The sequence below is a fragment of the Protopterus annectens genome, chromosome 7.part0 (assembly GCF_019279795.1).
Source record: "Protopterus annectens isolate FY-2018-M chromosome 7.part0, PAN1.0, whole genome shotgun sequence".
NCBI classification, from domain to species: domain Eukaryota; kingdom Metazoa; phylum Chordata; order Ceratodontiformes; family Protopteridae; genus Protopterus; species Protopterus annectens.
Window position 1 is genome coordinate 1481051823 of NC_056739.1, and position 72089 is coordinate 1481123911.

The window sequence follows — 72089 nt, forward strand, 5'->3', positions numbered from 1 at the left end:
TCACTCCACTACACTGCCACCATTTCCCACTCCATCACCAGCAACATACAAGCCCCAGGCCTTTCTTCTGGCCATCCTTTCAACACCACAGACCTCACAACTGCCGCTACCTACAGGACAAAAGACCACACCATCACCAGCAACAACCAAGCCACAGTCCTTCCTTCCGACACCACTGACCTCACAACTGCCACTACATGCAGGCCTGAATGTCCACAACTAGTTTGATGAACTTCCCCAATCTTCATCATCCAGATCATACCATCAGCAGTTCCATTCTCCGACATCAACCGCCGCATCCACAAATCCAGACCAGTTACCACAGATCCAACGAAAACAAAAAAAAAAAAATCTGGTCTCTAAATCCTATAGCCTTGGCTTACACACTCCACATACAGCTCAGCACACCACTGCAAGCCCAAACTTGTATTATCCAGTGTTCCAAGTTCCTCAAAAACAGGCCAAAATACCAAAGAGGACACTAATGGATATCATGGACACCACCGCCGCCATCTTTCTCACACTCAACAGACCAAAACTGGACCACCATCTCAGATCACGAGGAACACTACAAAAACAAAAAAGTGCACAATGGGAACTGGAGAGGCCACTGCCATACAAGGTACCACCATCTTGCTCATTTTCATCCATGGTCAACACAAAAGGACAGTGATAAGCTGTTAAACATTTAATTTAGACTTTTTTCCTAAAGTCAAGCTGAAGTGTTTAACAGTCTGAATCAAGTGTTTAAAAACTTCCCACCACTCTTCCATGGTGGCTGCTCTCTGTGTGGCAACAATAAGTGTGTTACAGCACTACTGCACTTTCCTCTCTAACACATTCTATGCGGGTGCAACTTTAGCTTCATTTGCACATTTCAATGAAATTTCTGTGCAGTCATTCCATATGTAACTCATATTTACATTAAATATACATCTTGTGTCATGGATGTATTTCTGTAATAGTAGTAGACAGTTAAAAACTGCCCTTTTAGGTTACTAAGTGCCCATTTTGCCTTCCCTCCTTCAGCAGCTTCTGGCACCCCTGCTGAGACCCCTCTGTAAATCCAACCACTGCTTGTACTTGTGTCATTGGATCCTTGTACCACTGCTTATACTTGTGTCATTGGATCCTTGTACATAGCCTGCACTCATTTTATCAATGTTTCTGGGACTTCAAGCCATTGCCATAATGCCCAAACAGTTTTCTTTGAGACCTTGTTATAATCTTTCTTCTCATAACGCTCAACATTTTTGCTCAGAATTTTGAAAGAAGCCAAAAATAATGGTGGGACAATTTGTAAGTATTAATCTAATTGACTTGGAAGGTTGCTAGAATAACAGAATTTGCATCAGCATGTATTTTTCAAAGAATAAGAAGTATGAAACTCTAAAGTATGTCATTATTCATGGATTGTAATCCTCAATGATTGACCAGAAAATAAAAAAAATTCACGAGGGAGAGTAAAAATATGACATAAACTCAGGGAAGTTCTGCCAAATCAGGGATAGTTGAGAGGTATGTCTCTTCATGTCTAAAAATGATCATTTGGATTCTCTTCTCATCTCCAACTTATCCTCAACTGTCTCATTGCAAACATTGGAATAATTGTACTGCATTCTGATCTGAATCTGAACTGTTTGTCTTCCATCTTTCTACTATTCTGTGTGCTCATTTATCATTCACCCTAACACTTGCTTACAGTGTGTCAGGAGTTCAGTACTTCTGTACTGCCTGCGGTTGTGACTATCCCCTTTATTCTTATATACTGGCATTAAAATGCTTATGCTCCAGTCTTCAGGGATATGCCCACCCCTCTATATTGTGATGAGCACTCAGGAGCCACTTCTTTCCTAATGCAGCCAACAGCTTGGTCATATCTGCTGTGACTTGACCTGAACCTGCCATGTCCCTTGACTTTGTATTCCTGAATGAATGTCATGCTTCATCTAGATTGAGTTCTTCTTCCTCCCCTTTCCTCATAGGATGTGCATGAAGCAGTAATGTTTTTGGAGGTTCTTCAGCTGGAAGCTTCTTAAAGTACTCCTTCCATTCAGACTCATAGCTGGCTCATTTGGCACCCAGTGTCATTCCCCAATATGGTGCCCCTCAAAACACTAGGTTGAGGAGCAAAAAAAGGTGGGGGGTGCATTCTTTAATCTGGTACTACTGCTTTCTGTCCTAAGGAGAAGTTCCACACACTCATGTTTCATGAGCAGCAAACAAATAAAAAAGTTATCTGCCTAACACTTCGTGCCTGGGGCTTCTGCTCCCTTCACCCTAGTTATGCGTTTTACTTCCGTTTACCCAAGATGCCCTCTGGCTGATGAGCAGATTGTTGCCTTCTGAATGATGTATGCTGATTATCTTCCTGCTCTTCCTGTCTGTTTTGCAACCTGATAGATGTTATTTATGTTATCAATTGAGTTACTTTTAGAAGTAAGCAGAGGATCTGTAGTCACATAAGTAGTTAATGTAATACATTGCTGAGAATATTATTAGTATATTCAAAATTATATCTGCAGCTTTATTCCTATTAAGAAAAGGATGGGGAACATAGCAGAACAAAGGAGTGACAGAAGGAAGGAAGGAAAATGTGAATGATTAAATGAGATTTGATATTTAATAAATCGCTTACATGATCATTTTCTTACATTCCATCAGAGCCTTGTTTTCTTTAATGGCATACTGTAAACATTTTTTTCTAGAAGCATTCTAGAGGCAGCTTCATGGTCCTTTGGACAGACATTTACAAGGCATTACAACCTGGATTCCTTCTTTAGGTCCAGAACTAGCTTTGCTAGGACCATTCTCCAGGGCGTTCTAGACCCTTATCCTTCCTCTTCCCAGGTTAGATAAGCTTTAATAATTAACTCAAATAGCCAAAGGTTACTCAGCAGTGAGAATGATGAACATAGTACAGTTGTGCAAGTTGCACTTGCCATAACAGTATGAGCTCATTATAATAAGGTAGGACTCAAGTTGCACAAAGACAGCATTTTTTGGTCACCTTAATAAGAAATACAAGGTAAGAGACAGAGCAGTAGTCATCAAGGACATTATAGGTTTAAAGTTTTTAGGCAAGTGCTATGCTAGATGCCCATGCAGGCCATTTTAAGCCTAGCTAACTTCCCTTTTTATGCTTGAAATTACCTACCCCATTTGGTTATAGATTGGCCTTACCCAGTCCATGATCAATAAACAAAAGTTAGGTACTTCCATAACAACAGATCCACATTGTATGATTTTCTTCTGGTTGAACAATGGGTCATCAGGGTCAAGGGATGAATTTTTGAGGAGGGGTATTGCTAAAGCCTTTTTTAAGGCCAAAGGAAGCCTCCAGTCCTCAATGACAAAGCCATGAGCTGATATATCACTAAACCAAGGGCATCAAAACTGGCCAAAACCTCTTTGACGGACAAGGATCCAGGCTGCAAGTGGTGAAGTGCAAACCTGAGATCACTGAGAAAGATTTATAGGCAAGTACTATACAGCAGGCCATGCTTGAAGCAACTGTAAATCTGACTGAGGCAGGATGATGAATGGCTGGCCTGAATGTGGCAGTCTTGCCAGTGAAAAAACAAGCAGTTGATTCACACTGCAAAGGAGTTAAAGCTGGAGGAATGATAAGGCATGCTGGGCTGTACAACCTGCAAACCACATGAAAAAGGTATGCCTGTTTGCCAGTTCAAGACTTCCTGGGACTGGACACCATCCAGTCACTCCATGTTTATTCTCCATTTATCATCCCATGAAGAGTAAGTTTAGCGGTTGAATAGAAGCCACTCTACATTCTGATCAAAATGACAGGAACAGTAGCCAATTAAGTCATTCTATTTTTAAGGACTGACCTTTTTCAATCTTTCTTTTAAGGTTTGATTCAACATCTCTGCCATCTCCAAGACACCAAGGTGGCAGGGCATGGTCTGTAACACAGCATAATAAACTAATATCATTTACAAAATGAATTCCCTGATTTTAAAGGTCATTTATGGGTTTAATTTTTTTTATTTTAATTTTTTGTGACGCTCAGTGCTGACTTAATATTTTCCATAATACTGCAGTTTTCTTAACAGTTTTTGATTTCATGCATGGGCACTGGTTATACCCATTTTGAAAAGTAATTATTAATAGCCATAAATTGTTTTCAGTCCCACTATCAGAAGACAAGTGTCTGATGCAGTCAGTCTCTGTTGTGAGCTATGGTCCATTTCCATGGGACCTAGTCACATTATTTTACATTTCTATCGCTCCAGATTATATGGTATGGAGACTTTTTTTTTTCAAATATTGCTCAATACATTTATGCATATTTGGCAAGTAATCATTATTTTCTATGGCATGTATAACATTTTGTAATTCAGTGCTTCAGTTTAGTCCAAGTAAAATGCAGAGAGATTTTTTTTCTTAATTCTTTAAGTACTCTCCATTTTATACTTCAGCCTTCACTGCATACTAAAGTCTGTGCCTGTGTTGCTACATAATCCCATGTCATCTGTGATACGCAGCCATAGCTCTAAAATCCTCAGATTTTTCCCTCTTATTTTTGGTCTGTTCCTCATAAAATTTGCGATCTTCTGACAAATCTCTGAGGATTGAAGCCACTAAATAATGTGTGGCATTTGAGTTTCATCCTTCATATTCCTCAGAAAATACATACTAATGCAAAACCTACTATTCTATTAACTTTCTAAGTTTATAAGAGTATACTTTAAAATCCATCCTTGATTTTGCGTTTTGTCCCCCTAGCTTTGGTTTTGTCCAGAATTTTTGCACAAAGAGGTTGACAAGTAAGTAGACAGCTTTATCCATCTGTGCCATGGAGATGACTTACTGCTGCTGGTGGTATTAGTAATAGTGATAGGGTCTATATTATATATTCAAAGCTTCAAAATTTCGAACCTCAAATGTTCGACAACATATGAGCGAAACGTGAAACCTCGAATATATAATAAAAAAGTAAAAAAAAAAACTTACCTTAACACTCTGAGCAGGTGGCAAGCCCCCCTGCACCCCCCACTCCCCCATACTTCAGTGCAGAATAGGGAAATTTTCCCATTCTGCGTGTATGGAGCTGTTGCCTTTCACCTTCGAACTTTTCAAAGTTCGATCATATGGTGTCGACCATATGACATTCAAACTTTGAAACGTTCGGCAATTTAATAGGGACCTGTAGTGATAGTAGTAATATCAGTAGTAGTGGTGGTATCAGTAATAGTAGTAGCATTCATGATGGTAGCAGTAGTAGCAGATGTATCAGTAAGGGTAGTATTAGTAGTAGTGGTGGTGGTGGTGGTAGCAGTAGTAGTAGTAGAAGCATCAGTAATAGTAGTAATATTTATGATGGCAGTAGCAGTAGTAAAATCATCAGTAAGGGTAGTATTAGTACTAGTAGTAGTAGTGGTGGTAGCAGTAGTAGTAGCAGAAGCATCAGTAATGGTAGTAGTAGTAGTGGTAGTAGAAGCATCAGCAAGGGTAGTAGTAGTAGTAGTGGAGGTAGCAGTGGTAGTAGAAGCATCAGTAATGGTAGTAGAAGCATCAGTATGGGTAGTATTAGTAGAAGTAGTAGTAGTGGTGGTAGCGGTAGTGGTAGAAGCATTAGTAATGGTTCTAGTAGTAGTAAAAGCATCAGTACAGGTGGTAGTAGTAGCGCTAAAAACAGCAGTATGGGTATTAGTAGTAGTAATGTTGGGGGTGATGGTGGTAGCAGTAGTAGAAGCATCTGTAATGGTAATAGTAGTAGTAGTAGTGGTGGTAGCAGTAGTAGTAGAAGCATCAGAACTGACAGTAGTAGTGATGGTGGTGGTAGGAGTAAAAGCATCAGTAATGGCAGTATACAGGTGGTGATGATAGCAGTAGTAGGTTGTAGAAGTATCCGTAATGGTAGTAGTAGTAGTAGTAGTAGTAGTATTAGTAGTAGAAGCATCAGTAAGGGTGGTAGTAGTAGTAGTAGAAGCATCAGTAAGGGTGGTAGCAGTAGTAGTAGAAGCATCAGAACTGACAGTAGTAGTGATGGTGGTGGTAGGAGTAAAAGCATCAGTAATGGCAGTATACAGGTGGTGATGATAGCAGTAGTAGGTTGTAGAAGTATCCGTAATGGTAGTAGTAGTAGTAGTAGTAGTAGTAGTAGTAGTAGTAGTAGTAGTAGTAGTAGAAGCATCAGTAAGGGTGGTAGTAGTAGTAGTAGAAGCATCAGTAAGGGTGGTAGCAGTAGTAGTAGAAGCATCAGAACTGACAGTAGTAGTGATGGTGGTGGTAGGAGTAAAAGCATCAGTAATGGCAGTATACAGGTGGTGATGATAGCAGTAGTAGGTTGTAGAAGTATCCGTAATGGTAGTAGTAGTAGTAGTAGTAGTAGTAGTAGTAGTAGTAGTAGTAGAAGCATCAGTAAGGGTGGTAGTAGTAGTAGTAGAAGCATCAGTAAGGGTGGTAGCAGTAGTAGTAGAAGCATCAGAACTGACAGTAGTAGTGATGGTGGTGGTAGGAGTAAAAGTATCAGTAATGGCAGTATACAGGTGGTGATGATAGCAGTAGTAGGTTGTAGAAGTATCCGTAATGGTAGTAGTAGTAGTAGTAGTAGTAGTAGTAGTAGTAGAAGCATCAGTAAGGGTGGTAGTAGTAGTAGTAGTGGTGGTGGTGGTGGTATCAATAGTGGAAGCATCAGTAATGGTAATAGTAGTAGAAGTATCAGTAATGGTAATAGTAGTAGAAGCATCAGTAATGGTAATAGTAGTAGAAGTATCAGTAATGGTAATAATGGTAGCAGTGGTGGTGGTGGCAGAAGTTGAAGTATCAGTAATGGTAATAGTAGTAGAAGTATCAGTAATGGTAATAATGGTAGCAGTGGTGGTGGTGGCAGAAGTTGAAGCATCAGTAATGGTAATAGTAGTAGAAGTATCAGTAATGGTAATAGTAGTAGAAGCATCAGTAATGGTAATAGTAGTAGAAGTATCAGTAATGGTAATAGTAGTAGAAGTATCAGTAATGGTAATAGTAGTAGAAGTATCAGTAATGGTAATAGTAGTAGAAGTATCAGTAATGGTAATAATGGTAGCAGTGGTGGTGGTGGCAGAAGTTGAAGTATCAGTAATGGTAATAGTAGTAGAAGTATCAGTAATGGTAATAATGGTAGCAGTGGTGGTGGTGGCAGAAGTTGAAGCATCAGTAATGGTAATAGTAGTAGAAGTATCAGTAATGGTAATAGTAGTAGAAGCATCAGTAATGGTAATAGTAGTAGAAGTATCAGTAATGGTAATAGTAGTAGAAGTATCAGTAATGGTAATAGTAGTAGAAGTATCAGTAATGGTAATAGTAGTAGAAGTATCAGTAATGGTAATAATGGTAGCAGTGGTGCTGGTGGCAGAAGTTGAAGCATCAGTAATGGTAGTAGCAGTGGTAGTGCTAGTAGTAGCAGCATACCTCTCATCCTCTTAGAGCACGAAATTTGGACAAAGCCATAAATAATGGAAGGACAAAGGTCCAAAATAGGGACGATTTTTAAATATTGTTCTTAAAAGCTTAGAAAGTTGATAGAATAACAGGCTTTGCTTTAGCATGAAATTTCTGAAGGACATAAAATCTGAAACTCAAATGTCTCTCATTATTTTCTATCTTCACTCTTTAATGACATGCCAATAATTTGCTAAAAAATGCAATTTTATGAAAGATGGGCCAAAAATACAAGGCAAAAATCTAAATATTCTGCGAAAATCGGTATAGCTGAGAGATATGAGTAGTAGTAAAAGCATCAGTAATGGTGGTAGTAGCAGTGGTAGAAGTATTGCTAATGGTACTAGTAGTAGTCATCAAATGCTTCTTAGTTAATTTCTTCACATTGGTCCTGTAGACCTACCTTTCTATGTTATATCTCTCAGGTAAGTTTTAACTCATTTTATCTGCATATTATTTTTGTTTCTGTTTATTATACCAAATGTATTTTGAAGTTTTAATTTGAATAATGTGGTCACTTTACTTTCTTATGCTATTTTCTGCCTAGGTGCTTTTTTACCCGATGCCTGCTGACTGCATGTGAAACTATTTATTTTTCCATTGTGGGAAGACCTCAAGAATGTCGTAAGTAAGAGAGATCCAAAGGGGCCACCAATCAGGCAGCTATAAAGGTTACTTATATCCTTGTTGGTATCTGAACTATGAGGATATTTTATGATGGCCCTAATCCCACACCTGGGTGGGGGGAAAAGTGAACCATATCATAGCAAAGATCACAACACATTCCCCACAACAGTGCACATTCCTGCAAAGTCACTATGAAGGCTACCACCCACTGGTAGCCTGTTAAGCCTAATGTCTGACCAGACTGTTTTTTGAATCATAACCCCTCCTTGGAGGGTAGTGATGCATTTTGTGGCTGGCTGCACCACACCTATGTCACACAGGATGGGTATTCCCACCTCCGTCTTCCCATTTCCTTTATTCACCCGAGCCACTTACTGAACCCTGGTCACCCAGGCCAAAATCAAGATTTTCTCTCAATGTCACTGGAGCTGACTTTTTATTGTATTCTTGTCATTGTTCTTTAGAGTAGTATTGTTAAATGTGTTTCAATAATGTCTGTGCTCTGTATATGGAGTTGTACATACTTATATATTACTCTGCTCACTAGTTATATTTACCTATTTCCTCCTGTGGGAGATTGACGTAATGGTTAAGATGTTTACTTTACAGGCACAAGGTGCAGGTTTGATTCTCACATGGGGTAAGTGGCTAGGCTTAAAATGGCCCACAAGGGCGATTAGCCTAGTACTAATCTATGAACCTAAAATGTTTTAGCTAACTGTCAGTAATTCAGTAGATGCACACCAAGACCAATACATATCATCAAAACCACCAATAAAAAAACAATAAACCAATAAATGGCTAATGTCAGTCCCACATGTATAAAAACTGTGTAAATTAGCCTTGTGGTTATATAAGATCACTGTGATGGTCTGTGCAACCAGCAAGGCACTGATCACATCTCTCTATCCTGTATACTGGTGTTTTACCCAGAATGCATTGGAGCTTGAGTAGGTTGTACTTGAAGATACCTGCATCTGTATTCAGTTTAAACCTGTAGCTACTGGTTCGTGTCCTCATTTCAACACTTGCGAAATGCATCCTATCTTGCTACTTACATTGTCAGTTTATACATGGCCCGGATCATGACAAAGAGTATCAACCAATTTAACCAGATATCAAAGAATAAATAAAGTAATCAGTGAAGCACTGTGTGTATTAGTCCATGTATTTGTTATGACTTATTTTTCTGTTATTACTACATCTTTTACTGTTCTGTCTGACACATTCTGAATGTCAAACAGACATGATGTATGTTGCCTTTGACTCTATATTTTCATTTTAATTGATTCCACCTTTCCAAGCTGAAAATGTGCCAATTCGTAAATCTGCTTTACTGCTACATATCCAAAGATCACTTATCTCTCAGTCATCTGAATAATGTATTAAAAAGGTTATACAGGTCATGCACTGTCATTGTAAATTGCAGTATGTTATGTAGAGTGCATTTACAGAGCATATTTTATAGCTACCAGTTTTGCCAACTGCATAGAATGAAATGGATTAAAGTTTAACTCGGTAACATTTGCAGTCACTTGCTATTGCAGTACCAAAGGATGGCATGCCATTTACTTATGTTTTCTTCCCATTCCCATACCCTTGTATCATTTCTGTTATAATATACACTTTGAAAGGACTATACTTAATTATGCACCTCTAACTTCACATAAGGCTGTTCACTTATATTACCTTCTAATTGGTTATAGATTCATATGAATATGCTGAAATTCAATGTTTTATCTTGTAACAACCACTGTGTCACCCAGGCATTAAAACTGATTAGTATATTCACCTTTTTGTCTACCGGTTAGTGAAGAGGGTACGACTATAATCTGCTAACAAGTGTCATCCTGAAGTCCTGGGTTTGATTCTTTCAGTTTCCATTTGCCTACTATTTGACTGAGCAAGTCACAGTGCTCCAGGGCTTCCTCTAAAAATGGGCCTCTACATGGTTCATATTACATATAAATATTTAAAAAAATGTAATCAATGTATTTATGTATGAATATGTTTAAACATTTATTATACAAGCTATCATCGCCTCAGCCTGCGGTGTACATATTGCTGAAAACATTTTTCCTTATATACACAGTATCATACCTCTCAACCTCTTAGCACAATAAATCTGGATAAAGCCAAAAATAATGGGGGACAAAGGCCAAAAAATAAGGACATAATTTAAACATTTCCCTTATAAGCTTTCATAGTTGCTTGAATAAAAGGTTTTGTATTACTATGCATTTTCTGAAGCATATAAAGTCTGAAACTCAAATATTTGTCATTATTTAGTGAATTCAGTCCTCACTGATTTGCCAGTAAACCACAAATTTTATGAGTAAGAGACCAAATATATGATGCGAAAATCTGGACACTTGATAGGTATGCAGTTCAGTTTTGTTCAGATTTCTAGCACACTACCCTACATACTGCATCAAACCTTCATTTTCTTGACTCAAATCCACAAACTTATTTTCTGCATGTAAGATTTCTAAAAAGGCCCATTTGTGGCCATAACCATGTTACTGACCAACTTCATCTCTAGGTGCAAAAGTCCACTTTGCACATTTATTGAAAGCCTGTTTCTAAGCCCAATGTTCTCTCTGAAGTTTTGCTTTCAAATCTTGTACCTTAGTCTTCTTAACATAAGCGGTTTTAGTGGAGTTATCCAGTCATGTTCTGAGGACTAATTCTGTAAATGAATAAGAACTATAACAGTTTGTTTCCACAGTCTCACCTTTATTTTTTTTCATTCCTTCCTTTAAATGAAACATGAAATTGTACAGTGCTTGTATGATAAACTGTGCCTCTCTTCGTAAACCTTGTAGATCACACATAAACTGAAACACGGGCTAAAATTCAGAAAGTAACCCCTAAAAACTGGTCAGTTTTCTATTGGTAGTAGCCCTTCTTGATTCATAGACAGGCCCTTTGCCATGATTCTACAGGATCTGTAGAATTGCCAGAGTGGGCACATTGGGCTGTCTCCAAAGCCATGCTGAATGTTAATGAGGTATCCAGAGGAGCAGTCTATACTAATTAGCCATGTGCTCTCCCCTGAAAATTCATGTGTAAATTAGCATGGGCAAAAATGCCGCATTCCCCCACTACAGTCAATGGAAGAGAAAGCATAAAAGGAAAGATAAGGTAAGTGTCTACAGAGAGGTAGTGGTGGTGTGTGTGTGTGTGCGTGCGTGTGCGTGTGTGAGAGTGTGTGTGTGTGTGTGTGTGTGTGTGTGTGTGTGTGTGTGTGTGTGTGTGTGTGTGTGTGTGTGTGTGTATGTGCGTGGGTGGTCACTAGGGGAGTTAGGGAGTGTGTGTGTGTGTGTGGGGGTCTGTGTGTGTGCATATCTGTAGGGCTATGTCTATAGGGCTGTGAATGGTCTCAGGTGAGTGTGTGTGTGTGTGTGTGTGTGTGTGTGTGTGTGTGTGTGTGTGTGTGTGTGTGTGTGTGTGTGTGTGTGTGTGTGTGTATGTGCGTGGGTGGTCACTAGGGGAGTTAGGGAGTGTGTATGTGTGTGTGTGTGTGTGTGTGTGTGTGTGTGTGTGTGTGTGTGTGTGTGTGCTAGCATGGGTGCGCACGTGTGCATGTGTGTGTGCGTGTGTATGTGTGAGGCAGCGTGTGTGCATATCTGTAGGGCTATGTCTATAGGGCTATGAATGGTTTCAGGTGAGTGAGTGTGTGTGTGTGTGTGTGTGTGTGTGTGTGTGTGTGTGTGTGTGTGTGTGTGTGTGTGTGTGTGTGTGTTCACATGGGAAAGTGTGTCTATGAGTATGAGCAAGAGTGCACGTGGCTGTGATGTTGAGTAGATGTATGTGTGTATGTGGGGGTGGCTGCCATACTTCTCAATTCCCCTAGACTAACTAGCAAAACCTGTTATATGGGGGAAAACACTAGACACCATGGACACACTTATAATATATTTTAAGCCACAGGACAAATATAACAGGTTTTGCATAACACATCATTGTGTGTGTGTGTGTGTGTGTGTGTGTGAGAGGCAGAGTGTGTGCATATCTGTAGGGCCATGTCTATAGAGCTATGAATTATCTCAGGTGAGTGTGCTTGTGAGTGTGCGTGTGTGTGTGTGTGTGTGTGTGCGTGTGCATGCGTGTGCGTGTGTGTGTGTGTGTGTGTGTGTGTGTGTGTGTGTGTGTGTGTGTGTGTGTGTGTGTGTGTGTGTGTGTGTGTGTGTGTGTTTATGTGCCTGGGTAGTTACTAGGGGAGTTAGGGAGTGTGTGTGTGTGTGTGTGTGTGTGTGTGTGTGTGTGTGTGTGTGTGTGTTCACGTGGGAAAGTGTGTCTGTGAGTATGAGCAAGAGTGTGCGTGGCTGTGATGTTGAGTAGACATATGTGTGTATGTGGGGGTGGCTGCCATACTTCTCAATTCCCCTAGACTAACTAGCAAAATTTGTTATATGGGGGAAAACACTAGACACCATGGACACACTTAAAATATATTTTAAGCCACAGGACAAATATAACAGGTTTTGCATAACAAATTGTTTTAGTAAGAGGTATGGAGGAAACATCAAACACCAGGGGCACTCTTTAAACATTACACTAAGTCATGTAAAAATTTAATAGAACAATGTTTTCCAACACAAAGCATTTTCTGAGGAATAAGAAGTATGAAACTTTAATGTCTGACATTGCTGACTAAATGTAATTGTCTATGATTTATGAAGGACAGGGCAAATAAAAGAGGCAAAATCAGGGATGTTCTTTAAAATCAAGTTCAGTTAAGAGGTATGAGGTTGTGTCCACATACGTGTATGTATCTGAATGTGTGCATGTCTGTGTGAGAGTGAATGTGTGCAGTCTCTGTGTTAATGTGATGCTTGGGCTGCCAGTGTTGAGTACTACAGAACACAATTCAGAGACATGCAAATTGGCTAATAAAAACGTCATTCCTGAATCTCATTGCTCACGATCTTAGAAACTACCCCTTTTGACTGCAGTAGTGTCAGTGAGCACAGGAAAAATATCCAAAATGGATCAAAAATGGATCGTTGTGTAATATGGTCCAATATTTTTCCACTATCTGTCTAATCTTGTAAGTAAACTGATTAATTACATATATTAGCTTAGTTAAATATAGATAAATAGTGAGGGAGATATATTAGTTTGTTATAGTAGTTACTGATGCTATGAAGATATAATATTATAAAACTGTTTAGTGAGTTAAAATGAAAGTTTAAAATGTAACATCAAGTACTGCTTCTTTAAGAAGTTGAAGGAGCACTACTATATATCTGTTGTATTGGCGCTAATGTATGACACACTGATGACGCTTAAGTTAAGCAAAACCGGTCTGTGGGGCAGACTGAGAGGCTGAATAAAGCCTTTGTACCAAATTACGGCTTTTTGTATTTCATTGGTATTCCATTTTGGATATTTGTGAGAGTGCTGGATCCAGGTTGGTGACAAGTATGTGCTGATTTAGCAAGTTTGTGATCTGAGCACCGTGGAGGAAACGTGCACCGAAGAATTGGGGACATATTATATATATATATATATATATATATATATATATATATATATATATATTTTTTTTTTTTTTAAACATATGTCAGGCTTATTTTTATTGCATTTGCACACTCTAAGCTTTTGCCTACTCCCCCCTCAGCATAATATATTTATTTAATATATTTATTAAACCAGGAGAAAGAAAGCCTCGGTGGTACAGCGGTAGTGTTGTTGCCTCACAGCAAGAGGTTCTCCTGTTTGATTCTCGGCTGGAGTGCCTTCTGTGTGGAGTCTGCTTGTCCTCCCCACGGTCAAGTGGCCTCCGAAAGACATGCGTGAATGAGCGTGCCTTCGCTGAAGGTTGGGCATCGGGCTGGCAACTCAGCATCATAAAAATTGACTGCCGATCATTAGCTGACCAGAGTTCCACTGCGGTGACCCCTAACTGGGAAAAGCTGAAAAGACAAACATTAAACGAGGAGAAAAAAGCCACAACAGTACAAAAAACAACTTATTTGCAAAATGAACTGCTATATTTTGAAAAAAATACATAAAAAACAGAATAAAAAAAAAAACATTCAATGTGTTGTTAGAGAAAAAACAATAACCTCATGCTTGATATCCTAAATAAGCATTTAATTTTGACATCAGTAGCATGTCTACCAAGTATTGGTTTAAGCTTATATTTAAAACAAACAGCAACTCATCTCAACAGCCATCATTTAGCAAAACCAGTTTCATAGTCGCTGCCATTTAGCTGCCAGAGGAGAGTCCTTAGAAGACACTATATTTGACATTTCTAACTATTTAGTTTCTTTCAATAAAAATATTTAAATCCTGAATTGCTGGAGGTAACAACTTTTTCCATTTCTTGGTGATGCATTTTTTTTTGCAAATTAAAGCTCTAATCTGAGGGTTATTCATAAAATCCAAGAAATATGACAAAGATGTAAGTGATAGGGATGCAAAGCTACTTTAAACTGAAATAACTGGGGACACTCCCAGAAAATATTAATTCAATCCCCTATTTCCATACTTGCACACCACCAGCAGTACAGGTCAATTAAGGGAAAAAGTCTAATAAGTCAAGTAGGAGTATGATAAAAATTGCATTGACACGGCCAACCAAAAAATCTTAATTTTCTGGATCTCACTGCGTATTCGGGTAACAAAAGAATTTTATCCTATATTTTCCTATTAAATGCAACTCTAAGTTCATGCTATCATTGAATCCCATACTTACTCAGTTAAGTGTCTACTAATTTGTCATTTAAGCAACACCTCCTACATCCTTATTAAGAATAAACCAGAATATAAGACTAAACAAAAGATAATACAAAAACTGAGAAACTGGAAGCTCTTGTTTATATAGATATGGATACCAAGATTCAAGCAATGAAATGTTTTTAGTCCCTTTAATTTTATATGCAGGTCAGGCATATGCTTATAAACCAGAGGAGAAGTTGTGGATAGCAATTAATAAAGATGTGAAGGATTTTATCTGGGAGGAGAAAAGGGCAAGGACCAAGCAGGATAAATCGATCCTGCCAACAGAACAAGGTGGTCTAGGATCATTTGATCTGAAGGGATATTTTAGAGCTGCACAGTTAAGGTTCATATATATAACAAAAGCAGAAAGGTATACTTCAAAGTGGAAAGGTATGATCATGAAGTGGGGGGGGTCAAGAAATAAGGAGAGAGTGGGATTCTGGAAGCAGATCCTTAAGGAGTATAACAGCTGTGACGTCCCCTCTCTGGGCCAGTAATCAAGGAGCCTGAATCTTCACCACTGACACTGGACAGGGACGTTTACTTGGAACAAAAATAGATACATACATTATTTCCAGATGCAGCTCTCTGCATCAAGCACAATTTCCCTTAAGAGCACACAGGGAACACACTCAGTCTGGGGTCTGGATTTCTCTCTCCAGGGCCACAGTAAGACTCCCCACCAGCACAGCTGTAGAGTTGAGTCTTCAGCCGAGTGTCCAAGCCAAGTCCTCCAGCACCCTCTCTGAAACCAGTGCTTCATGTCCCTGCTCTAATTAGCTGACACACTCACTCTTTGAGATTTGATTTTCACACACGCACACACACACACACACACACACACACACACACACACACACACACACACACGCGTGCACACACACACACATGCGCGCACACACACACACACATGCGCATGCACGCGCACACACACACTTGGAAAAGGCTGGCACAGATTTACTAGCTATGCCCCCTTCTGCCCAGACTATAAGGTAGTTACACTGCCACCAGACACTCCAATCCTAGCTACTCTAAGGCTCTTACAAGGGTACCCAATTATACTGACTAAAATTAATATTAATACCAGTGACAGTGTTTGTCCAATTCAGTAAGGTTTTCAGTAGTGGGCCCAGAGTCAGCAAATAGACATGAGTGCTCTCAGAGGTTAAAATATTCTGTAAAGGACTAGCCACAATGAAAATATATTTAATAATAAATAATAAAAGAACATAAAAATATGGAATATCTATTTACAATAAACACCAGAGTTTCAATCATGGGAAATATTAAAATAACACAGATGAATGGATTCACACAGATACAGAAAAACAGTTCTTAACTAATCTCACTATATTTTCCTGACTGATCTAAAGAATTACTATTCCCTGGTCACTTACTAGAGCAAGGCAAGATGAAGTAGGTGAGTGGTCTTCCTTCTTTGTCAGTTTCCAAAAACAGAGTGTTCTGAGACTTCAGTCTCATCTAGTATTAAAACATCATTTTTGTGCTGGATTACACAATGACATCACATACATCTGGTCATCTGACATACTACCCCCTCCCTTACTAGAAACTGAACCAGAATCTCACACGTGTTACCATGCACACAGATAGACCTTTGCAGGATGTGTTATAGCATCTGGAAGCCATAAAACCATTTCAACACTGCCACCCATCCAGGGTAGCAATTAGTTCACTGATAAAGATAATGCAGAAGGCTTTCTACTACAGACTTTTGTACCTGGCTGCAGCTGCACAGAGACCTGTGAGATACAATCTTTATGGCTTATACAAAGTAATTTAATTTCAAACTATTTTTCAGGGTTAGCTAGACTGAGATTAACCTCTTCTTTTCCAGTATCCTCTGTTACAGTGTATTCATTTCAATAGTTACCATACAGTCTGACATACAGGTATAGTCTTTTTTGTATCCAGCAGGACCCACTGTTGGTACATTTTTAACACAAGCAACATTACAAATACATTTTCAACACAAGCACCTGTACAAATCGGTTTGTTATATAAATGACATATAAGTGTTTATAAAACACCAGCTAGCTATGCTGGCATATGTTACACATCCACTGCCCTACTTCTCCTGGCATAGCTGGCAATACCTCATATCATCACAACAGCCATTGAGACTATTATATTCATAAAGTTGCACAAAGTATTCTAAGAACTAAGCCAACATGAGACTGGAGAAAAGAGATTTTGCCAGTAGGGATGACTGCAGTTATGGGTATAGAGAATAGACAAGAGGGTGTTGGAATTCACTGAAGAAAACTAGCAAAGGAACCAAAGTATTGGGAATAAATACAGAGGGAAAGGTAAAATAATGGGAAGAAGCCAATAAGACATTTAGAATGCAGGCTTGAGACTTCCTTCCCTAAAAGGGATTGATATCTGAGTATAGGTAAAGAGAAAGGGATAGGGGATTCTTAAGTGGAAGACCTACTCTGATAGAGCTTTTAACTGACTCTAGAACAGAAGCTGTTGATAAAAAGGGATAATTAGTAGGGTATATAAAATACTGCATAATAACTATAGGAGTCAATTAGAGGAGGTTAGAAAATAATAGGAAGAGAGACTGTTTCTTTGTGAATTGCTTATCCAATGTGAGGACATGTGAATGGCTCCGAAATATGCAACAGAATCTAGCAAATTTAGGATTTTTGCTTGGAAGTATTTGCATAGGCATTTTTATACCCCAAGAAGACTCCAAAGAATTTTTCCTCAGGCAGATGGAAATGTTGGAGGTCGGGTGGCATGATGCCAGGGTAATCCTATGGGCTAGGCTTGTAAAGGCTCCAGGGCAATTAGCCTAGTACACACCTATGAACCTATGATGGAGAAGAAAGTGGTAACTGTGAACATATGTTTTTTGAGTGTAATGACAGTCTACACTGTCAGAAATATTGATATTGAATGAGGAATTGGGTGTAAGTAAGGATTTTTTTTTTGAGCTGGGTTGCAGGATCTGAATTGCCCAGACATAGCAAGACCTTGTTAAGTTTAATTCTGACAGCTGTTACTGTTACTAAACATTGAAAATCAAAGTCTAAACCAGCTATATTTGAAGTATTTAATATACAGAGATGAAAGAACTGGAAGTAGGATCTCAAAAAGGGTAGGAATTACATAGAAAAAAATGGAAAGTGTAATAGCAATACATACAGAATAATGTTTTTGTGGAGGAATGAGGTCTAAGGGAAAGAAATTGATCAATTTGTGTAGTGTTAATTAATGATTCTACAAAATAATTTATCTGATGTATAATGTTTGCAACTAGGAATATGTTAATATGGTGTGTTTTCCTTTATACAACTGTATATTTGCCTATGCCTTAACTGATATTCAATAATGGTGTTAAAAATAAAAAAAGAATAAACCAGGATATTAGTGGTAGAATGCCACCTGTCTATAACCCTGCTAAGCCAGTCTTATGTACTTTCTTTACTAGATAAGTATATAAGCCTTTTGTCTGGTCATATAAAGAATAATGTTGAGCAAATTTGTGCCAAGAGACAATTCTGCATTCTGTAAGAGGTGACCTCTATGTTTCAGCCCCCAAATCTTCTAAAAAGAGCTTTGTTTTTGTAGAGAGGAAAATAAAACAAGGTGTATACATAATCAGAATAACACCTTTTTCTATTTCCCATTTTAACAGTGTTTTATACAAATTTTATTAAGACAAAAATTTTTACTTAGTTACTTTTTTATTTTAGTGTCCTTTTAAACATTAATGCCAAACTGGAGTATATGCTTTACAGTCCACCCGCAAGTTTAACAACTTCAAAAAAAGTCCAGTCTTTCTCAGCCACTTTTTCTAGCAAAGCCATACTTCACAAATGTGACTGATGCTTTATAATCTCACAATTTATTCAATAATTTCAGTGTTGCTGGTCTTCTTTCTGTTTGTCTCCATTTCCCAACAACAAACTCTGGTTTGAATCTAAGATACTCGCGATTCTTCCTGGTCCACTCCTGTGCTTTTTTCTGTCTCTCCAATATTTTTATTTGGAATTTTGGAAAATCTTTCACCGGCAAAGTCTCTCTATGAGCTTTATTGTCAGAAGAATAATAAGAAGAGTCCCCTTCTATTTCATGGCTCAGTCTTTGTTGAGTGTACTTTCTACTGTTTTTGCCTTATCTTTTAAAAAAAAAAAAATTTCTTGTTTCCCGCCTTTCTAAGCTAGTATAGTCCAGTTTTCAGGCTAGTGCTAAATTCAGGGCTGTGTTACAAGTTTCTGAGTTGCCCATAACTTACTTGGATAGAGGGAAGTTTCTCTGTTCACCTGTGAGAGAGGGGAACTTTGAGAAGCCATCTGTTCTTGGGGGAGTGGTTCCAGCCCAGAAATTAGTAGTTTATAAACCGCGTTTGCACAGTTTTGTGCACCGTGCAGCACCGGTTAGCTAGGGGTAAATTATTCCCGGATCCACTAAGTCTCCTCTTCAGTTTTTCATTTGAAACTAGTCTAACTCTCAACTTAAGCACTCAAAAAGCATCCTACAGTCCAGCACTTGCTCAGACCTAATAGCAAGCACTAATATACCCAGACACTTGACTGCCCAGCAGGGCAAGGCTCATTATCCACTCCTCACCAACCAAGTGACTAAGTAGCTCACCCTACTATTCAGGCATGACCAAAGGGCAACTTCAGGTGTACTCTCCAGTCCAGCTTTTGAATCTGGGTATCCTGAGGCAATGTTAGAACTGCCTCATGTACACAGCCCTCTCCTCCTACCACAAAACACTAACATATCCGAGAGATGCAATTATACAGCCAAACTGGAGGCTAAGGTCTCTCCACCCAAGACTGGAACAGACAGTCATGAGGAGAGGGTTAACACTTGCACCACACCTCCAGCCTCACACAGACCTACTAAACCAGCCCTGGCAAAAAATATGCATAAATACACAAAATCATACTCGGAGGCTCTAAATAAAAACCTGCAAAAGCATCAGAGAGCTCCAAAGCAGACACCCACAAAACCTGGACCTCCCGTCACAAACCAGACAACACATAAATCACAAAATCAATGTGCCGCACAATCACAGCCCTTAAGGCAAAACAACATACCTAACACAGTAGTAATAGGTAACTCAATAGTCAGGCACACTGATGCCCCACTCACTAGGCTGGACAAGGAGAAGGTTACTGTTAGCTGACTGTCGGGATCCAGAATCCACCACATAACACAAGTACTCAGGTCACTCCAGAACAAGTACAAATATGTCTCTGTCATTGTTCATATTGGTGTGAATGACCTGAGATGTACCTTCCTGGACTACATGAAAAGAGACATGGAAGAGCTCTCTGATTATTTAGCCCAGGCATGTATGACCCTGATCCTGAGTAGCATCCTGCCCTCACCAAGACTGATACCTCAGTATAAAGAAAAAATGATCAATTTCAACAATTGGCTAAGCTTCTGGTGTCATACAAAAGGGGATCCAGTCTCTGTCAGCCTGGGATGACATGCTTGACAAGCCACGTTGCTTTGCAAGAGATGGCTTGCACCTGTCACCCCTTGGCTTTCGAATACTGGCCAAGGCCATTGCTGCCCCCATAGTGCCTTTTTTAGGCAAGGCTCAAAATTCAAACCCACCTCCATAAACAGCACAAGTAAAAAATGAGGGTTATGCTACTCAACGCCAGGAGTTTAAATCTCAAAATGCATGCTCTCAAAGCACTGGTTAGATCAGACCATAAACTAATCACCCTGGATGTCCACATCACACCACCACCCCTAACCAAGGAAACCACAGTGAATAACTTTTCTAAAGCAAACTTCACCTTACTTAAGGCAGAGGTGGTAAGTTTCACAGCCCCCACGCTAAAGGATAACACTGCCCAAGATGCAGAATCCTTTACAATTGCACTCTATGAGCACCTACAAGGATGCATGGATGGTGCCATCCCTAGCAAAACCAAGACTCACTCCACTAAGAGAAGGAAACCAGTCTGGTGGACCCCTGCCATAAACAGGTTATACAACAAAAAGAGGAAACTAGTTCAGAAAAAAAGCAAATCCCAAGAAGGAAAGACATCCCTGATCAGTACCAGTAAGAAACTAAGGTCCCTCATAAAATAATCCAAGGCTAACTTTGAAAGAAAAATAGCGAAGGATTCGAAAGATAACCACAAAGCCTTCTTTAGCTATGTCAAGAATCTAAGTGGCAACTTGCAGATATGTTCTGAGCTAGTGCAAAATAGCGCAAAATATACTGAACCTACTGATATTGCCAACATCCTGGCAGATAGATTTAGTGCAAACTTCACCTCCCTCTCACCTTCAAAAGTGCCCACAACAATACTGGAAAAGTGTAGTGTCCCAGAAATCACAGAAGCACAGGTGAAAACAGCCCTTTCAAAAGCCAAAAACACAGCATCAGTGGGGCCAGATGGTGTCCCAGGCTGCGTCTTGCACGAACTACAGAACAAACTAATCCCTCACCTAAACACACTGTTCAACCTCAGCCTCTCCACAGGCTATTTGCCCATAGAATGGTGCACAGCAACAGTTATTCCTCTCCACAAAGGAGGGGCCACAACTGACCCTGGTAACTATCGCCCCATAAGCCTGACTAGCTTGGTCTGCAAGGCTATGGAGTGCATCATCATGGAACTCATTAACAAAGACATTGGGAACCTCCAAACACTTGACCTGACCCAGTCTGGCTTTGTTAAGGGCAGATCATGCCTACTAAACCTGGTTGAATCCTTCGAGACAGTCACCAAGGCCATAGATGAGGAAAAGGTGGTTCACACAGCCTACCTTGATCTCGCCAAGGCATTCAACACCAGTTCTCACTCGGGTATTATAGAAAAACTCACCAGCCTTAACATAAACCCCTATGTCACAAGATGGGTTGCCAACTGGCTTACAGACAGAACTCCCACAGTAAGAATAGCGGGCCCCAGGTCCGACTCTAAACCAGTCACAAGTGGTGTTCCACAAGGCTCTGTTCTGGGACCCCTGCTGTTCGGCATATATTTCTCAGAAGTACAGGCAAACACAGGAGGACTATGGCTAACCAAGTTCGCCAATGACTGCAAACTGGGAGCCATAATTGACTCTCCGGCTGACACGGACATCCTTCAAAAAGGCCTTACTGAGACAGACACCTGGTGTCAAAGTCATGGCCTCAAGCTAAATGCCAAAAAATGCATAGTCATCCCATTTGGGAAAAACAAAACACCCACGAATTACCACATAGGCGGCACCCCCTTAATACAGAAGAGGTAATAAGAGATATGGGGACCCAGGTAGATAGTAATCTCTCCTTTGACAATCATATTGCCAAAGTAGTTAGGAAATCCTTCTATGTGGCCCATCTAATTACTAAGGGGTTCGCATCTAGAAATAAAGAGGTTATAGTGCCCTTCTACTCATCACTCATCAGACCCATCATAGAGTACAATGCCCCATTTGGGATGTACCTCACAAGACACTTCAAACAGCTGGAAAGACCACAAAAGCACCTTATCAAGAGGACTACTGGCCTCAAACATATGTCCTATGCAGCTCAACTGAAAAAAACTCTGGCTGTACTCAGTGACATATTGCTTACTCAGAGGTGATCTCTGCCTGACTTACAAAGCCATGTCCAACTCAGAATTGATGGACATGCTCCACCTAAAGAAATCCAAGTCACTGCGAGGTACGCGCTCTAGTGAGCTAAACCTCACCACAACAATAAATAGAACATGCTGGAGGGATAGATTCCTGTCACAGAGACTCCCCATGCTTTGGAACAAAATTCCTAACTACATTAGGCAGAGCCCCTCACTAACACTCTTCAAGAGAAGCCTTGACGAGTGGATGGGTAACAGAAAATACACCCCTAGGATCACTTCATTGGCTCTGCTTGACAGAGGCTCGGTTAATTAATCAATGGGGCGGTGAAAGACGACACACTCTGGCTAGGCTTATAAATGCACTCGGGCAGATAGCCTAGTACCTACCTATGAACCTACGAATAAACTTTTGTAGTACCTTCTTAGCTTATTCTGCATCAAAATATGTCTTTGATCCCTCAATAAAATATTCTGAAGACAGCTGGATACAGCAGCTTGATTCTCACACTTGTCTCTCAACATTCCCTGAGTGCTGGGATAAATTTGCTTCTCTTCTGCCTGGTCCAAAGTAAATAAGAATAATCATTTTCCACAAACATTCTGCAGTCTCCAGTTTTTAATATTCTTCCCTTCTACCACAAAAGTTTTGTCAGGATCAACTCTTTGTGCCAGTATGGTTGCTCAGGTCTTGCCTGTTTTCTCATGGCCATATCTGCAGCATACACTCAATGTGCCTTTTCAATTAACAAATCCTGTTGTGGAATACCAGTCCAATTGTTTATTTGTGCTTCATGAAATCAATACATTATGTTCCTACCAGTTTCTCAGGTACAGCAGAAAATCTCAGGTTTTCTCTGTAAATCTGTCTTTTAACTCTACTTTTTTGAGAAACAGCTCTTCTTGAGAAATCTCATACTCAGCCAGCCTTTTCTTCATTTTCATCCGCTAATGTTTTTGAGATTTATCAGTACATCTGAATAGCTGGTTAAAGTTTTTTAATATGTTTTACAAATTTTTATTTGGGTTGATATATACCTTCAATGTTTCATTTGTTTTAATCAGCCCTGAGTAAATTTGATTTAAATTACTGGAAACCATCTCTTGGACTACAGCTGAAGCTTGAACTGCATTTTGCTGAACAGCTGCAGGATTCTTCAAGGTCATTGTTTTATCTTCATATTTTTTAGTTGATTTTCTTCTAGGTTCTCTAAATTTCTTCTTTGCTGGCATTTAGGCAGTGTACTTCGTAGACAATAAATGAATTTTACTCAGGTTGGCAGAATTACTAGCTCTTATTTTACAGTTTTTTTCACATTGGGAGAGCTGAAATTAAGCTGTTGATAAGTGCACAGCCATCTTGGAAGTATCCATTTTAACACTGAGTATTTAAATAAAATGATTAAGAATTATGGATAACATCCCAAGTAGACTGCTCTGTGATATGCACCCCATAATAAGTAGCCTCATATATACCCCTCTTTCCTTTTAGTTGTGAAAACACCATACCCTTCCAGATTGGGTCATATGAATCAGTATCTAAATCCACTATGTAATACTCAAGATTGGATAATCCTAAACCCCTCAAGGCAATGGGAAGAGAAAGCACTTTCCCAGATAATTTGTGTTTCTTTCCAACCCACACAAAATTCAATAATACATTATTAGTTGGTTGATAAAATGTCTAGTCATAAAATGTGGAAACCCTTGTGCCTGATACATCACCATAAGGAGGATCTACCAATGTATTGCCTGAATCCACTGAGGTATATCCAAACACACTAGCTTCCACTAAAGTTTCCATTTCTTAACACATGAAATATCTATCTCATTATTGGCTTCTACTGATTTATGTAGGGATTTAGCTGTATGTAACCCTAAATATTTAGAAAGCTATATCCATTGTATAAAACTGGATATTGTTGGCTCGATCCAGTGGATGAAGTGCAGTGCATCTTAAAAGCCTGTGTTTTCTGCACATCTGTTTTACACAGACATACATATACATATACATACATATATACATACATATATTTCAACCAGGAGCATTAATTCCCTTCTGCCCTGCCAATATACTAAAACTGTTGTTCCAATAATGTGTCCAAGCTGTTCTTAAAAATATGTGAGCTAGTGCTTGCTTTAATGTAATTTGGTAGTGTGTTCTCTCTCAGAGAACCAATTAATACACTTCTCATTCCTTCAGAATTTTCTACATAGGCTGTCTGATCCCACTAAAACACTTACAGTTAGACAATGCTGTCCAATATTTTAATAATGCATTTCTCAAAATTCTTAATCCTCTGGCCCCACTTAGAAAAATGCACACCAAAGCAAAACAATCTCCATAGCTAATGGCTAACTTTACATACTAAACAGATCATGAAAGACAGAGATAGAGTGTGTTCACACTATCAATCTAGCAAAAGCCAAATTTCCCTCCAAAATTACCACCAATTAAGAAATGTAGCCAAAAAACACATCTGAAATGCCAAAAAGTATTACTACACATTACTCCAACAACAACATCAAAGTAACCCCCAGAAATTTTGGCTTGCCATAAAGCAACTTTTAAACCCAGGACAAGCCAATACCCACCCCCTAACCTCCCTAATACCATAGAGAAAACAGCAACCCAATTTAATTAACATTATATTAACTCTATACTGTCCCTAGTAAAAAATGGTAACAAGACTCCCCTAACTATTACCAAAACTGAATGTATCTAACAACTTTTTCTTTTGCAGACCATTCTGTAAAAATATTTAATCAATTATGAGCTGTGTCTGCTTTAGTTTAACTTGATTAATTTATTCTTTTGCAATCACAGAATTTAATTTATGATTTAGAAGTGTTTCATTAACTCTTTGCAACTGCTGAATTAACTATAAGAGACAAGAACCATGTGCTACTCCAAGCATTTATACACTGCTGAAAATATACAGTTTAAATGTCATTTTAACCATCACATTGTGTTTATGTCTCTGAATTGCCCATTAACACCTTGGTAAAATACTGAACTGGGCTTAGATAATAAATATTTGAAAGCAATTATTTTAGTATATTTACACTAAAGAATGTTATGTACATATTAATCCATTAGCTGTATGAGTACAATATTTTAATATAATTTTCCTCTAACTGGGGTAAAACCAATGATATTACAACTTGACAAATTACTTTTGAACTTATTACAATGTATCCTGTACAGTATGTATTTATACAGACTGTTTGCTATTTATGCATTTCAATCTAGTATGTACCCTGGACCCATTTTTTAAACATGGTTACTAGACATTAATTTCATTTGTACTGAATTATTCTGCATTTGTATATACAAAGACTATCATTTGTACTGAATTTTTCTACATTTGTACATACAAAGACTATAAAGTACATTTAGTATAATCTTACAAATTTAATAACATTAATATTAAGCAAAATCTTGGAAAATGTTTATGTCTCTTTAGAAATATGTAGTGGAACTGGCACCAAAGGCATATGTCCTGCTATTTTAAACTACATACTCAACAATTAAAAATATTCATGCTTTTTTATACCAACATTGTTTTGCCAAAAACATATTAAAAATAGTGACCAATCTTATTCAATTTTTACATATCTTTACTTTCTCTTGTATAGCTGTAATAAAGCAATTTTAAGCCATCTCTTGTTTTTTAAAACATCTCTTGTATAGCTTTACAGTTTAACAGGTTTTTAAATACAATTTAATACTAAACAATGCAATAATAACCATTATGATAGCTATTAACAACTTGTAAAATATCTTATCCTGTCAGGTTTAATCCAGTTTACCAGTATTTCTAATACACTAATACCTGTTTTTTCCTCCCCCTAAAAGAGTATTGTCAAGAATGAATGAGATATTTCTTCCTGTAGCTTTATTTTAGACCCTTGTTGTTTATATTTTTCTGTATTTCAGACCCTTGTGCAGTATTGCTTATACAGTCAGTGTAAAACTGAGAAAGTGCCCCTCCCCCCATAGTATACTACAGTATTGTTTATTTGCTTTAGAATGTACACCAGCCCAATACCTTGGCCACACATCTGCTCCACTAGGCTACCAAACTATAGACCCCTGTCTGATTTGATCATTTTTATAAAGCTTTTGCTGTTTATTACCACTAGTAGGCATTTACACCCTTCTGCACAATTGATTTGAACTGTATGTATACTATAGCCCATTTGCTGGCTGTACTTGATGCAACTGAGTTTTTTTTCTTTTAACATTTACTTGCAAACAGATTATCAGTGACATCTATGCACAACTGTGACATTTTTTATTACAATTTTCCAAATAGTGTTGCCTGTAAGCATTTTAACAATTATGTTTTAATAACAATGATGTTTTAGTAAAACTCAAGCTACTTGTCTGGCAATCAGTCTTGTTGTTTATCTTATCTTTCCAACATTTCCTGTAACTATTCATTCAGTCTAGGAAGGTCTGACCTCACAAACTATACTCTATAAATTATAGTTAATTCTTTTGGCATTTTTCCTTTAATTTAATTGTGATTTACATAACTATGAATTTATACTACATTACAATTAGCTTATATGGATTTCAGTATTTTTTTATTTATTTATCTGTTTAACTATCCTGCCATTAAGTTTACAAAATCTGTTTGACTAATACCATCTGTGATTTTCTTTTTAAAATTCAGAACTTTAACTGTTTGGTGTTACTATGCAATTATAAAAAATGTAAAAAAAACAAAATAGATATTAGCTTAACTAACACATGTTTATATTTACATTATTTATATTTGCTGTTGTCTGCCTTTTGCTTTTGTGCATTGTAAACAAATGTACTCTAGATGAAAAGAACATACATGCATGTCTGTCTTGTATCTGTATATTTTTATACAAGCATGTCAGTCTTGTGACTTTAAATCTTTACTCTTAACTATTTTCATTTGATTTTATGCACTAGAACTGTTTCATGTAACTATTTTTATTTAATTTTTATACACTAAAACTGTTGTGTACCTTTTGACTATGCTATGAGAATAGCAGTCATATGCTCTACTTTACTGTAGTGCTGATAAATGTCTTGCTTTAACTAAATGAAAGTAAAACATTTAAGAATGATTTGTCCCTACCATCCTACCATGTATGCTTAACCATTTTCAAAACATAAACATATTATAAAATATGTTACTTTTGTACATATTAGCTGTAGTTTCCCGTTCTTTTTAAGCTCAGCTGTTATATGGAGGAAGTCAGTATTTTCTTTATCCTGCAACTGCTGTTGAATAGTTTCCTGTAATGTTGCATGGTCTTTCTGATATGTCTCAGGAGCCTGTTCTGCTGAATTTGAAACTCCTATACACTTTTGAAAAGATGTATGTATAACTTGTCTAAGCTTCCTGAACTCATTGTGTCTGTCTCTTAGAAGTTTATTACATTCTTTTGTAACAAAATCTACTAGAGACTCTATCAGTAACTGATTTGACTGTTGTAATGCTGAGATATAAAACCTTTCACATCTGGTGACAGAACATAACTGTCCAACATTTGATTACAATAGAAACACTTTATCCTTAGTTAGTTCTTTATCATGAACAGATCAGTCTTCACAGTCTATTTTTTAGCAATATGATGCAATACTTTTTTATGACATACTACACAAAATGCAGTTTTTGTTGAAGCACACAATAAACTTTTGTCATATTCCACATGGTTTTCTTTGAGATACCAGTCAAATATTGTAATACATTTGCATAATGCCTTACTATCAACTTGCCCTAATAAGGTTTTACATTTACTAATGTGCTGTGTATACCAACATTGCAATTTACTAAAGCTTGGTTTACTCCTGCATGAATTATAAATAATATCCATACTATCTAATAACATCCAAACTGTCTAATAATATACAAACTGTCTAATAGCATCCACACTAAAAATGTGACACAGAAAAAAAGTCTTACCAGTTAGCAAGAAAACAAGTGATCAGGCTGTTGTTGCTGATGGTTGGAAATTTTTTCAGAGTCACTTGAGAAGCTGGTGAAGCACAACAGGCAGTGGACTGCTGTACAAGTAGATATCCACCTTTTCTTGGAGAATATATGGCACTGCGATTTTCTTGAACTAGTCTCACTCCGGATTTAGACATCTAAAAAACTTTACTACTGCAAGCTGCATAAACTGGAATACTTCTGTTTAGGATTTACACATACATACAAATATTAGTTACTGCAATTTGACTGAAGTGACCCTCTGCAGGGCTTACCATCACTCCCCCTGTGTTTGAATGCAGATTTTAGGTTCAAATGCAGGCTAGCTTGCCACTGAAAAATTATATGGTGCTGCTTGGATTTGAAGTCTTCTTAAGACACTCAGTCTTGCTGGCTGGATTCTGTTAAAATCAAAGTCTGGTTATATTTGCATTCACAGTCTGTTGCATACAGAAACTTGCAGAATATACACTGATGAGAGAATATACTTTGCAGCATCAACTTAGAGTAGTAACAAATAACTTTTTATAATAAACCACACGTACTTCTGTTACAGCTTAAAGTACTGTTCCACTTTACTTCTCATATAGTACAGATGATGTGAGAGATATAACATTTACCTCGAGACAAATGTGCCTCTACCAATACCACTAACATAACTAGATTCATACAGATCTTTATATACAATTTTAGTCATGCACATACATATACATTTCCTCTTGATATTCTATTTTGGAGAATTGCTCATCCTGTAGAAACAATACTAATTGTTGCAGATGCTGACGCAAATGCTGACTTAATAATATTATTTTTAAGCTTCCTTGTTTAACAATGTCTTGTCACATTTTTGCTGAATTTATAAGAGGCCAGCTTTTCTGACAGTGTGAACATCCTGTATTATATTTGGATCTTTGTATAAGATCATCTGTTCTTGTGCCAATGCTGATAACAGTGTCATAAACATGTCCCGTTGTCCATTCTTTTTCACAGTGTTCTTTAAAAGCAGATTTTGCATTTTTGCACTTGCATACATCCTGTTTTTAAGGAAATAATGTCCATTCAGCAGATTCTTTATTTTCCAAGCCACGGTCATTTAGTATGGATGCTGATCACATATTAGTAAACTCTGTTTCTGCATTTAAGCATGCTTTATTTTATACCTTATTTATGTTACATATTTGTAACAAAATTACTTTCAATCTTAAAACCCTGTTGAGCATAATCTTACAGGTGGCACATCCACATAATTATCAAACTGCAGGCCAATTGCCATTCCCCCCTCCTTAGCCAAAATTCTAGAAAAATGCATTCATCCATTCCCAACTCCTACCCTATCTACTACACAACAACCTTCTCTCCAGCTCTCAGCAAGGATTTAGACCACAACACAGCACCACAGCAGTCCTTTTAAGCTTCTCGGATACAGTCAACCAACACAAGAACAATGGTAAATTTGTATCCTTGTTTTCCTCGACATGTCAAAAGCTTTAGACACAGTTTCCCATTAAAAAAACTAATAAATGAACTATCCACCATGCATCTCTCCCAGTCAACTATCTCATAGCTCCACAGCTACTTGTCAGAATCCAGACAAGCAGTCAAGTGGAAAAATGAGATCTCAACACTGCTGCCTGGCATAGTAGGTGCTCCACAAGGCTCAATTTGTGGGCCACTACTTTTCACCATTTTCACAAAGAAACAGTTCTGCATCCAAACTAGCAGCAATTGTATAATATGTAGATGATTCATTACTCATCTACACAGCCCCCTCCCTTTCTGAACTCCTGGACAGAGCCCAAAAAGCCTTCACAGACATATTATCTTAATGAAAACCAACTCATACTAAACCCAAGCAAAACAAAACTCATGCATTTCTCAAACTGAAAAACTCCTGAGCCTCCTTTCCCTTTTTTTCATCCATTTCTCTAAGAATACCAAAATTGAGCCTGTTGAAAATGCCAAGCTACTAGGAGTCACAATTGACAGCTCACTAAAATATGACAAACATATAACCCTTTCCATTAAAAAAGGTCCACACCAAGCTTGGCTCACTGTACAGAGCCAAACCATTCCTCTCTCACACCTCCAGAAAGTCTATTGCCAGAACACATCTGCTATCCATTCTATTATATGCTTCTCCTATTTTCACAAATCTTAAGAGTATCAGACCTAACCAAATTAGAAGCCAGCTACCATACAATAGCTAAATTTGCTTCTAATCTCCCTAACAGAGCACACCGTTGTTTAGCTCTCCAACTACTAAAATGGATCACACTACCAAATCTGCCAGCACTCAACCAACTTACAATTGCCCACACCATTATACACCAACTTGACAACTGCCCTGACCTTTAAAAAATAGTGCAACCTTACTCAGCTAGTTGAACTCTACAATCATCCAACAAGTTTTTAGTAAAAGTTGCTTAAGCCAATAATAGTTTTGGAGACTCTCTGTTCGCTAACCAAATAGCAAAAACCTAGAATTCCATTCCCCAGCATATATTCAACACTGCTGACTCTTCTAAATTCAAATATCTTCTCAAAAATCATCTAACCAATAAGTGGCTGTGCTCCTGTACTACCCAGGATGATCTAGACTTTCTCTGCCCCCCTCCCCCTTGCCATCTACCCTTTTCACATTCCTCTTTTATGCATCATTTCAACTGGTCTTCCAGTTACTGGATGCTGTCTCCTGCTCAGTTTACCTTAACGTATGTCTATCTCCTACAATGACTATAATATCTCACTTGTCTAACTGGCATATGTTATCTCTGTATATACTTTTTCAGGTCTTGTATATATATAAAATAAAACATATTAAGCTGTGTTACAATCTGTTATGTTAGTGTTTGTGCAATCTCTACTGTGTGCTGAAATAGTTTTAAGCTATGTTGTTACCTATCATGTTATGTAAGTACAAGTGACTTTGTTAACTATATGAAGCTTTTCTCACCGGGCCTCTGCTGAAAAGGGGCCTCTGGCCCAATCAAACTTTCCCGGTAAATAAATGTAAAATAAATAAATAAATGATACTCTACTACTTTTTGATAACCCCAAGCATTCTCAGAGGTTGTCACCTGAATAAGGTCTCTTAAATATCTATATGATACACTGTACAAGTTCAGATCTTTAAGTCTTTCATAATAACTTAAATTTTCATATCTATGGATGCCCTTGGTATATTTCAGCTGTACTTGTTCAAATTTACTCATGCTTGCTTTCTTATAAAGTTTCTATATTGTTATCCCATACTCAAGTTTGGATCTAATGTAACTAATAAATAATGACACCATTATTTCTGATTTCCAAAACTTTATAAATATTTTTATACAATTTATAGTTCTCGGACTATCATTAATAAATTGGCTGATACGATTAGAAAAACTCAAAACTGGATCTACTCATATGCCCCAAACCATAAACAAATCTACAGTTTCAATCACAGTGTGCTGTATTAAGTATTCACCTTTCAATTCATGGCTCCCAAATCTCACATGCTTAGCTTTTGATGTCTTTATCAGCATATTATTTTTCTGTGCCCAGATGGTCAATTTAGTCAAGTTCTTTTGTAGACATGCCCTGTCTGTAACGCATGTAATCAGTTTACCTAATTTCAAATCATTCACATACAGACTGTAGAACACCTCAGATGAAAAAGGTAGATCTGAAAGATATAATCTAAATAAGTAAGGACCAAAAGCAGAGCCTTGTGGGACACCCTAACTGTAACCAAGAATTTCACCTATCCAGTTACTGTATGATACTTGCCATGTCCTATTTGTAAGCCATGCAGCTATCCATCTTATCAAAAGTACATAGATACCTAGTTATTCTAATTTATTAATCAGTATTTTGTGTACGACCCTATCAAATGTTAAAGTTAAATCTATAAGGGAAGGATTACCTCTTTAGACCTTGAAGCTATTCCTTTGACAATTAGCTGTACTAAATAAAAGGATTCCCTGACAACCACTGCCACGTGATGGTTAAAATTAAAAGTTATATATTCACCATAACTTAGCATCTGTGTTGCCCATTTTCATTCTTCCTCAACCCATGGGTTCAGATCCGATCCTTAGATTTGACTCAACCGCATACTCCAGACTTTGGGTCCAGCTCTCAAGCTCCTCCCTCTACCCATAATGCACTATTCAATCCCCATTTCCTCAGACTTGAGTTTGTTGCCATATAGCCCTATAGTTAAACAGAGACAGGTATAGCTGACAAAGAAAGGAAGGGTTCCAAACACAATCCTCAAGAAAAAGATGGATGGGGTATGGATGGAAGGGAAGTTGAGGAAAAATGAAAACAGGCAACGCAGATGCCTAGTTATGGTGAATACATAACTTTTAAAAACAGTGCTGTCCTTTTCATTCTTCCTCAACCCATGGGACAGAGTCCCCAGCTACACTGATCATGGGTGGCCCTCATGGAAGGATATTATGGAGTACTGCTAAACCAAAGGTGGCTCTGTTTCTAGATATAATATCCAATTTGTAATGAATAACAAAGGTGTGAACATTGGACCAAATGGCTACTGTGGAAATCTCATCAACAGATGTTCTAGACCAAAAAGCAGATGAAGCAGCCACTGATCTTGTTGAATGAGCCTTAGGAGGTTTGGGTAAGTTCACACCTCATTGAAAATAAATCCAAGAAATACAGTCTGTAATCCATTTTGCTAAAGTGGGTTTAGATATTGGTAATCCTAGCCTTTTTGGAGAAAAGGAAACAAATAGTTGATCTGATTTTCTGAAATGCTTTGTCCTATGAAGATAAAATCATAATTGCCTGCATACATCAAGGAGATGAAGTATATGCTCTCCTTTATTTGAAAATTTTGGAAAGAAGACCTGTAAATGAATAGATTTATTGATGTTATTTTCAGAGGTCACTTTGGGAAGAAAAGATGGGATTGTCCATAAGGTAACCCTATCTTTATGAAAAATAATGTAAGGAGATTTTGAAGAACAAGCCTGGAGTTCAGATATCCTCTCAGCAGAAGTGATGGCTACTAAAAAACATCACTGTTAGATGAAGGTTCAAAAGGTTTCTGAGTTAGACCTTGTAGCACAAGTGTGAGATCCAAGGGGAGATGAGGGATCTTTCATTGATGGTCTGAGAAAAAAAATGCCTTTTAGGAGTGCTTTGCATAATTTGGATGAACCCATGGAATAAGTTCCGTCTCCTGTGTGGAAATTAGAAATAGTTGCTAATTGTAGTTTAATAGTAGAGAAACTAGCCTCTTCTTTAAAAAGAGTAGCTAAAAATTCAAATACTGTAGAAACTGGAGCAGATAAAGGATCAATCTCATTTTTTAATGCCTAAAAGGAGAATTGTTTCCTTTTGCTCTTATAACCTTTCTTAGTAGACTCTTTTTGTGAAGCCAAGATAATGGTACTTACAGTAGAAGAAAACCTGGGCTTTCTAACCATTATTGGAAGTGGAAAAACCATGCAGTTTGTCTGAGGACCTAGATATTGAAGTGCTGAATTCCTGATGGGTGAGAGAGAGATCCGGAGATGGCGCCAGTATCCATGGAAGATAATGAATGTGAGACCATAGGAAGGGGAACCATTCCTGTCGAGGCCAGAATGGGGTAATGAGGATGACTGAGCTCTTCAGTCTGTTTGCTTTCTGCCAAAATTTTGGTATCAAGGAAAGAGGGGGATAAGCATATAGAAGACAAGGACTACAGCATATTTCTGTGACTTCCCCTGAGGGGGGATTAGAGCAAAGTACCCACTGCACTTGTTGTGGAGAGACACAAAAAGATTGCTGAAAGGTTGTCCCCAACAATGGAAGATACTTTCCACTACAGATTGGTTGAGAGTCCACTTGTGAGGCTTCAAGATGGATCTGTTTAATTTGTCTGCTAAGACGTTGGCTTTCCCTGGAATGTGCATTGCAACTAGAAAGTATCCTGATGAGATCGCCCATTCCCACACACTCATGACCTCTCTGCAGAGAGGATAAGATTGGGTTCCTCCTTGTTTGTTGATGTACCAGACCACAGACATGTTGTCAGTCTGAATTGCAATCCTCCCCAGAGGGAGAGCACCTTGAAAAGCTTGTAACGTGAACAGGGCTGGTCTCATCTCTAGTACATTAATATGCAGATTGGTCTCTTGGGGGACCACATGCCTTGGGACATCCTTCCCAGAAATTCCCCTGCCAAATTTGAGAAGCTTCTGTGATCGCTGTGGCCAAGGGAGTCAGCAAAACAAAAGGGTGAATGTCATCCGACCGAATCCACCAATGAATGTGTCATTTGCAAATTAAAGTTAGTTTGACTGGAAAAGATAGGGGTTGACATAGATGGGCTGCTAAATAGCTAGAGTCCATTGAAGGACGTGCATAAAGAAATGTACCAATGGAATTAGTACCATGGTTGCTGACATAGAACCTAGTGCTTGAAGCACTGATCTTGCTTGAGGAGATGGATGGGAGATTAGTAGATGAACCTAAAGTAGTAGAGAAGCTATTTGAGTGTTTGTATTTGGAAGTACATCAATGAACTCCAGACTCTGGACTGGTGACAGGTTTGACTTGGCATAATTTATTGTTATTCCTAGTGACTGGAAAATCTGGAGCAAGTAGTCGCTGGAGTGTAGAAGAAGATGCTTGGAGGAGGAGGTGAGGAGCCAGTTGTCCAGATATGGAAACATTCAGAATCCTTTGAGTCTTAGGTGAGCATCCACCATTGCCATACACTTGGTAAACACCCTGGGGGCTGTGGTGAGTCCAAAGGGCAGGGCTCTGATTTGGTAGTGACTAGCTCCCAGCTGAAACTGTAATTGTCTTCTGGAGCATCTGTCTATTTTGATGTGATAGTATGCATCCTGAAGATCTATTGAGCACATCCAATCATCCTTGTAGGATGGACTGTATCATGACCATTCGGAACTTTGACCTCTTTATATAGTGGTTCAAATTACTTAGATCCAAGAGTGATCTGAAGTCTCCTGTTTTCTTGGGCACTAAAAAGAAGTGTAAGTTCTGAATCCTATTTGGTCTGGTGGGACGTGTTGGATGACTCTTTTTTGTAGCAGCTTTTGAAGTTCCTGTGCTGCCACCTTCCTCTCACTGGGTGGTACATCATTAAGGTTCTTCTTTTTTGTAAAGGGGAATTTGGAAAAATGGAATGAAATAGCCTCTTGATATGATTTTAGCACTCAGGTATCTTTTGTTATATTTGCCCATTAGAACTTCCTCCTCTGCCTCTGGAGGAACTGTCCCCGTGCAAATCCTGGAAAGGTCCCGGAGATTTACAGAACCAAATTTTCTTACCACCAGTCTGGCTCCTGGAAAAGGTTTCTTGAGGGGTAGAAAACTTGATTCCCATGGGAGATAGGGTCTTTCCATCTTGTTCACTGTGGGTAAGCATCTCTTTCACTGATGGCCCAAATAAGAAGGTGTCATTGAATGGGGCATTGTTAAAATATGTCTTAAAAGGCTCCACTAAGTTGCATAGCCACACCCAGGCATGTCTCCTAAGGGTAATGACTGAACAAGTGGCTCATGAGTTGCCTTCAGCCATGTGAGAGAGCAACCTCATGGAAGCATTTGGAACAGACAAAAAAGTGGCCAGCCGCAACGATATTCTTTTGAAGTGTGGACATGGACTCAGAGAGAATTTGAAAGCTCTTTGGTCAAATCACTCTGAAGCCTTGTGAAGTGTGCCAGGTAATTAAGAGACGTCAATGCAAAGGTTGCCAAGGCAAAGACTAGCTTTCTGAATCTGTCCAGCTCACACAATTCACTGGCAGATGAACAGAAGAGCTCTGTTCTACTAGCTCTTTTATGGTGGCTGCAGCCACCACTATAGCATCAACTGGGACTCCTTTGCTCCAGTGGGGTCTGTCTTTCAGTGGGGCTAAGAACTTGTCAGGTCTCTTCAGGATAGGTTCAAGTTCAACGGTATCCAATTCCTTCCAAGCCAGAAGGAAACCAAATCAATAAGTTCATCCGCCAGGGGGTAACCCAAGACATAGACAGGTCAGAACCAAAAGCTTCCAAACATACTGATTCTCCCGGAGAGAGGGTTTGGGAAGACCAGCCACCTTTTGTTTTAGGATCTCTAAAATGTCTCCGAAGGAGATGTCATCTGGTAGTTATTTGGGGAACACTTCTCCTTTATCAAAATCAGCATCCGCTGTGAGGGACTTCATCAGGTAGTCAATGTGTCTCCTTTTGCATGTTCTCTTCTGAAGTACCTCCTCTATGGGATGTTCAGGGGAGGTGTCGGAAGAGAGGGTAACTTCCTCTGTTGGAACCGGTATTGGAACTGGCTGTCCCTGTGGAGAAAGTTTGACCAACTCAGAGCTTGGAGCCAATGAGGGGAAGTGGGTCAGATCTGAAAAATGAGAATGTGGTTCAATGGAGAGAGAGAAAAAGCCTTTTCCACAACCTCAAAGGCTGATGAATCTGGAGAGTTTTGACCAGCCTTCTTGGAGACGAAACTCCCAATGAAGGTAGGTCTAAGCCACTCTTGGATCCATGCCTCAAGGAAGGAACTGGACCTAAACTATCCAGGGCCAAGGCTTGGAGAAGAAGGGATGGGTCCGACAACATCAGAGTTGATTCAGGCCCCTCAGTTCCAACACTGACACTTTGGCTCCAGGACCCATTCCAATCAAAGGTTATCGAGGTGGAACTAGTCAGGGATATGGTTAGAGTCAAAGAAGATATTTTCTTTGAATCCGATGCTGAACCTCTCAGGGATTTTGGATCCTCAGACTGTGAAACCATTGGACAGATAGGAGAAGGAGATACAATGGTCTTAGACTTCATGAGAAGACTCACGGCTCCAATAGGGGATGGAGTTGATAAGACCCCATCTGGATCTGAGCTGTGAGAAATTTTTGCATCATCTTAACCACATCTGCTTCCAATAAGATTCTGGAGGACCTAGAGAAAGTAGTGGATGGTGGCCTGGAATGTTTTTTTGGTGTCTGAAGCAATGGAGAGCACAAGGTGGGTGATACGGGTTTCATGACATAATATTGAATAAGGCTCCTATGAGAAATACCAGGCTTCAGATCCAAAGACCTAGGATCCCAGGGTGGTACTGTTGGGCTTATTGAAATACTGATAGGAACCAAAGCTTTGAGATCTGAGGTTTTAGGATCCAAGGATTGGGTCTTTGGATCTGGCAGAGTCAGATCCAAAGTTTTTCTGGTCTTGGGATGGTGGCTCTAATGAAGAGCTTGGGGACTTTGGAGGGGAGCATTTTCTATGCTCCAGTGGAGCAGACCTGCTACTTTTGGAGGGGGTTTGAGCCCCAGAAGAAGATGAAGCAGGGAGAAGACCCTTTAAAATCAACTTATTTCATCTATTTGCCAAGGCTCTTGGATTAAAGGTGGTACATATGGTACATGCAGTGTCCAACTGCCCAGCTCCAAGACAGTACACTCAGTCCTTGTGGGTATCTGAAATGGGAATTTTATGCCACAATAAGTGCATTTTTTAAACCCTGTCGATTTATCCAACATGGTAAGTAAATACACAGAGGGAGAAAAAAAAAAACAAAAAGCAAAGAGGGGATTTTTTTTTTAATTAGAGAAAAAGGAAAATTGGCAAAGGATCTTAACTACCAGCAATGGTAATGTGTTGAGATACTTTAATGGTAACAGATGAAGCCAAAACAAATACCAACAATGGTAATGAAGGTTTTTCTATTCATCAGAATAGCAGACAGAAGAAAATTAGTAAAAAAGATCCTAACATCCTGCAAAATAAACTAAGAGGGAGGATAGTCAGAGATAAGAAAAAAGGATAAAGTATTTAAGAGATCAAAAAAGTTTAAATAACTCACAAAATGTAACTGCTAAAGCTAGAGAGGGGATCCGACGTCTGGAAAATGCGGTCGAGTCAGATCACAGGACTGGATCTGAATCCATGGGTTGAGAAAGTATGAAAATAACAACATCATATCAGAGAGATTTATCAACCTAAGGTCCTAGGTCTGACTACATTTTCATTTTGTTGTCTATAGTATGATGAGAGGAGAGAATGTCTAGGAAAAGTGACAATACTATACTTTTTACCATTTAGTTTGAGCCCATTTTACACCAAGAATTCATTAGGGAAAGTTAATTCTGGAGGATATGGGTGTCAGAGGGTAGCTTAACAACAAGCCCCCAGTTCAATGTCATCTGCAAACTTTGTTAGTCTGAGATGTTGGCTCTCTGCCTGGAGGTATAAGAAGAAAAGGCCAAAAAAAAGAGAGCATCTAGCACTGTGCCCTGAGGGATACAACTGGTCACTTTCATACTTTCTCATGAGGTGCCTGCAGTTTGCACTGTGTGGTTCTGTCTTTCAGTCAGTTTACAATCCATCTTACTACATATGGGTTGATTTTTAAAGCATTTAACATCTTCTTAATGTCAGCATGGGAAATGGTGTTGAAGGCCTTGGCCAGTTCAAGATACACCATATGTACTATATGGCCAACTTCTGCAGCCACTGTAACCCTTGGGAGAAGTTTACCAGATTCAATATACAGGATCTATCCTTCATGAAGCCAGACTGTTGGAGGTGAAATCTAATCCTATTCCTGATATTGTAGTTTATAAGGCCAGTTGTAATACAAGCCTTATCTGCAAAGCCATGGAATGAAAGACTGTTAGGTCTGTGATTACTTGAGTTGACTGAAAGGCAACCCTTATACAGGGGCACTGATACTGCAATGTGTCAGAAATTAGGGATAAAACCAGTAGCAAGAAGGAATGGGTCAGCAAGAGCATGATTAACACACGTAATTCTAGAAACATAAATACATACAACCACATCAACAATTCCAGGTCAAGTAACAGACACCTAACCCAATATACCCCCCCCCCATTCTGGAACAGGCTGTCATTACCTACCAAGCAGAGTGCTTCCCTACCAGGTTTTAAAACCAGTCCAAATTACCCAAATTTTCACCAGGAGTATGAGGAAAAAGCCTACATAATAGGAGACATTGTTAATCTCCTACCAGTATTGGGTGATGTGGCTAAGCGTATTGATGGTCTCCAAGGCCGTACACTTAGTAAGAAGTTATGAACCTATAAAGATTAATCCTGAGCTAGCCTAGTACACATGGTGAACCTAAACATTCTACTCGAGGTACACTTTTTCCCCCATTAAAGCTGCTTCTGAGCTTCCTCTCAAATCACTTAGCTCAGCTATATGTGCTCTATCAGTAAAGTACATTTTAAATACATCTGTAAGAAATTCATTAGCAAATAATCCATAAAAAATGGTTTTACAATAAACTCTCAGTTAAGTGGCACCCATGGGATTGGTAGTTGCCAGATAACTAGTTTCTGGTTGCTTGAAAGTTACTATTAAAAATAGGCCTGACTAATACTGTACCTTACACTATTTGTTTGGTTTGACTTGTTCTCAGGTTGGGGAGAGAAGGATTTTTTTCCTATCTTCCTTTTTAAAACTCTAAAATTCTAAAAACATAAGGTATGTTTCTGTGGGGGGAAACAGAAAGTGGAAGACATAAAAATGTTTCTTCTGGTTGCGTGAGAGTGCTGGTTGCTTGAATTCTAGTTAACTGAGAGTTTACTGTACTTCTGCTACTGTTGCTGCTGCTTCTTTAGCCTGAATTTTTGCTGAAGTAGTTAAATAATTTTTAAAGATCTTTATTATATTATCACTTAAGAAACATACACAGACATATTAACAGAAAAGAAAAAACATATTGACGTTTCAATTTACATACATTATAAATTACACATATGTTTACTTTCTTTATCTCATTTAGTCCAGTATTACATACAATGCTTAGTTCTGGCCTTCCAACAAAACTCACTCCTTATTCTCCTCTTGAACATTATTTTGCATGTAATGTTTCCACCCATTCCATTTATTTTGATGTAATTTGCTCCTTCCCTTTCCTAAAGATCCATTTTCCAGTACTTTTGCCTCTTTTACAGTATTCAGTATTTGAAATGCAGTTGGTTTAGATTTCAATTTCTATTTTCAAGTAATTGCTTTTTTGTCAGTCAGTAGAATTAAACTTAATATGCCTCACTATGTCTATGCAATTCAAATTCGGCATCTCAGTTCAAAGAATCATTTCCTTATTTACAGCCATTTACTCAACCAATATTTTTGACAGTCTGTAGAGAATTTTTTAAATCTCCTGTATCATTACACTCAAAGTTCCCGGATCTGAAGCTGTCGGTGTCATTATTCCTCACACGTGGGTCTAGGATCCGACCTCGGATGTGAGCCAGCAACTTCTCCGACAGATAAAGAAGACAAACCAGGAATTGTCTCCAAATCCAGAAAAAAACTCCACCACCAATGGCACAAATAATAGTTTCTCTCCAATTTTATTCCACAAAGTTACAAGATTTAGGGCTTTCGTCTTACTAGAAGACTTTATCAGAATAAAACACTCTGTTTTCCTCTGAATTTATATTAAACATTATACAGACATAAAACATCATTTCCTGCTTTTGAAAATTATATTTCCTGCTCTTAAAAATTACATAATTTCCTGCTCTTAAAAGTTGCATGATTTCCTGCTTATACAAAAGTAATCTTTTTAAAATTGATACAAACTTCCCAACAAGATAATATAAATGAAAACATGTTTTAAAATGTATATTATATGAAAGGCATGTAAACACACTTTGTACTTGTTTGTAAAATCATTTCAAACATTTGTTTGTATACATTTTCATCATAATTTAGCAGTCCTCATTTTTATTACAGGACCTAGTGAAAGCTGTCCATTTAGCCCTGGGGATGTCCCTGCATTTAACTACAGTTCCCATAACAATTCATGGTACTCAAGTAAGGTTTCCCATGGTCCACCCCTTTGGCTTGATTCAACTTGTTCTAACACCCAAAATAAAAAAAAACACCAGGACGTTCCTTCAAATGTTTGTAAAGTGCATTGGTTTCCATGCAGTGAGAAATTTCATAATGATGTTTATAGACCCTAGTTTTTAATAGTCTCTCCTTTTTCCCCACATAGTAGGCTGAACACACTTGACAGAATGCTAACTACACCACCCCTTTAGATGTACAATTAAAATAGTTTTTACCTATTACAGGGGTCTATATAGTATTTATTTGTATTTCTTGTCTGTGGGCCATATATTTGCATTGGTTGCACATCCCACACTTGTAGGTCCCCACTTTCCCAGGTGGTTTCCTGCTATTCTGCTTCTTAGAAGTCCCTTCAAGTAATTTTTTAACATTGGGCCCTCTTTTGTAGCCAAAAAGTGGGGGCCTGGATAAAACATCAGGTTTGTTAGGCATTGTGGAGAAAATATGCCAGTATTTCTGTATAATTCTTTTAATTTCCTTGGTGTCAGAACCATACTTAAGGGTCTAGGACCTTGTGTAATTCTCTTTAGTTCCACTTGGGATAAAACCCTCACCATCTAATGGCTGTAGGTCCTGTATAGTAGAGGTGTCATTGCCTTCTATATTAGGCCTATCAACTAAATCAGAGGAACCAAGCAATGGAATATATTTGGTACCCCAACCCCTTTTAATTTCCTCTCTCACATTATAAACCATGGGTTCTGGATAGCCCTGCTCAATAAACATCTGGGCCACAAAACTGAATTCCTGTTATAAGTCTTCTGCATTAGATGTCATACAGGCGATGCGCACCATTTGCCCTTTAATAATACTTCTCTTCTGAAGGAAGGGTTGATTACTTGTATAATGTAGATAGGAATTAGTAAATGCTCTTCCTATAAACCTTGCATTTAAATTTGTGGTTAACCAAATCTTTCATTAATTTCACATCCAGGAAATTTGTTTCCTCTGTCCCAACATTGTAGGTGAATATAAAAAATTTCATGGTTTGGTTTATATAGGTAATAAAATCATCCAATATATCCTATGTACCTCTCCAAAGAACAAAAATATTATCCAAAAAGCATAAGTACACTAACATTTTAGAATAATAAGTTGAACTGAACACATAATTCTGCTCCCAGTTCAGTAAAGCCAAGTTTGCAAACAAGGAAGCACATGCTGCTGCCATGGCAACACCACTAATTTGTTTATAGTACTCACCTTCATAGAAAACAAAACTATTATACCATGACCCCCCCAAAACGTGCACGCTGGCCGTTGTAAATCGAGTTATACTAATATAAAAAGGTCCGGTCGCCCGGACTTTTTTCCATTAGTATAACTCGTTTTTTTAAAACACTGTCTCGCTATGTTAAATGGGTTTAACATAGCGAGACAGCTTTAAAATAAGCAACGGAGATCTCCGTTGCTTATTTTAAAGCTGTCTCGCTATGTTAAACCCATTTAACATAGCGAGACAATGTTAAAAAGCGGAGAAAGCAAGATCTCCGTTGCTTTTTTAGAGTCTCGCTATGTTAAATGAGTTTAACATAGCGAGACAGTTAAAATAAGCAGCGGAGATGTCCGTTGCTTATTTTAAACTGTCTCGCTATGTTAAACTCATTTAACATAGCGAGACATAAAAAGCAACGGAGATCTTGCTTTCTCGTTGCTTTGCTCACAACTCTGATATACTGCGCAGGCGCAGTACATCAGAACTGCCGCGGATGCCAGACATCTGCGGAAGGGCAGTAAACAGGCATTATACTATGCCATTATTTAAGAAAAGTAATAGTTTCTTTTCTTAAATAATGTCATGGTATAATAGCAATAACCCACTTCTGGGTGTGGGTAATGCTAAATTTACCCACAGTTGGCTTTGTTTGGTCCCTCGGGCTTCGGCCCTCGGGACCAAACCACGCCAACCGTGGGTAAATTTAGCATTACCCACACCCAGGCGTGGGTTATTGCTATATTGTCTAACACAATTAGTTCTAACATTTCCATAACTAGCCACAACTCTGTGTTAGATAAATATTAGTTTCTAGTAACAACTTCAGAAACCCATTCTAAACCAGTTGAATGAGGGATCACTGAAAACAAATCTTGGATGTCAAGTGTAGCAAACAACACACCAGGGTCATAAAAGTGATCTGAGATTTTAGCCAAACAATCCCATGAATCCACCAAAAGGTGATGGTTTAAAGGTGGCATAAATTTTAGTTTCCTATCTCCATATACTGCTATAAGATATTTTTTGAGCCTGAAGCTGCTACAATAGGTCTGAGGGGTGGATCATTAAAGGTTTTGTGGACCTTGGGCATCCCAAAAATGGAAAGCATAAATGACCTAGGGTTGCTTAAAAAATTCTAAAAGCTTCTTGTTGATAGCCTGCTGCAACAAGTTGTCTTCTAAGATCAAGTACATTTTCCTGTAGGCTACATTTATTTTATGTACCTGGAGGTACTATTAAGCAATTCCAACATTTTTCCTGAATACGCCCAGAAATTCATTATGACCACCCCTACACCCTTGTTGGGCTTCATAATTCTCACTTCCTTGTTAGCCTTAAGGTCATTAAGAACTATCCTCTCATCTTGCTGGAGGTTAAATGAAGTTCTTTTCCTCTTGTTTAGAAATGCCCTGATGTCATGCTCAGCTAAGGACTCAAAATTTGCTAAAAATGGATGTGGGGAGGGTTGTACATACTCTTCTTCTTAAACATAATGGACTCATTCCCCTTTTGATCCTTAAACATAATAGAAAGATTCACTTTCCTCAGAAACAGTCTAGGGTCTATTAAAACCTTGCTTAAATCAGTCTTATAAGTGGGGACAAATGTAAATCCCTTGGAGAGTAATGTAAAATGGGAGGGGATTAACTCCAAACCACTGTAGTTGTAAATATTGAATTTATTAAAACTCCAGATATTTCCATCACAGGTAATTTGTTCAGAGTTAACATTTTCACTCAAATTATCTAGTTCCTTCCTCTTCCCCTTCTGCCTCTTCCTCTCCTTTGACTGTTGTTTCCCTGTAGTAAATCCCCTGCATTTGCTCCCTCATTTCCTTGTTCCTTAGTTGGTCTGACCTCCTTAGGGGGAGAATTTCTAAAGGGTTCTGAAGGTTAAAATGGATGTCATCATTGTTATTTCCTTCAAACTGTTGCCCCCCACCTCCATGAAAGTTAGAATCTGGAGCTGTAAACCTGTCTGTATGAATGTCAACTGATGACTGTTTCTTTAAAAAAAAACGAAGTGATTGTTAGGCTTTCCCTTCAAAATACCCCTTTTTATCTCTCTCAAGTTTAGCTGCTTTTTCCTTTTTTAATTTGTTTAATTTATAATCAATGTCTTTTAGAAGAGAAAAGTATTTATTTTTCTGTTCTTCTATGGTAAAAATCAAGTAATTCTGAATTAAATTGTTAAACTGCATGATTTCATCATATATAGTCAATAACAGTTTCTTATTGCTTTTAACAATGTAACAATATTAATGCCACAGTTATTAAACATTTTCAATAATTCTTTGTGGAACTCAGTACCAGGTTGTACTCCGTTAGAATATTTACATACTCCTAAGCCCTTCAGAACCTGGTTTCTGTTTACACATTCTTTTATAGGTTCATAGGTAGGTACTAGGTTATCGGCCCAAGGGCCTAAGTAAGCCTAGCCAACAAAGTTCCCTGGCTTACGCGAACCCAAGAAAGTTAATTTCCTGTGCCCCTGTCGAGCAGAACCACAGAAGTGATCCCCGGGGTGTATTTCCTATTTCCCATCCACTCATCAAGATTTTTCTTGAAGAGTGTTAATGAGGAACTTTGCTTGACATAGATGGGTAGCTTGTTCCAGAGTATGGGAAGTCTCTGGGACAGGAATCTTTCCCTCCAGCAAGTCCTGTTTATTGTGGTGACAAGGTTTAGGTCCCTTGAGCATGTAGCTTGGAGGGATTGGGATTTCTTTAGGTGTAGCATGTCCAACAGCTCTGGGTTTGACATAGCTTTATATGTTAGGCAGAGATCACCTCAGAGTAGGCGATATGCTACAGAGTAAAGCTAGAGTTTTTTGAGACGATCGGTGTAGGGCATCTTTTTAAGGCCAGTAATTCTCTTTGTGAGGTACTTCTGTGGCCTTTCCAGCTGCTGCTGATGTCTTGTGAGGTACATTCCAAAAGGGGCATTGTACTCTATAATGGGTCTAATGAGTGCTGAGTAGTGGGGAACAATGACCACTTTTTTCCTGGATGAGAACCCTTTTGTGATGAGGTGAGCTATGAAGAAGGATTTCCTGACTACTGCGGCAATGTGATTATCAAAGGAGAGACTACTGTCCACCTGGGTCCCAAGGTCTCTTATCACACATTCGGTGTTAAGAAGACTGCCGCCTATGTGGTAGTTCATGGGTACAGAGTTTTTACCAAAGGGGATAACAATGCACTTTTCGGCATTAAGCTTGAGGCCATGGCTCCGACACCAGGCATCTGTCTCAGTGAGGCCCTTCTGTAGGATGTCCACATCATTTGGGGACTTGACTATAGCTCCTAGTTTGCAGTCATCTGTGAATTTCATTAGCCAGAGGCCTTCTGTGTTAGCCTGTACTTCAGAGAAGTAGATACCAAACAGGAGAGGTCCCAGGACTGAACCCTGTGGTACTCCACTTGTCACTGGTTTGAAGTCAGATTTGGAGTCTGCAACTTTTACAGTTTGGGTTCTGTCAGTGAGCCAGTTAGCAACCCATCGTGTGACATAGGGATTTATACCTAGTTTAGTGAGTTTAGTTATAATTCCAGAATGGGGGATGGTGTCGAAAGCCTTGGCGAGGTCAAGAAAGGCTGTGTGAACCACCTTACCCTCGTCTACGGCTTTGGTGACTGCTTCAAAGAAGTCTATCAGGTTTAGGAGACATGATCTGCCTTTTACAAACCCGAACTGGGTGGGGTCCAGAGTTTGGAGATTACCAATGTCTTTGTTTATGAATTCCATGATGATACCTTCCATGGTCTTGCAGACGAGGCTCGTCAGGCTAATAGGGCAATATTTCCCAGGATCAGTGGTGGCTCCCCCCTTTGTGGAGTGGGATAACTGTTGCTGTGTGCCATTCAGTGGGCACAAAGCTTGATGTGAGGCTATGATTGAACATGGTGCTTAGGTGGGAAGCCAGTTCGTTCTGAAGTTCGTGTAAAACGCAGCCTGGGATGTTGTCCGGTCCCATGGATGCTGTGTTTTTGGCTTTAGAGAGTGTTGCTTTTACCTGTGAAGTTGTGATTACAGGGACTCTGCATTCCTCCTGTATAGATATGGGCCCTTTAGGGGTTGAGAGGGGGGTAAAGTTAGCACTGAACCTAACCGCCAGGATGTTGGCAAAATTAGTTGGTTCTGCAATTTTTGTGCCATTGTGCTGTAACTCAGAGCAGATCCGGGTGTTGCCATTGAGATTCTTGACATATCTATAGAATGCTTTGTGGTTGTCCCTAGAATCAGTGGCAATCTTGTTTTCATAGCTAGCTTTGGAGGATCTTACAAGGGATCTCAGCTTCTTTCTGAGGCTGACCAGGGAGCTCCTCCACTCATCGGATTTTACTCTCTTTTGCAACAATTTTTTCCTTCTGTTGCAGAGTTTGTTTATGGCAGGGGACCACCAGATTGGCTTCCTTTTTTTTGAAGGATAGCATCTTGGGTCTGTTTGGGATAGCATGATCCATGCACTCATGTAAGTGCTTATAGAGTGCATTTGTGTAGGATTCAGCCGTCGTAACTGTATTGTCCATCTGCATGGGTGTCATGAAGTTCACCACTTCTGTCTTAAGAAGCATGAAGTTGGCTTTGGAGAACATTTTTACCATGGTTTCCTTAATGGGGGGTGGGGGTGGAATGTGGATATCTAGGATGATTAGCTTATGGTCGGATCTGACCAAAGAGGAGGTGACTTCAGGTGTGGAACACCGGTCACTCATGTTGGTAATGACTAGGTCTAGGATATTGTTGCCCCTGGTGGGGCTGTGGATAAGTTGATCCAGGGCATTGGAATTTATGAATTCCAGAAAGCGCTGAGCGAAGGAGTTGGTACATGAGTAGTTTTCCCAGTTAATGGTGGAGTAGTTGAAATCCCCCAATATTAGGGTGTTTGCTTGAACCCTAATATTTTCCAGTATATCAAGAAAAGAGGAGTGGAGAATCCTAGGACATGGTGAGGGATCTGTAGCAAACTACAATTTGGATTGCAGTTTTGCTCAGAGTTAGTTGCACTTGGATAACCTCGGATGCATTATGCTGAGCAACTAGCCCGGAGGTGTGGATATCCTTAATGAATATGGACACACCTCTGCCTTTGGTGTTCCAGTCCAGGTTACATGGCCAAAAAGTGTGGTATGAATTATAGCCTGGTAGTGCAGGGGTGCTCTCTGGAGCCTTGAACCAGGTCTCAGTCACTGCACAGACATCGATGTTTTCCATTTTAAGGAGTGCCTCGAGTGAGTGCAGTTTGAGATTTAGACTTCTAGCATACCCTCATTTTTTTAAATACATGTTTTCCAATAACAAAGTTATATTTAATCATTTTGTTAATTAGCTTATAAATCATGTCTTGCTAAGAATCAGAACAATCCATAGAACCAAAGGAAATGTGACTAAAGTCTATTTTGTTAAGCCATTCACCAAAGTTCAAAATCTGATATTCGTAAAAGGAGTCATTCACTGGTGTAGTCCCTTCACCGCCACGCTGTTCTCCATTCCTCTCTACAAATTGCCCACTTCCTGGCAGGAATGTTGTGCAGAAGAGTTCTGTTGGCCAGCCAAACCATAACACTGGGAAAAGTGCTCAACTGCAGTGTTGTTAGGTAACTGGAAACACAAGATTGATAATTCCTCACTATCTCTATTTGTTTGAGTGCCATTCAGTGTCTGTTCTGTTACTTGCTCAGGTTGGGAAAAAAGTTGAATAAGTCTGGTACGCTCCCCAAGTATCTGACATTGTCAGGGCATATGCTGGGTTGTTGCATCAAGAAAAGAAGCCATCAATACAAAAGAGACAACTAAACTCACAAGTAGGATCAATTCCAGGATAGATGAAACTAATAAACAAAACAAACCAGGAATTGACTCCAAATCCAGAAAAAACTCCAAGAGTAATGGCACAAATAGTAGTTTCTCTCCAATTTTATTCCACAAAGTTACAAGATTTAGTACTTTTGTCTTACTAGAAGACTTCATCAGAATAAAAACACTCTGTTTTCCACTTCATCAGAATAAAAACACTCTATTTTCCATTGAATTTATACCACCATGGAGGAGCCCCCTCAGAAAAGAACGTGTAAGAGGAGGCACTTGGACTCCCCCAGAGAGTTCCTCACCAAAGACATGGATTTTGAGGAGGGAGACTGGTCCCCCAGAATTCCATCTGAGGAGGTTTCTCTCGGGGACATCCTGGAAGTTCTCAAACAGACAGGTGGATGGTCTTTCCCATCCCCATCTTGAGAGGAGTCTGTGTTCCTGAAGGCATTAAGGACAGGCCCATCTTCTGCCTGGGTTTCCTCCCCTGCTGATGAGCTTGTGGACGTTATCGCCAAGCAGGGCTTGGAAGGAGCCGGACATGGTGGAACCTGTGCCCAAGAAAGCAGATACGTTTCTCAGTCCTCCTAAGGATAGGTCTTTTTGGATCAAAGGGGTCCCTGTCAATTTCATCGTGGTGGCCGCTGCTACTAAGGAGCTAGCTGGGCAAAGCTCCTGGGTCCATCTCCAGAGGGAGTCTCGGGCAATTGACCATTTTGGAAAACGTGTTTCCCTCAGTTGCTTTTGGTCTGAGAGCAACTAATTACTTGGCCCACTTTACCCGGCTTCAGAGGGATTTGGTTTCAGAGCTTACCACTTCCCTGTCAGAGTTGTTGCCAGAGAGCCTAAAGTTTGCCTCTCCGAGGCTGTCCATTCTCACTTCTTTAGCCAATCCTTCAATGAAGCTGATCTCCATTACTGCGGAGGCCACCTCTCGAGCAGCAGCCACCGACACTGCTATCTGACGACATGCCTTTCTTCACCTTTGTGGGTTTGTGGAACCCTTTAAGGCGTCATTCACTAATGCCCCCTTTGACAGTTCCACTTTATTTAGACCATCTGTTAAGGAAACTTTAACCTACAGTGAGCAGGAAGGCAAGACTCTTTCCATTGTAGGGATCAAGTTTTCTACTTCTCAGAGGTCCTTTTCTAAGACCCAGAAGTAAGAAGTTTTGGATCCTGAGGACTCAGACTTCCTTTCAGGACACTCCCCATGAATACTTTTCCACAGGCCAGGCAGGGGATTCAATGCTAGATGCCTCCCTAGGGGCAGAGGGGTCCACAAAACCAGGGCTCCCAAGAACCCTTCTCAGAGAAGCCCTTCCAGCACTCCTGAGGTGCTGCCCAACTGTCCTGCCTCGGAGGCAGTTGGGGGATATCTTTCCCTTCACCCACTAGCCTGGTCAAGTCTCTCCTCTGATCAGTGGGTGCTAAAAATTATTTCCAGGGGTTAACCCATTCCCATCTCTCAGCCCCCTCCAATTCAGAAATTTCTCCCAGCCGTACCACCCAGCCAAAGGGAGTTGGCCTATCTCAAGATACAACACCTCCTTTGAAAAAGAGCCATTTAAGAGGTCCCAACAGAACAACGAGGGTCCAGAACTCATTCGCATTTATTTTTGGTGCCAACAAAGACCAGGGACCTGTGTCTGATTCTGGACATTGGCGAGCTAAACCTTTCTGTCTTCTGGATGGTCATTGCATGGTCCATTTTGCCTCTCTTTTGTCCGACTGGATGTGCTCAGTGGATCTCAAGGATGCATACTCTCAACTAAAGATCAACAGATGCTCTAGGAGACACTTACACTTTCAGCTAGGGGCCAATCATTATCAGTTCAGAGCCCTGCCCTTTGGACTCACCACCCCCCCCCCAGTTGTTTACCCAATGAATGGCAGTGGCGGCAGCTCATCTCCGACTGCAAGGTTTCCAGGTTTTTCCATACCTGGATGATTGGCTTCTCACAGCTCCCATGAGGTTTCGACTAACACTGATGACCAGGTATGTCCTCAGTCTTTTCCAGCATCTAGGCAACACAGTGAATCTACCCAAGTCCAGTCTAGTTCTGAGCCATAATCTAGAATTCATCGGAGTCCTGCTGGACACGGTATCAGAGACTGCAGCACTGCCTTTCTGCAGGGTCCAACTGATTCGAGATCAAGTCTCTATTTTGTTGGATCTAGCACACCTGCCCATTCCTTTTATTCTCAAAACACTAGGCTCTATGGTGGCTGCCATTCAGTCGGCACCTCTTGCCAGGTATAATATGCAAGTTCTCCAATGGACCCTGGCAGTCCGATGGTCCATTCTGTCTCAGCCCATGTTTATGACAATAAAGTTATCTCAGGTTTGCAGGAATCATCTTGCTTGGTGGCTTCAGTCTCAGGACCTATTTCTAGGCAGGCATTTTGTCTACGCCCCACCCAAGGCCACAGTGACCAAGGATGCCTCCCTGTTGGGGTGGGAGGGGCATTTTCAGGGCAGGGCAGTTCAAGGCATGTGGTCCCCTATAGAGACCAAACAGAACATAAATGTCCTGGAGATGAGAACAGTCCTTCTAATGCTGCAAGCCTTCCAGGGATGCCTCCATCTGGGGACCATAGCAATTCAGATTGACAACATGGCAGTTGTTTAGTATATCGACAAGCAATGGGGGACACTGTCTTATCCTCTGTGCAGAGAGGGCATGAGAATGTGGGAATGGGCGATGTCTTCCAGGTGCTTTCTTATTGCAACTCACCAGGAGTTCCGACATGCTGACCGACAAACTCAGCAGGTCCATCTTGAGTTCTCACGAGTGCTCCCTGAATCCATCAGTGGCAATGCAAATCTTCGACCATTGGGGTCAACCATGCTGCAACCTTTTTGCTTCCCCAATCAACCACAAATGCAGCAATTACTTTGCCTTGATCCCCCCATCAGGGGAGTCACCCAGGGACACTCTTGTTCACAATTGGCCTCCAGGTCTCCTCTATGCTTACCCTCCTGTTCCCCTAATACTCAAAGTCTTACAGAAAGCTCATCGCCTGAAGATCTCTCTCATCCTCATTGCCCCTTCTGGCCTCATCAGGCATGGTTCTCCTTCCTAAGGTCTCATCTGCAGTATCCACCTTAGATACTAGATTCCATTCCGGATCTCATTTCCCATCCATGCAGGCTTCCACTTCCCAATCTCCAGAACATTCATCTAATTGCATGGTATCTCCAGTTCCAGTAATCATTTCATGGTTCAGGCTTCCTTCCTTGGTGAGGAGCATTATTTTGGCTTCTCAAAAGCCATGTACAAAGAAGGTGTATTCCAGTAAATGGAAAAGGTTTTCCATTTGGAAACCATTTGGTTTTCCATTAGGATGCCGCAGTGGTGCAGCAGTAGCATTGTCACCTCACAGCAAGACGTTCTCCAGTTTGATTCTCAGCTGGGGTACCTTCTTTGCATAGTTTGCATGTCCTCTCTGCATTATTGTGGGTTTTCTCTGGGTGTTCCAGTTTCCTCCCATGTTACAAAGACATGTGGCTGGAGCATTTCTCTCAGGGTCTCCACTGAAAATTGTCTTTGTTCCAAGTTGGACTTTCCCAGTAAACAAATGTTAAATAAATAAAATTTGGGACAGACAGTGGAACTGAGATCCCTTTTCAGCCCCTATTCCTGATATTTTGCTCTTCTTATCTTCCCTTTTTCAGGATGAGGTGAGTTTTTCTACCTAGCTCCAGTTGGCCACCATCTCTAATTTTCATATCAACACTGAGCCTACCTTTTCTTCCAAACTGTGTAAAGTCTTTCTGAAAGGAATTTTTCTTCTTAGACCTCCTATTAAGGATCCATCTGTGCCATGGAATTTGACTTTGGTGCTGCAGTCACTAACACAAAAATCATTTGAACCAGCAGACTCATGTGATATTAAATTCCTTTCCTGGAACACAGCCTTTTTAGTAGCAATTACTTCAGCCAAGAGAGTCTCAGAACTTCAGGTTCTCTGCATTAAGCCACCACTCATGATCTTTCATAAGGACAGGGTGTCTCTTAAAAGAAATCCTTCCTTTCTCCCTAAAGTGACCTCTGAAGCTAATCTCAATCAGTCGATTCAACTACTGGTCCTCTTCTGTAATTACTCTAATAAAGGAAAATATATCTTGCATTGTTTAGATGTCCACAGGCAATTGCATTTTTATTTAAAAAGGACTGAGGTGCTTAGAAAGTCAGACCAACTCTTTGTGACTTTCTCTCGGAACAGAAAGGACCAGGCAGTTTTCAAAGTGGCTATTTCCATGTGGATTGCTGGTTGTATTTCCTTCATTCATGCTAGTCAACATTTAGAACTATCCAGACCAGTTAAGGCCCACTCTACTAGGTCTGTTGTTACGTCATCAGCCTTTTTGGCTAGACTTTCCCTTGATGAGATTTGTGCTGCTGCGACTTGGTCTAATCCACACATTTTCATTTCATACTACAACTTGGACTTAGTATCCAGAAACAGGGCTTCCTTTGGTTTCTCTAAGCTCTGGCATATTCTTCATTGAGGCCACCCAGGGTACATAGTAGCTGGGGATTCTGACCCATCTGTGAGGAGTAATGACATGGATAGCATCAGATAAAGAGTTATGTACTTACCATAACTTGTCATCTGTGCTATCCAGTGTCATTATTCATCACATTCCTGCCCTCCTTCCCCCTTCCTTCTGGGGGTTCTGGTGAGGCTGAAGTGGCTTGTATTTGGTGAGATGTTTTTGACTTCTGAGGCAGATTTTCTGCATTTCAGCTAATTTAGCAAACTCGATCTGAGATTTAGAAGGTAGCAAGGTACTATGGGAAGGGGAGGAGCTTGAGCTTTGGATCTGTCTGAGAAGTTGCCGGCTCGGATCCTAGACCCATCTGCATAGCCAGCCTTAGGCATAGGCCAACTAGGTGGCTGCCTAGGGCACCGCTCTAACAGAGGCACTTTTCTAGTATTTATTTGGTGTAGGTAGACCAGGACTGGGGCACCAGGTGGTGGGGGGGGTGCCATGGAGCCCTTTTGCCTAGGGCACTAGTTGACCTAAGGCCACTCCTGCCCATCTGTGATGAATAATGACACTGGATAGAACAGGTGCCAAGTAATGGTAAGTACATAACTCTTTTTATCTCTTTCTTCCTTATCACACCTCCTATATTTGTGATCTACCTGAGGGGAAAATCCTTTGCAGTCTGCTTGGGGTATAAAAATGGCAATGCAAAATGTTGGTGTTAAGAATAAATTGTATATTAAGAAATTTATGAAAATATTTGGCAAGGAAGATGTGAATTCAGTAATAGAAGTTCAAAGTGAATTTGCATATTACTCCCAAAGACATAAAAACTGGGCTAGGCTAGACAGAATTTACATTTCACAGGAACATGTGCATTTTATTGAAGGTCTTGGTACTCACCCAATAACTTATTTCAGATCATGCACACACCAACACTGCCTTGGCATAAAAACACAAACCACACACCCACTTTTGCGTAGGGTCTGAATAAAAATCTACCCAAACAGCAGAGGCCTCCAAGGCAGAAATGTACTCAACCACCACAACACAATACTAATCACGAAACACATAACTCTCCTAAGCAGTGTGCCACTCAACCAAATCCCCTAAGGCAAAACAGCATGCCAAATACACTAGTCATAGGTGACTCGATAGTGAGGCACACTGATGTCCTACTCATTAGGTTGAATAAGGAGAAAGTAACACTCAGCTGCCTGTCAGGTGCCAGGATCCACCACATAACGCACACACTTAGATCCTTCAAAGAGGTACAAATATGACTCAGTCATTGTACATGTGGGTGTGAATGACCTGAGATGTACCTCCCTGGACTACAAGAAAAGAGACATGGAGGAGCTCTCGGATTATGTAGCCCAGGCGGGTATGACCCTAGCCCTGAGCAGCATCCTGCCATCCCCCAGAATGATAACACAGTACAAGCAGAAAATTACTGACTTCAACAATTGGCTAAGTTTCTGGTGTCACACGAAGGGGATCTAATATCTGACTGCCTGGGATGACATGATTGACAGACCTTGATGCTTTGCCAGAGATGGCCTGCATCTGTCAACCCTGTACTTCCGGATACTGGCCAAGGCTCTTGCCACCCATATAGTGCCTTTTTTAGGTGGCGTTCCAAAGACCAAATTACCACCATAACAGCTATAAACAAATTCACTCTGAGGGTCATGCTGCTCAATGCTACAAGTCTAAATCTCAAAATGCACTTGCTCGAAGCACTCCTTAAAATTGGAACATCGACATTTGTGCTGTAACAGAGACCTGGTTCAAGGCAAGAGAAAGCACCCCTGCAATATCAAGCTATAACTCATTCCACACCTTTTGGCCCTAGAACTTGGACCGAAGTTCCAAAGGCGGTGGTGTTTCCATATTTATAAAGGATGCGCACACCTCCAGAATGGTAGACCGACATAACACTTCAGAGATACTTCAGGTGCAGCTAACACTGGGTAAGACAGCGATTCAGGTTGTAGTCTGCTATAGGTCCCCAACCATGAACCAAGACTCACACTCCATGTTCCTAAGCACCCTGGAGAATATTAGGGTCCAACCTAACACTCATACTAGGCAACTTCAACTACCCCTCCATTAACAGGGAAAACTACTCATGTACCCATACACTTGCTCAACATTTCCTGGAGTTCATTAATTTCAATGTCCTGGACCAGCTCCTTCTTACCCCCACTAGAGGCAGCAACATCCTTAACCTGGTCATTACTAACATGGGCGACCATTGCTCTACACCAATAGTCAGCTCCTCCCTGGTTAGATCCGACCACAAACTAATCACCTTGGAAATCCACATCCCTCCCACCATCCCACCCCTCTGCAAAGGTAAGCAACATGAAAAACTTCTCCAAAGCTAACTTTGGGCTTCTAAAAACAGAGGTGGCTAACTTCATGTCACCCATGCAAATGGAGAATATTTGCATGACTGCCGAATCATACACCAATGCACTGTATGAAAATGTACACAAATGCATGGATCTCGGCATACCCAATAGAATCAAGATGCTCTCCTCCAAAAAAAAGGAAGCAAATCTGGTGGTCCTCTACCATAAACAAACTCTACAACAGAAGGACGAAACTGATGTGGAATAAGGTGAAGTCCCAAGACTGGAAAAACTCCCTTATCAGCCTCAACAAAAAGTTGAGATCCCTCATCAAATCCTCTAAAGCTAGGTATGAAAACAGAATTGCAGCAGACAGTAAAGACAACCACAAGGCCTTCTATAGTTATGTAAAGAATCTCCATGTCAATACCCAGATTTGCTGTGACCTACTGCACAATGGTACCTCCTATACCGAGCCAACAGATATTGCCAATATACTGGCCGACAGATTCAGTGCCAACTTTACCCCTCTCTCCCCCCTAAAGGACCAATCACAATACCAGTAGATTGCCAAGCACCTAGTATTACTGCTGCGCAGGTTAAAACAGCACTGTCCAAGCCCAAGAATACACCAGCTATGGAACCTAACAATATCTCAGGCTGTGTTCTACATGAACTACAAAGTGAACTGGCACCTCACCTGTGTGCCCTGTTCAAACTCAGGCTTTGTCCCTACCAAATGGTACACTGCTACATTTGTCCCTCTCCACAAAGGAGGAGCGAATACAGACCCTGGGGACTATTGCCCCATTAGCCTGACGAGTCTGATATGCAAAGCGATGAAATGCATCATCATGGACCTAATAAACAAGGATATAGGGAATCTCCAAACCCTGGATCCCACACAGTTTGACTTTGTGAAGGGTAGATCATGCCTGCTCAACTCGGTCGACTTCTTTGAGTCAGTCACCACAGCTGTGGATGAAGGCAAACATACAGCCTACCTTGATCTGGCCAAGGCCATTGATACCATTCCTGACTCAGAAATCATAGGAAAACTCACTAAGCTAGGCATCAACCCCTATATCACTAGTTGGGTTGCAAACTGGCTCACAGATAGAACTCACAGTGTGAAAGTAGCTGACTCCAAGTCAGACTGCTGACTAGTCATGAGTTGAGTCCCACAGGATTTGGTCCTGGGTCCTCTCCTGTTTGATATCTACTTTTCTGAAGTCCAGGCCAACACGAAGGGACTCTGGCTGACAAAGTTTGCATATGATTGCAAGTTGAGAGCTATTATTAACTCTCCAAGTGATGTTGACATCCTACAGAATGGCCTGACTGAGACCAACGACTGGTGTCAGAACCATGGCCCTAAGCTCAACACCAAATAATGTGTCTTTATCCCCTTTGGAAAAAACCCGGTTCCCATGAATTACCACATTGATGGTAGTCCACTGAATGCAGAAGAGGTTATAAGAGATCTGGGAACACAGGTTGACAGCAACCTCTCTTTTGATCACCACATTGCCACTGTGGTCAGAAAGTCCTTCTACGTGGCACATCTCATTAATAAGGGTTTTGCATCCAGGAAGAAAGAGGTCATTGTCTCCCTCTACTTTTCCCTCATTAGGCCAATCATCAAGTACAATGCCCCATTTGGCATGTACCTCACTAGACACTTGCAACAATTGGAGAGGCTGCAAATGTACCTCAAAAAGAGGATCCTATGCCTTAAACACTTGTCCTATGTGGACAGACTCAAAAACTTCCAACTATTTTCTGTCTCATATCGCCTGCTTAGAGGCGATCTCTGCTTGACTTACAAAGCCATGTCTGACCCAGTCCTGTTAGAAATGCTACATCTAAAGAAATCCCGCCACACCACATGCTCCAGAGACCTCAACCTCATTACCACAATCAAGACAACGTACTGGAGGGACAGGTTCATATCCCAGAGACTGCCCATGCTATGGAAAAGACTTCCCATACATGTCAAGCAGAGCACCTCACTGGATGGGAAATAGAAAATTCACTCCAGGGATAACTCCAGTGGTTCTACTCGACAGGGGCACTGGGAACTAAGGTCGGATGGCACGATGCCAGGGTAATCCTATGGCTAAGCTTGTAAAGACCCCAGGGCCTAGTACACACCTATGAACCTATGAACCTATGAAAAGCACAAGGTAATGAAATAAAAATGAGATATTGGACATTTCCCACCTATCTGTTGAAAAGAGAGGAATTTAAGGAATTGACTGTGTAGATTATTCAGGAGCTATTAGAGAGGATAGAAATTTCTTCTGAAAATATAGCTAGGGTGTGGGATAAAATTAAGGTGGAGTTTAAAAATAGGGTGGAAATAAAAGAAAGAGAGCTGTGGTTAAGAAGTAACAAGAATTATTCAGAGGGACTGACAAATGTTAAAGTATTGCTGAATAGGGGGAATCTCACAGAACAAGAAGAGGATCATCTGCAGAATCCTAGGCAGAAAATAAGGGATTACCTCAATAATATGCCCAAGCTTAGAAAGATTACTGTTAAGCAACTGTTTTTTACAATAACACTGGAGCACAAAACCTTTCAGCACAATGATTCAGGCAACAAAAAGTAGAGAGGGCTGTCATCAAACTTAGGGAGCCTGTAACAAGGAAGGTAACAGGAGATCCTGTAGAGGTATTAGAATATTTTGGAAATTCTACAAGAGTCTCTATAAAGCAGAGAAATATGAAAATCAAGAAAAGACACACATGGAAATGTTTATGAAGAATTAAATATGACAAGGTTAGAGGTGGATGAGACTCAATTACTAACGGTTATGATAGGAGAAGATGAGATAAAAATTGTGATGTATAACCAATCTACAGCAAAGTCCCCAGGAATAGATGGTATTCCTGTAGAAGTTTGGAAGCTAGGAGGGAAAAAACTGATAAAGATCTGGAAGGTTTTGTTTAACAGTATTTTAAGAGGAGGAGAAGTATCAACATCCTGGTAGAAAGCAGTGGTAGCTGTAATACCTAAAGGGGGTAAAGATCCATCAGATCCAGCTTCATACAGGCACATTTCAGTACTAAACCATGATTATAAAGTGTTTGTGTCTATAATGGCTAAAATAATAACAAAAGTACTTCCAAAACTGATAGATATGGATCAATGTGGTTTTATAGAGGGGAGGCAAACATTTGACAACATTAACAGAACACTGATGATCCAGATGGAAGCAGAATGTAAGAAAACACCATTGTTGTTGGTGGGTCTTGATGCAGAGAAAGCATTTGATAGAGTAAGCTGGGGCTTTATGAGCAGAGAAATGGAAGCATTGCATTTCCTGAAAAAATATAAGGTTGACTAGGAGGATATATGAGGGATCGGAAGTAAAAAATTAAAGTGGGTAGGGTCTTCTCTGATCATTTCTAGTTGAGCAGAGGAACCAGGCAGGTGTGTCTTCTTTCCCCTTTATTATTTTCACTATATGTAGAACTACTGGCAAAGAAAATAAGGGACTCAGAAATTCAAGGATATAATTGGTATGGTAGTCAAGAAAAGCTGGCTTTATTTGCAGATGATATTATTTTATACCTGAGAAAACAAGAAAAAGATATTACAGTGTTGTGGAACATTTTGAGACAGTTTCAGATCTTTTTTGGGATACAAAACTAATGAAGCTAAAAACAAGGCAATAGTGGTAAATTATGTACCCACACATGAACTGGTTCAGGAATATCCATATTTATGGGGACATGATAAAAATGAAGTATTTAGGAGTATGGATTAAAATTATTCTAGTGTGGTAGGTAAGGATATGTGAGAAGAGACTAAATAAAAGATAATGCAAAAACTGAGAAAATGGAAGCTTTGTTATATGGATGTGGTTAGTAGGATACAAGCAGTTAAAATGTTTTTAATCCTATTAATCTTATACACAGGTCAGGCATATTTTTGTCAACCAGAGGAGAAGTTGTGGATAGCAATTAATAAAGAGCTGAAGGACTTTATCTGGGAAGGGAAGATGGCTACAGTCAAGTGGGATAAACTGATTCTTCTGGTAGAACAGGGCGGGTTGGTATTACCCCAGATTGAAGGGGGTATTTCAGAGCTACACAGTTAAGACTCCTATACATAGCACAAGCAGAAAACTATAAGTCAAAGTGGAAAGGGGTGATGATGAAACATAGGGGAAGTTCAAGAAACAAGGAGAGACTGGGATTTTGGATGCAGGCCCTTAAGGAAAATAGCAATAATCATACAGAATACTATATCCATAAGGTAGCAGAAAGTATTCTAAGAGCTAAACAAACACGGGAATGGAGAAAGGAGATACTGCCAATAGGGATAACTACAATTAGGGATACAGAATGTAGGCAAACAGGGGCTGGAATTTACTGGAGAAAACTGACAAAGGAACCAAGGTATTGGAATTGACTGGAGAAAACTGACAAAGGAACCAAGGTATTGGGAGCAAATAACTAGAGAGGAAAAGATGACAGAATGGGAAGACACCAAGAATTTATTTGGACTGCAGGTTAGAGATTGCCCTCCCTATCAGAGACTGATATCAGAGTATAGGCAAAGAGAAAGAAATAGGGGGGGTTCTAAACAAAAGACCAGCACTGGTAGAGTTTTTAATATAATCTAGAACAGAAGCTGCCATTAAAAAAGGAATAATTAGTAGAGCATATAAAATAATGCATGATAACTATAAAAATCGATCAGAGGAATTTAGAAAGGATTGGGAAGAGAGATTGGAAAAGCAATTCACAAATACACAATGGGAGGATATATGTATGTCTCCCAAATATGCAACAAAATCTAGAAGATTTAGGATTTTTGCCTGGAAATGTTTACCTAGATAGTTTTATAACCCAAGTAAACACAAGAGAATTTTTCCTCAGGCAGACTGTAAATGTTGGAGGTGTGAAGGGGAAGAAAGAGGTAATTGGGAACATATTTTCTGGAAGTGCAATGAGTTGGTGGACTTTAAGGAGTCCCTTTGTGGGATGCACTGTCTTAGATGCTGGGTGGGCAGATTAGTTTGACAAGGGAGATGATTTTTCTGAGCTATGATCCAGAATTGGAATTGTCTAGACTTGGTAAGGCCTTGCTGTGTCTAATAATGGTGGCTGCCAAAAAAGCAATTACTAGAAAATGGAAATCAAAAGCTACACTAACTATACTGGAAGTAGTGAATACAGTAACAGCGATACAGTAACAGAGATAAAACAACTGGAAGTGAGATTTTTAGAAAAGGGTGGGAGCAAACTACATAGGAAAAAAATGGGAACTGTGGGAATAATACATACAGGGGAGGAATGAGGTCTAAAAGGCAGCCGGACTTAAATGAGCTGTGCAATGTTCAGTATCATTGCTAGAGCCTTCCTGTGTCCTGACAGAGTGCTCTTCAAACTATCTGGAGATATACAGAGCTAAGTATATTTTTCTGGCACTTCAGAGTTGTATACTGTTAATTGTTGCTTGACTAATTTTATATCATTACTGGCTGACTTCAGAGTTGTGCACTGTTATTTTTGCTTCACTGTATAGTTTTTCAGATCTCTGCTGAAAGTGTTTTTTCCCTACCCATCTTCCCTATTCCTGTCTTGTTGTTTAAATTTGGAGGCTTTTGCAGTTGCCCGCCCCCACTGTAGATTTGATCTGGGACACTCCCCCCAGTCCCATCTCTTTACCTCATTCTACCTAATAGACTCCTTCTGCACTTGTTTTTAGTCATTTTTAATTTAATTGCATTTTTAAACTGTTTGGTCTAACATTGCTACATACTCAAGTGTGCTAGCTTGCACTGCATTTGAATTGTTTTTACTGCTGTTTTAGCTACTTTTCTGTATAAAAAAAATCTAAGCCTGTTCCCTACCTTTCCTGTAACTAGTGTAGTCCAGATAACTCCAAATGCCCACAAGCAATCGAAACCAAAAACCAGTAATAATGATGAAAAACGGTGATAGTAAAACGTCAAGTCTTTATTTGTCCACCACGCAATAAAATCCACAATAAAATCAAACGCTTTCGCTCGGTTAATACAGAGCTTTCTCAAGATAAAAAACTTAGGTATAATGCCATCAATAAATAGGTATTAATTAGTCATCTGACTCATTCATTAACATAATTGATAGAGATTCATTATACTAGTTACAAAGATGTTACTAAAACTCACATTTAAAAAGCACTGCCACTAAAAAAACATAATAATCATTCATAAAGATTAAAATAGTTGTGTATTGATAAACACTATTTATAATCTTGTTGCATGGAACTATTAAAAACCTTATTGTAAAATTACCCCAAGTACATAAATAACCGTTTTCTAGGCTAAAAATACCCAACAACTCTGCAACCCCCTCTAAACACTTTAAATCTGTTATAACATTTAAAGGTGCACAAGATTAAAAATATCTATGCATATTGGACAAATCTTACTGGTCAAGGTACTATGACAAAAAAAAATTTAAAAATACTTATAAAAAATATACAAATTCGAAAATGACAGTAAAAGATGACAATAAAAAGTGTATTATGTAAGGTATAGTAAACAGATAACTGAAGGATAGTTATAGTCGGGCCATCCTCAGTCTTAAAACACTACTAATATTGATATTTTCATTAAGACCTGGGGGTCTACCAGCATCTAATCTGAGTTGCCAGAGGAGCTCCTTGTACTCCAACCTGGTCCCCCAGTCACCACCCCTAGCATCTGGAACCACTTGATCCAAAACCATAAATTTGAGTTCCATGTTGGGACAAAGGTTAGAATGTTTAAAAAAAGCACTAGTCTCCTTACTTTTAGAAACATCATATAAGTGCTCATAAATCCTCCTTCTCAGGGGCCTTTCTGTTTTTCCTATATAAAAACTAAAACAACATGTACATAAACCTAAATAAACTATGCCTTTTATTCCACAATTGGAATGACAATCAGCGTGAAAAAGGAACTTCCTGGATGGAATATAAAGTGTGCTGTCATTGATAATGGCAGTACATTGCTTACATGCCCCACATTTGAAAGTACCCAATTTGGAATTTCTTGATGATGATGTCTTAGAAAATTGTTTCTTCTCAAACAATTCCTTTAAATTGACATCCCTTCTTCTAACAAATCCAGGATGTTCTTGAACTAGATTTTTCAGTTCATCATGAAGTGTAAGAACTATCCAATGCCTCAAAACCACATCTTCAATTTCAGAAGAACTGTTGGAATAAATGTAAATAAAATTATTATGAAACTCAACTTGGTGATCTTTTCCATCCCCTTTGACCAAAGTGACCCCACTCCCTAATAGCGGGGGGTATTTAAATTCCCTGTTCTCTGTGACTTCCTGGGCCAAGGTGTTAACTAGTAGTGTAGGATAGCCCCTTTCAGAGAACAACATTTTCAAAAAGTTTATTTCTTCCAAAAAATAATCAAGGGTACTGGACATACTAGATGCCCGAATAAATTGCCCTTTGACAATGCCTTTCTTTTAATGGAAAGGATGTCCACTTTCAAAGTGTAGATATGAATTGGAGAATGTGGCCTTTCTATAAAGTTTGTACTGAAATTTCTGGTTGGTATAGTCCTTAAAAAGGGTAACGTCAAGGTAATTCAACTCATAATGGCTAAGTAAAGGACAAAAAATGGGTGGTGGAATTAATATAATTAATAAAATCATAAAAATTCTCAACTGTTCCATTCCAGAGAAGACAAATGGCGTCAAGGTACCTCCTGTAGTGTGTTATATATTGAACCCAACTAGTTGAAAAAATGAAGGTCTGCTCCTATTTATGTAACACAACATTTGCATAAAGAGAGGCACAGGAGGCATCCATTGCCACCCCTTTCTTCTGTCTATAAAGTTCTCCATTAAAGTAAATGAAATTGTTTTCCAACACAATTTCCATGAACTCTACTAACAAATTACTGACTCTATTACCAAGACCAGCTTCAGTGACCAATACTTCATTAAACCATTCTAGGCCTGTGGAGTGAGGAATACTAGGAAACAACTCCACTATGTCAATAGTAATCATCAAAATATCAGGTTGAAAAAAATGGGGCTCAATGCCTTTAAAGAAGTCCCATGAGTCCTTACATATGTGTTGTAAAGAAGAAACAAATTTCTTCACAACATAATCAATAAATTTACCTAGGGGTTCAGTAATACCCCCCGCACCGGAAACAATGGGCCTGAACTTAAGTGGATCTAAACCCTTGTGTGTTTTGGGGATCCCAAAAATAACTGGGGTCCTGGGCTTGTCCACATGTAAATAATTAAATAACCGCTCGTTAATGGCCCCTTGTAGCAAATGGTCAGTCAATAAAAAATTAATCTTGGAATAAGCAAGATTCATCTCATTCCTAGAAACTAAATCATTTTGTTCTGTATCTTGCAACATATTGAAGAGGTGAATGTCATAATCAGTGGTGTACATTAAAACCACTCCACCCCCCTTATCAGGTTTCATAACCCTACAACCTTCATTTTTGAGGTATTCAATTAACTGAAACTCATTTGCACTTAGATTGGATGGAGGTGAAGACAGTTTCTTAGAATTTAACATCCTAATATCCTTCTCAACAAGTTCCTCAAAACCTTTAAGTGAGGGATGTGTGGGAGGATTAAAAGTACTAGTTCTCACAAGTCCATCCCTATTATAAGGCTGCCCCTTAAAATAAAGTGCAAGATTAAAATGCCTAACAAACAATTTCAAATCTACAAGGGCGTTAGCCAAGTTAAAGGAGAATAGGGGTACAAAGTGGGAGCCTCTAGTGAACAAGTCAAAAAGATTTTGATTTAACTCAATATCCGTAAAGTTATAAACAACAAAGTTGTTCTTCTTACTAACTGTGTATTTATTACCAAAAACTTCATGGCCAATTCATTACCCTGCTCTACTAGTGTCAATTGCTCCATCCATGTTGCTGAAATCTCACACCCCTCCCCACCGGTCTGCCGGGGGGGTGGTGTTGAAAATCCTGATGAGAATTTTTTCTCCCTTTCTCAGCCAATCTCTCACTCCTTCTAAGTGGTTCTACAGGTGATCTGAGATAATTTTTAGAGGTGTTCACCTGATTGGTCCTATCAATGACCTGCTTATTGTTCCATCTACCCCTGCCAGGGGGTGGATAGGCTGTTCCTTCCCTATATTCAATGAGATCCCTTTCCAATTTATTAATCTTACGATTAAGAATCTTCACAAAGTATTGATTGACTTCATAAAACACATTGTCATAATTTTTCTTTACACTCAAAAAATTACTGTCATTGACTAAGGTTTCATTTAAAACATTCAGTTCCTTTAGAAGAATATCGGCCTTTGCCTCATATTCTGCTATCATGACTTCCAAAATCTCCAAAAAAGCTCTATCAAATATATCACAGAGCTTGTTGTAATAAGAGGTTCCCGGTTGAACATTATTGGGGAACCTGTAACAACGGAGACCCTTCGGGACCCGTTTAACACACACACACTCTTTAAGATAATCAATCTCCAATTGATTACTCTTGTATGCATAGAGCTTGTCTCTTAAATCATTAAAATCCTGTTCAATGTCAACCTTTTCATTAAGAAACACAGTACCTTGTTTAAAGTGAAATTGGTGTCCTGTCCAAGCATTAAAATTAAAATCTTTATGTCGATCATCAGACTTATTAGTTTGCCGCGACTGTGTTCCAGCAGTTTGCTCATAATTAACAGCACTTCCGGATGGCATTTCCTCAAAAGGCTCACTTTGTGCGCCATTAGCCAAACTAGGCGTTGCACTGAACGCGTACTTCTTCCTTTGTTCCATGCCTTGCTGCTGGTTGCCTGGAAACGTTGGGCAAGAATTGCCCTTGCTCATGTTCAAACTGTTAGTTATCTGAGTTAATAAAGCCAAAACCTGTTTAAATTCAGTACGAGTTACCGGACCCTCATCACCACTGTCTCTCAAAAGTTGGGGGGTACCCGCAAAATTGGCTTGGCCACTTTCCTCTGCCATGGACATGTATAGCTCAAAACCACGAAAAGCAACAACAAAACCAAGAAAACTCCAAATGCCCACAAGCAATCGAAACCAAAAAACAGTAATAATGATGAAAAATGGTGATAGTAAAACGTCAAGTCTTTATTTGTCCACCACGCAATAAAATCCACAATAAAATCAAGCGCTTTCACTCGGTTAATACCGAGCCTCCTCAAGATAAAAAACTTAGGTATAATGCCATCAATAAATAGGTATTAATTAGTCATCTGACTCATTCATTAACATAATTGATAGAGATTCATTATACTAGTTACAAAGATGTTACTAAAACTCACATTTAAAAAGCACTGCCACTAAAAAAACATAATAATCATTCATAAAGATTAAAATAGTTGTGTATTGATAAACACTATTTATAATCTTGTTGCATGGAACTATTAAAAACCTTATTGTAAAATTACCCCAAGTACATAAATAACCATTTTCTAGGCTAAAAATACCCAACAACTCTGCAAACCCCTCTAAACACTTTAAAGCTTGCACTGCATTTGAATTGTTTTTACTGCTGTTTTAGCTACTTTTCTGTATAAAAAAAAATCTAAGCCTGTTCCCTACCTTTCCTGTAACTAGTGTAGTCCAGATTCAGATTTGCTCTATCCAGGACTGTATGCAAGCTTCTGAGCCCCCCAAGCTTTCTGTGTTGGAAGGAAGCCTTCTAGGAGTGGTAAGCACTAGGTAACCTATCTACCACATAAGGAGTGGTTCTGGCCCAGAAATTGTAGTTAATGGCCGTTTGGGCAGTTTTTCCATCTCTCTCAATGTTCTGATATAAAAGCCCGCATTTGCACTTGTTTCCCTGTTTCCTGTAACTAGTTTAGTCCAGATACAAATTCTTTGTTTTAACGAATTTGCTTATTCGTGATCAGCACTTGTTCAGAACTTGTTGTAAGCACTAAATAAGCTAATAATTACTACAGCACTCAACCTTCTTCATTACCTAGAGAAAAACAGTTTTGGTACCTACTTTCCTCACTTGCTTAGAGATAAACAGCTCTTATACTCACTTTCCTCACTTATCTAGAGGAAAATAGTTTTTTTATTCAGGCATGTCCAAGGGTCAGCTCCCAGTGTTCTCTCCTGTCTATCTGATGAATCTGGGCATCTTGGGGCAATGTAGAAATTGCCTCATGTACACAGACAACCCTCTCTTCCTACCACCCAACACTACAACCTGTGAGAGATGCACTTATCTAGCCAAACTGGAGGTAAAGCTCTCTCTAACAAAGACTGAACTTGACAGTCAAGAGGAGAAGGTAAACACTTGCACCGCACCACACTCATCACATAGGGTTGGGAGGGTGGCCTAATGGTTAAGGTGTTTGCCTTACAATCAAAAGGTACAGGGTTTGAATCTCACAGGGGATAATTGGCTAGGCTTAAAATGACTTGCAACGGCAGTTAGCCTAGTACTAATCTATGAACCTATGAACCTATGAATCTCACTAAATCTACACCACCAAAATCCACACATAGAAACACAAAAACATTCATGGAGGCTCTCAATAATAATCTGCTCAAGTGACAGAGACCTCCAAAGCAGAAATGCAAGCAACCTCCATCCCCCAACACAAACTAAATGACACATAGCCCGCAGACTCAGTGTGCCACTCAATCACAGCCAATAAGGCAAAACAACGTACCCAACACACTAGTCATAGGTGACTCTGTAGTCAGGCACACTGATGTCCCACTCACCAGGCTAAACAAGGAGAAGGTTACTGTCAGCTGCCTGTTTGGTGCCAGGATCCGTCACATAACCCATGCACTCAGGTCACTCCACAACAAGTACAAATATGACTCTGTCATTGTCCATGTTGGTGTGAATGACCTGAGATGTACCTCCCTGGACTACATAAAAAGGGACATGGAAGAGCTCTCTGATCTTGTAGCCCAGGCAGGTATGACCCTAGCCCTGAGTGCACAGTACAAGGACAAAATGATTGACTTCAACAATTGACTAAGCTTCTGGTGTCATTCTAAAGTGATCCAGTATCTGTCTGCCTAGGATGACATGGTCGACAGTCCACAATGCTTTGCCAGAGATGGCCTACACCTGTCACTCCTGAGATTTCGGATACTGGCTAAGGTTCTTGCCACCCCTATAGTGCCTTTTTTAGGCAGGGTTCAAATGACAAATTCACCACTGTAACAGGAACAGGCAAGCAAATACTGAGGGTGCTACTAAATGCTAGAAGTCTAAATCTCCAAATGCACTCACTCGAGGCACTCCTTAAAATGGAGAACATTGATATCTGTGCAGTGACTGAGACCTGGTTCAAGGCTCCAGAGCACCCCTGCACTACCAGGCTATAACTCATACCACACTTTTCGGCCATGTAACCTGGACCGGAACACCAAAGGCAGAGGTGTGTCCATATTCATTAAGGATATCCACACCTCCAGGCTAGTTGCTCAGTATAATGCATCCGAGGTTATCCAAGTGCAACTAACTCTGGGAAAAACTGCAATCCAAATTGTAGCTTGCTACAGATCCCCCACCATGCCACAGGATTCCCACTCCTCTTTTTTTGATGTACTGGAAAATACTAGGGTTCAACCAAACACCCTAATAATAGGCAATTTCAACTACCCACCATTAACTGGGAAAACTACTCATGTACCAACTCCTTCGCTCAACATTTTCTGGAATTCATAAACTCCAATGCCCTGAATCAACTTAGCCACACCCCCATCCCCATCAGGGGCAACAATATCCTAGATGTAGTCATTACCAACATGAGTGACTGGTGTTCCACACCTGAAGTCAACGCCTCATTGGTCCAATCTGACCATAAGCTATCCACATCCTGCTCCCATCCCCCATTAAGGAAACCACGGTAAAAAATTTCTCCAAAGCCAGCTTCATGCTTCTTAAGACAGAAGTGGTGAACTTCATGACACCCATGCAGATGGACAATATAGTTACGACTCCTGAATCCTACACAATTACACTTTATAAGCACTTACATGAGTGCATGGATCATGCTATCCCAAACAGACCCAAGACGCTATCCTCCAAAAAAAGGAAGCCAATCTGGCGGTCCCCTGCCATAAACAAACTGTACAACAGAAGGAAGAAACTATTGCAAAAGAGAGAAAAATCCCATGGGTGGAGGAGCTCCGTGGTCAGCCTCAGTAAGAAGGTGTGATCCCTGGTATAATCCTTCAAAGCTAGTTATGAAAACAAAATCACCACTGATTCTAAAGACAACCACAAAGCATTCTATAGCTATGTCAAGAATCTCAATGGCAACACTCAGATCTGCTCTGAGTTACAGCACAATGGCACTAAATATACAGACCCATCTGATATTGCAAACATCCTGGCAGATAGGTTCAGTGCTAACTTTACTCCCCTCTCACACCCTAAAGGGCCCATCTCTATACCGGAAGAATGCAAAGTTCCTGTAATCACGGCTGCGCAGGTAAAAAACACAATCTCCAAAGCCAAGAACACAGCATCCATGGGACCAGACAACATTCCAGGCTGTGTTCTACATGAACTACAGAACGAACTGGCACCCCAACTAAGTACCATGTTCAATCATAGCCTCACCTCAGGCTTTGTGCCTGCTGAATGGTGCACAGCGACGGTTATCCCACTCCACAAGGGGGAAGCCACCACAGACCCCGGGAACTACCACCTCATTAGCCTGACGAGTCTGGTCTGCAAGACCATGGAACGTATCATCATGGAACTTATAAACAATGACATTGGTAATCTCCAAACTCTGGACCCCACCCAGTTCGGGTTTGTAAAAGGCAGATCATGTCTCCTAAATCTGATAGACTTCTTTGAAGCAGTCAACAAAGCTGTAGATGAGGGTAAGGTGGTTCACACAGCCTATCAAGATCTTGCCAAGGCTTTCAACACCATCCCCCACTCTGGAATTATAGATAAACTCACTAAACTAGGTATAAATCCCTATGTCACAAGATGGGTTGCCAACTGGCTCACTGACAGAACTCACACTGTCAAAGTAGCAGACTCCACATCTGACTTCAGACCAGTGACAAGTGGAGTACCACAGAGTTCAGTCCTGAGTCCTCTCCTGTCTGGTATCTACTTTTCTGAAGTACAGGTTAACACAGAAGATCTTTGGCTAATGAAGTTCACAGATGACTGCAAACTAGGAGTCATAATCAAAATTCCTAACGATGTGGACATCCTACAAAAGGGCCTCACTGAGACAGATGTCTGGTGTCAAAGCCATGGCCTTAAGCTCAGTGCCAGAAAGTGCATTGTCATCCCCTTTGGTAAAAACTCTGTACCCATGAACTACAACATAGGCGGTAGTATACTTAACACCAAAAGTGTGATAAGTGACCTTGGGACACAGGTGGACAGTAGTCTCTCCTTTGATAATCACATCGCCACAGTAGTCAGGAAATCCTTCTACGTGGCACACCTCATCACAAAAGGTTTATCATCCAGAAAAAAAGAGGTCATTGTTCCCCTCTACTCATCACTCATTAGACCCTTTATAGAGTACAACGCCCCTTTTGGTATGTACCTCACAAGACATCTACTACAACTGGAAAGGCCGCAGAAATACCTCACAAAGAGGATTACTGGCCTCAAACAGATGCCCTGGGCAGACCGTCTCAAAAAACTCCAGCTTTACTCCATCACATATTGCCTACTCAGAGATGATCTCTGCCTAACATACAAAGCTATGTCAAACCCAGAGCTGTTGGACATGCTCCACTTAAATCCCAATCCCCCCAAGCTACATGCTCTAGGGACCTAAACCTTGTCACCACAATAAACAGAACATGCCGGAAGGATAGATTCCTATCCCAGAGACTTCCCATACTCTGGAATAAACTACCTGTCTATATCAAACAAAGGTCCTCATTAGCACCCTTCAAGAAAAATCTTGATGATTGGATGGGAAATAGGAAATTCACCCCGGGGATCACTTCTGTGGCTCTGCTCGACAGTAGCACAGGAAAATAATTTTCTTGGGTGGCAAAAGCCAGGGTACCTTTTTAGCTGGGCTTGTATAGGCCCTAGGGCTGATAGACTAGTACCTACCTATGAACCTATGTTTAAGTGAGAAAGACTGGGTAGATTATAAGTGATGTATAATGTTTACCACTGGGAGTGTGTCAGTATGGTTTGTGATATAAAATGCTTGTGACTAGGACTGTGTCAGTGTGGTTTGGTTCTACTTATATAAATGTATGACTGACTATATCATAAGTGATGGTTTAATAAAGATGTTTCTTGTTTAAAAAAAGACAGGAATTGAAATAATTTAGGTTCATAGGTCATAGGTTCATAGGTGTGTACTAGACTAATGACCCTGGAGCCTTTACAAGCCTAGCCCAAAAAAATTGCCCAGGCACTGTGCCACCCAATGTTAGTTCACAGTGCCCCTACCAGTAGTGCAACTGGAATGATCACTGGGGTGAATGTTCTGTTACCCACCCACTCGTCAAGATTTCTCTTGAAGCGGGCCGGCAAGGTGCTCTGCTTGACATGAATGGGAAGCTTATTCCAGAGTATGGGCAGTCTTTGGGAGATTAACCTGTCCCTCCAGCATGTTCTATTAATTGTGGTAATAAGGTTGTGATCTCTGGAGCATGTGGCACGGGGGGATTTGGATTTCCTTAGGTGTAGCATTTCAAGTAGGGCTGGGTCGGACATGGCTTTGTAAGTCAAGCAGATATCACTTCTAAGTAGATGATAAGAGACTAAGAACAGTTTAAGTTTCTTGAGTCTGTCCATGTAGGACATGTGTCTAAGGCCTAGGATCCTTTTTGTGAGGTACTTTTGTGACCTCTCCAGCTGTTGTAGTTGTCTGGTCAGGTACATGCCAAATCGGACGTCATATTCAATGACTGGTCTAAAGAGGGATAAGTAGAGAGGGATGATGACCTCTTTCTTCCTGGATGCGAAACCTTTGGTTATAAGATATGCCACATAGAAGGACTTGCTGACTACAGTGGCAATGTGGTGGTTGAAAGTGCGGTAACTGTCGACCTGGGTGACCAGATCTCTTATTGTTCAGTGTTCAGTGGGCTGCTATCAACATGGTAATTCATGAGAACTGAGTTTTTTCCAAAGGGGATGATAACCCATTTTTTGGTGTTAAGCTTCAGGCTATGGTTCCAACACCAGTCATTGGTCTCAGAGAGGCCCTTTTTGTAGGATGTCTGCATCACTTGGGGAGTTGATAATGACTCCTAGCTTGCAGTCATCAGCGAACTTGGTCAGCCAGAGTCCTTCTGTGTTGGCCTGGACTTCTAAGAAGTAGATGCCAAACAGGAGAGGGCCCAGGACCGAGTCCTGTGGGACTCCACTCATGACTGGTCGACAGTCTGACTTGGAATCCACAACTTCCACTCTATGAGCCCTGTCTGTGAGCCAATTTGCAACCCACTTAGTGATGTAAGGATTGATGCCTAGTTTGGTGAGTTTATCAATTTTACCTGAGTGGGGAATGGTATCAAAGGCCTTGGCCAGGTCGAGGTAGACTGTATGCACTGCCTTACCCTCATCCACAGCCTTGGTGACTACCTCGAAGAAGTCAACCAGGTTCAGCAGGCAGGATCTTCCCTTGACAAAGCCAAACTGTATGCGGTCAAGAGTTTGGAGAGTGCCTATATCTTTGTTAAGCAGGTCCATGATGATGCGCTCCATAGCTTTGCATACTTGACTTATCAGGCTAATGGGGCAATAGTTCCCAGGGTCTGTAGTTGCTCCCCCTTTATGGAGCAGGATAACTGTAGCAGTGCACCATTCATTAGGGACATAGCCTGAGGTAATGCTGTGATTGAACAGGCCACACAGATGTTATGCCAGTTCATTTTGTAGCTCATGTAGGACACAGCCAGCATGGACGCTGTATTCTTGGCTTTGGACAATGCAGCTTTTACCTGTACCACAGAAATGGTGGGTACCAGGCTTTCTTCTGGTATTGTGATAGGGCCTTTGGGGGAGAGGGGTAAAGTTGGCACTGAATCTGTTGGCCA